At 39.3% G+C, this 57,862-nt stretch overlaps 3 protein-coding genes and 1 pseudogene across 3 annotated transcripts; all 4 read right to left on the bottom strand.

Moving 5' to 3' along the window:
* Positions 1-5,829: 5,829 nt before the first annotated feature.
* LOC136170846 (olfactory receptor 2A2-like) lies at positions 5,830-6,759 on the bottom strand. Its single transcript, XM_065939364.1, has one exon. The coding sequence runs from the start codon at positions 6,757-6,759 to the stop codon at positions 5,830-5,832; it is 930 nt and encodes a 309-aa protein (XP_065795436.1).
* Positions 6,760-24,364: 17,605 nt separating this feature from the next.
* LOC136170848 (olfactory receptor 2A14-like) lies at positions 24,365-25,297 on the bottom strand. Its single transcript, XM_065939368.1, has one exon. The coding sequence runs from the start codon at positions 25,295-25,297 to the stop codon at positions 24,365-24,367; it is 933 nt and encodes a 310-aa protein (XP_065795440.1).
* A 9,090-nt stretch (positions 25,298-34,387) lies between these two features.
* On the bottom strand, positions 34,388-35,319 carry LOC136170933 (olfactory receptor 2A14-like; annotated as a pseudogene).
* A 20,688-nt stretch (positions 35,320-56,007) lies between these two features.
* On the bottom strand, positions 56,008-56,937 carry LOC136170884 (olfactory receptor 2A12). Its single transcript, XM_065939450.1, has one exon. It carries the CDS (start codon positions 56,935-56,937, stop codon positions 56,008-56,010), a length of 930 nt encoding a protein of 309 aa, XP_065795522.1.
* Between the last annotated feature and the right edge of the window lie 925 nt (positions 56,938-57,862).

The following is a 57,862-nucleotide window of genomic DNA, read 5'->3' as shown; positions in this document are numbered from 1 at the left end:
CCTGGTGGGCTGCTGTCTATGGGGTCGCACAGAGTCGGACATGACTGAAGTGACAGCAGAAGCAGCGGGAGCACCACAGGTTTAAGACAACTCCTTCCTCAGTTTCTAGTTCCTCTCTTCTCATTGAGTTTCTTTTCTACTTTTTTCACTTTTGATAAGTAATTTAAACTTACTGAATATTCCTGATTACCTCATCTATAAAATGGGGGAAACAATTTCTTCCCCAAATGAAAGAATGAGGCTAGAAAAAAAACAACTATCTCTTTAGAGTCTTCCAAGGTCTATGACTGACTAATCAAAACCCTGGGCTTCCCTGATGGCTCAGAGGGTAAGGCATCTGCCTGCAGTGTGGGAGAGCTGGGTTTGATTCCTGGGTTGGGAAGATACACTAAAGGGGAAAGTCTTCTATTCTTGGATTCTGACCCTAGCACAATGCCAAGCTGTGGTAGATTCATTTATTCTATGTGATTTGCCAGTGAAACACACAGTTCCTGCTATATTTATGCATGTCCTATGCAGTTACAAAAGTTAAATCAATCTGCATGATTACCCTATGAGGCAAGTGCAATTCTTCCCATTTTACAGATGATGGAACTGAGACAGAGATTGAGACTGAGACACTTTAAATAACCAGCCCAGACATAGTGTCTGGTAAGTACCAGAGCTTGGATTTGAACTCAGGAATCTGCATCCAATGACTGTGCTCAATAAACAACTACTAATTGATATCCTGTCCCACTGCTTGATTCTCCACAATCAGCTAGTGCCTTGTCAGGGATGAAACAAGGACAGATAATCTTACATAAGTTAAACTTTAGAGAACCCCAGTAGAAGGGAATGAAGCACCTGGGCCGGGTAATTAAAGCCTAGGTCATTTTCTTCTATTGAAAATGACCTAGGTTAGACTGTAGCCTGGAGGACTCTAGCTTCCATGGGGCTCCAATTCCGCAGACTGTGACTGCCACGCTTTTCTGTCCATGGAATTTCCCAGGCAAGAACACTGGAGTGGATTGCCATTTCCTTCTCCAGGGGATCTTCCTGACCCAGGGATCGAACCCATGTCTCCTGTGACTCCTGCATTGGCAGACAGGTTCTTTACCTCTAGAGCCACTGGGGCTTCTAATCAAAGCCTAGGTCATTTTCTTCTATTGAATTGCATTGTCCACTACCTGCTCTGATTCTTGTGTACTTATATTTGTCATCTATCCCTGGATTGAACCTTCTATGGCCAGGGGTCCCCAACCTTGGATCTTGGGATCCAAGGCCTGGCGATCTGAGGTGGAGTTGATGTGGTTATAATAGAAATAAGAAAGTAAAAGTGAAAGTCACTTACTCATGTCTAACGCTTCACAACCCAGGCCAGAATACTGGAGTGGGTAGCCTTTTCCTTCTCCAGGGGATCTTCCCAACCCCAGGGATTGAACCCAGGTCTCCTGCATTGCAACCAGATTCTTTACCAGCTGAACCACAAGGGAAGCCCTTGAAATAAAGTGCAAAATAAACGTAAAATGCTTGAATCATCCCCAAACCATCCCCCTACCCTGCCTGTGGAAAAATTTTCTTCCATGAAACCGATCCCGGATGCCAAATAGTTTGGGGACTGCTGTTCTACACCATAGGCACTAAGGTTAGTCTTTATTTGAGAAAACGGTAGGAAAGTGACCAAGAAGCACCTCTTCTGACAAATGAGAGCTCCCTACCCATGTACAGTCAGTACCTGAACAACATAGGGATTGAACTGCATGGACCCACTTATATGCAGATTTATTCAAAAGTAAATACTATGGTGCTACACATTCTGTGGTTGATTGAATCCACAGATACAGAAGATCCACTGTATGGAGGGCCAACTATAACTTATACACAGATTTTCAAAAGCCCATGTTGTTTAAGGATCAACTGTCAATGCTGCTGGTCACCTGGTAGGTTCTTTACATTATCCTTAAGGGGATAAAAAAGCTATTATACCTGGAGAGACAGGATCACTCCCTTGATATTTTCAGAGCTCTTGACATTGTCTTGTGGCCATAAAAGATACTGCTTTCTCAGATAGTAGAAGAATGAAAGGATCCTTGCTGGGGATAAGAAACCAGAGATCTCTGAAGACTCTGAAGGTGAATGAACAATACAAACCTGGCATAATAGTGATAACTAGTAAGTGTACAACTGCTGCCAACACAACTACTTCTTCAGCTGTGAGAGGCCCCAGAGTAGGGCCCCTGCTTTTGGAGGCAGAGCTCAAGTGGAGAGAGCCTTACTTCTGGGCAGATGGACACACGACTCTGTTCATATTGTGTCCACAGCTGGGGACAACTCTCAGGCTTCAGGCTTGACCACTGGCCTCTAGGTATTATGTACTTGAGAACAGCATTTTCTCAGTGTTATGTGTTGAGCACTGTACTGATGCAGTATCTTATTGGCAGGTCTTCATTTTCTATGACATAAGATTGTTCCTATTTCACCATGAAGGTCCTATATTTTAAGCACTGACTCCAGCCGCACAATTAGTAGGGGAAAATGGGATTCATTCACTTGTCTCTCTGACTCCAGCCTAGCAGTGTCTGGTCTTTTAAGCTGATGTATCTCTGAGTCCTTGACATTTGGGGCATTGTATTGTTTTGTATAATGCCAGTATTGTGTCCAAACGTGTGTGTGTGTGTGTTCCCTCTCCCATGACCTTTTTTGTGAGAAGGAGGGCTTTCAGTCAGGATACAGGGTAGAATTGGTCTCCACTGTGACTCAGTAGAAACTTCATCACTTCCACTTACCAGAAGGCTCCTATACTGGCCCTCTCCTATGATGAAAGGTTCTACAAGCTTTCCTGTAATGCAACATACAATACAGTATTCACAGTTACATCAGAACAACAAAAATATAGCTCTAACATCTTGACAGTATTACACGAATGGAAGGGAAAATGTATAGCTAAGAACAAGTGTGAAAATAAAATTATGCTAAAAAATTGTATTCTAAAAATAATTTTGAATTAGATAATAGTTTAGAGATGCTATTTTTTATTACCTTATTTTAAGAGCATTAAATTTTACTCTGTTTTTTTCCATTCATTCTTTTTGTAAAAGAAATAACATAATGGAGAAATGCTTTATACTTTTACCTAAAAATGCATTATGTTTAATATTACAACCATATGATGATTTTTCCTATTTTCAATTATACAGAGAAAATAAACATTGATTTACTGGAATAACTTTATAGTTGACAAGGATTGCTTATATTGTTGAATATTCTTAAACATATTCAAAATAAATAGATTGACATCTTAGAATCTGAGGTATTGACTTTGGGCAACAGTTAACCAAATTTTAAAATTCCTTCTGGGAGTACTGAATTGAAACACTTAGATCTTCTCCAGAACTATTTTATTTGAAGAACTTCTAACTCTAAAAATGGTAGCAGCTTATATTTTAAGGATTCCCTTTATTTTAAAATTATAATTACAATTATACATTGGCAGCAAGTGAACAATTTATGCATAAAACAATTATGGAAAAAACCTGCAACAAAGAAGTTTATAAAAATAATTATCTTCCACCAGGCTAAGGGACTCTATCTACATGTTTATTTATGTGTAATGTCTAGAGCAGTAATCTGGACTTCACCTTTTTAACTGATTGTCTTTCTTAACACCTATTATATCTACTTACAGTGTTGAATATTATATTTCATGCTTTGGGCACTATATATTTTTAAAATGTAAGTTAATTATGATCAATTTTGTACTTAATCTAGGATTTAACTCTTGAGGTAAATAAAGTTTTCATGGCCTGTCAGAAAATAGTGAATAATCAATGTCATTATGATGCATTTAATAATAAAACTGAAGAGTCTGCACAGCAAAGGAAACCATCAACAAAATGAAATGGCAACCTATCAAACGGGAGAAGATATTTGGAAGTCTTACAAGAGGTTAGTATCCAAAATATGTAAAGAACTCACACAACTCAATAGCAAAAAAAAAAAAAAAAGAGAGAGAGAGAGAAACCAATTTTTAAGTGGGCAGAGGATTGAATACTTTTTCCAAAGAAGATATACAGATGGACAATAGGTACATTGAAAGGTGTTCAATATCACTAATCGTTAGGGAAATACAAACAAACCACAATAAGATACCATCTTACACCTATTAGAATATCTATTATATAAAAAAAAAAAGCAACAAGAAACAACAAGTATTGACAAGGATGGGGATAAAAGAGAAACTCTGTGCACTGTTGGTGGTAATGCAAATTGGTATAGCCACTATGAAAAATAGTATGGAGGGTTCTCCCTCAAAAAATAGTATTACCAAATGATCCAGCAATTCCACTTTTGAGTATTTATCCAAAAGAACAAAAACACTAACTCAAAAAGATATATGTACCCTCATGTTCATTGCAGCATTATTTACAATAGCCAAGATGTGGAAGCAATCTAAGCGTCCCTCAATGAATAAATTGCATATATAATGGGGGAAGGAAATTTTGCCATTGGCAACAACATGCAAGGGCCTTGAGGGCATGTGATAAGTAAAATAAGTCAGGGAGAAAGACAAATACCATATAATCTCACTTATATGTGTAACCTAAAACAAATATTAGAACAAAAACTGAGCTCGTTGATACAGAGAATAGATTGGTGGTTCCCAGAGGCATGGGAAGGGAGTGGAGGGTGGGCAAAATGGGTTAAGGAGGTCAAGAGTGATAAACTTTCAGTTATAAAATAAATAAGTCAAGGGGACATATTACAGAGTAGTGACTATGATTAATAACACTATATTATATACTTGAAAGTTGCTAAGATAGTAGATTTTAGAAGTTTTCATCACAAAACATTTCTGTAACTACCTATGGTGATGAATGTAACTAGACTTATTTAGGTGATCATTTTGCAATATATGCAAACATCCAATCGTAATAATTTCCATCAGCATCATGGAGACTGTTGTTCAATCTGTTTTCATAAATCCATGAAACTTTTGCCACCAGGAATGAGAAATAATGTCAGCTATATCACAGTTGTCTCATTCTGTTTGGTGCTACCCTAAACCATCTTCAGACAGGTTCATTAAAATTACAAAAATATTGGTGATGAAAATTTCAGGAACTTCAACTGATTAAATCTTGTCTTATTAGAAATCATCATAATCTAACAGTAAATGTAAAGTTTGAGCAGTACTCAAAACCCATACCTTTAGTATAATTTAAACATTGCTAATGAGTTTTCTTCATTTGATCAAATCCTAAAGTTTTATATGTTTGTTTACATAGTTTCTCATTGAACTAATACTTCCTCTAAATTTTTCTCTTTATTTCTAAATTATTCCACAAGGAATTTAGAGTTTCTCTAATCTCTTGCTTCATCTATTGGCCTTAAAATTGGTGAGGTGGAAAAATTTAACTACAGTATTTTCTGTATTGAAATTTCAACTCTACTTTGGAGGATTTCTCTTATGATATTAATTTTACTGTACTGTGTCCAGCTACTAGAAGATGATAAGAGGTTATGTATGTCTAACTACATAAGCCAGAAAAATTTAAGAATGTAATTTTCTTACATTCTCTGTTCATTCATTAATATTCCTAGTTTTAAAAGATAGAGTTCAGTATTTTTTAAGAAAGACTAAATAATCTGATAACTTAGCTGTCCCTAAAGACAAAGGGGTAAAAGATGCTCATTTCCAAGAGTCTTTGCCTTATATCCTGAGCTAGAGTTTGGACAATTACCATATTTATATCAAATTTCTCATTGGGAAATTTTTCTGAGTTTTTCTTTCAGCAAACCACACCTTTTAAAAGAAAATCCCCAATCAAACAACACAGTATGTACCCCTCACATGGACCTCCTCTGCAGAGCTCTGCACAAGGCATCCTTTACCTGAGTGTTCCTCAGACTGTAAATGAGAGGGTTCAGCATCGGATTAAAGAGACTGTGAAACAGGGACAGTATTTTCTCCTCCTCTTCTCGTTGATTGGAGTCTGGCACCATATAAACCAACATGGCTATGCCAAAGAAGAGTCCAACCACGCAGAGGTGGGAAGAGCAGGTGGAGAAGGCCTTTCCGCGGCCCTCCTTTGACTGGATCTTCAGGATGGCCCAGAGGATGCGTACGTAAGAGACTAGCATTAAGCACAGGGGCCCGACTAAGACAAATACAGAAGTGGCAAGGAGGACCACTTGGTTAATCCATGTGTCAACACAGGCCAGCTTGAGGACAGACAGAATTTCACAAAAGAGGTGGTTCACTTCCCAGGGCCCACAGAAGGGCAGTCTTAGGAGGAGAACTGAAAGGACCAGAGCCAGAATGAATCCACACGCCCAGGAAGTGGCAGCCAGGACCCCGCACGCTCTCCAGCTCATGATGACAGTGTACTGGAGGGGATGGCAGATTGCCACAAACCTATCGTAGGACATCACCATCAAAATCAGGCACTCAGTAGCAGCAAACCCCAAATACAAAAACGTCTGCAGGATGCACGGGACAAAGGAGATGGTTCTATGCTGGTTCACTAAGTTTGCCAACATCCTGGGGACGTTGTTGGAAGCATAGGACATGTCGATGATGGCCAGGTGTGAGAGGAAGAAGTACATGGGCGTGTGCAGTCTCATGTCCAGACAGATGAGTCCCAAGATCATGCCATTTGCCAGCAGACTGAAGATGTAAAACAGGGAGAAGATCCAGAAGAGAAGCTTTTCCATCTTTGCACTGAGATGGAAGCCTACCAAGATGAATTCTGTGACCCATGACTGGTTACTTCCCATTCCTTAATGACAGCTTGTCAAGGAATGAAGTGTGATAAGAGGAGCCAGAGCTGGAGAATCGAGGGAAATTGGAGTTACTCATCTCAAAATGAGCTCGGACAAAGGTTGTGTCCTTGTCTTACTTATTCCTCTTTAACTTTTAGTATGAAACATATTTAAAGATAGAAAAGCATTAAGAATTGTACAAAGAACTCCCATATCTAAAAACCCAGATTCAATGAATTTTAATATTTCTTTTATATTTGCCTTTTTATTCTCTTTTTCTCTCCATGTATAACATATTCTTTCTTTCTGAACCCCTTGAGTTTAAATTGGAGACATGATGCATATTTACCTTAAATTCCTCATTTTCTTCTCCAAAAGCAAAGATATTTATTTGACCTAACCATAATACAATTATTAAAATCAGGCAATTTCATATTAACCTGATCTTTTAATTTATAGCTTTCTCTCTCTAGTCCTCACACTCTTTTCATTTTCCTTCCTTTGGAATACTTAGCCTTTCTTTGGGTTTCATGACACTGATATTTTTGAAGGGGATAAGAGTACTTGTTTACTAGAGTGTTTAGTAGAGTGTTCCAAATTGAAGGATACAAAATTCCTCATTTTTGATTCAGACTATTCACTCTCTTCAGAAAAACAGATTATCCATGAGTAGGTGCATGATATTAATTTGTCCCATTGTTGGTGACACTAACTTGGACCACTTGGTAAAGATGACACATCCCAACCATCTCCATTATAAAATCATTCTTTTTTTCCCTAATGTAATTTAATGGAGCATCCATTAAAATTAATATGTAAATATTCTGTTCCTCATAAAGCTTTCAGCAACTAATTTGAGCATCTATCGATTACTTGCCTGATTCAATTAATAGTAATGATGTTTACAAAATGTGGCATTCCAACTCATTCATTGCTTTTGTATTTATGTATTTTGTATTTATGGGTTGTCAATTTTAGTATATGGAAAAGTCCTATATCTATCTATCTGTCTCTATGAGTCGCTTGCTCCTTGGAAGAAAAGCTATGACAAACCTAGACAGCATATTAAAAAGCAGACACATTACTTTGCCAACAAAGGTTCACGTTGTCAAAGCTATGGTTTTTCCAGTAGTCATGTATGGATGTGAGAGTTGGACCATAGAGAAGGCTGAGCACTGAAGAATTGATGCTTTTGAACTGTGGTGTTGCAGAACACTCTTGACAGTCCCTTGGACAGCAAGATCAAACCAGTCACTACTAAAGGAAATAAGTCCTGAATATTCATTGGAAGGACTGATGTTGAAGCTGAAGCTCCAATACTTTGTCTTCTTGATGCAAAGAGCTAACTCATCAGAGAGACCCTGATGCTGGGAAAGATTGAAGGCAGGAGGAGAAGGGGATGACAGAGGATGAGATGGTTGGATGGCATTACTGACTCAATGGACATGAGTTTGAGCAAGCTCTGGGAGATGGTGAAGAACAGGGAAACCTGGTGTCTGCAATCCATGGGGTCACAATGAGTCTGACGTGACTGAGCAACTGAACAACAACAAATGCATCTGTATCTATGTCTTCTCTCTCTCTGTTTTATCTATCTGTCAATATGGACTCATGATTTTTTTTAATCAATGGATTACAATTATTTATTTATCATTACATCCTTAACTGTTTTAGATATGAACCTCAAAGCTCACTCCTTTGGCATTTTAACATGTTCCCATAATCTTTGAGTATCTTCTTACTTCTGATAAGATGTTTCTTACCTCTTTTATTACATTTTCCACTTCAGCCATGGACACAGTCATTTCTTCAAAAATATCTGATCAATTTTAGTAAAAAAATCATATAAAGCAGTATCTGAATTTTAATAATTTATATTTTTATCATGATATTTGCCAAATTTTTGCTGTCCTCATTGAAAAGAATCAGCATTTAATTCAGGAATGTGCACAAATTGTTATAGGGAATAGCTGATTCTTTTAATTACTTTGAAAATATATCTTATCTGTATTCCCTTATGGTCTCAAATCAGTTTCACTAAATTGAATAATAATTTGAAGAAAATAATAATAATTTTGAAGAAGAATAACTGAAGAAAATTATTCAGTACTTTTTTTAGTTAATATACATATTTCTAACTGCATGCGTGCTAAGTCACTTCAGTCATGTCAAACTCTTTGTGATCCTATGGACTGTAGCCCGCCAGGTTCCCCTGTCCATGTGATTCTCCAGGCAAGAATACTGGAGTGGATTGCCATGTCCTCCACCAGCAGATCTCCCCCACCCAGGTATTGACCCTGAGTCTCTTATATTTCCTGCATTGGCAAGCTGGTTCTTTACCACTAGCACTACCTGGAAAGCCCTGTATTTGTAACTAGCAGCCTGCTAATGACAACATTTATACTATTTTCTTGCTTTTATTTCTATTCAGAAAACTACAGATTTTTTAATATCTTAAGAGTATTGTTCCTTGTGTGAATAATGTCTTACCTACCTTGGGTGAGTTTTTGACATTGTTTCAAAAGCTTCTTAGGAAAACATTGTGAAACTAAAAGACTGAAGAGGTAGTACTCTAAAACATACAACCATAGATGATCATTGTTAATGTTCTGTATACACAGTTACACTGTTTTACTACATATATATATATGTATGTGTATGTATCAATGTGTTAACTTACCTATTTCTTTCATTTATGAACTTTAGGAATGATTTTCCATGTCAAAATATTCCTCTGTAACATACTTTGAATGGCTGAATACTGTTTCCTTGAATAAAAATATTTTAATATTTTATCTCCTAATTAAGTTCATACATTACAGTACTTTCTTTTTTTTTTTCCAGTGGGTTTTGTCATACATTGATATGAATCAGCCATAGAGTTACACGTATTCCCCATCCCGATCCCCCCTCCCACCTCCCTCTCCACCCGATTCCTCTGGGTCTTCCCAGCCCACCAGGCCCGAGCCCTTGTCTCATGCATCCCACCTGGGCTGGTGATCTGTTTCACCATAGATAATATACATGCTGTTCTTTCAAAACATCCCACCCTCACCTTCTCCCACAGAGTTCAAAAGTCTGTTCTGTACTTCTGTGTCTCTTTTTCTGTTTTGCATATAGGGTTATCGTTACCATCTTTCTAAATTCCATATATATGTGTTAGTATGATGTAATGTTCTTTATCTTTCTGGCTTACTTCACTCTGTATAATGGGCTCCAGTTTCATCCATCTCATTAGAACTGATTCAAATGAATTCTTTTTAACAGCTGAGTAATATTCCATGGTGTATATGTACAACAGCTTCTTTATCCATTCATCTGCTGATGGGCATCTAGGTTGCTTCCATGTCTTGGCTATTATAAACAGTGCTGCGATGAACATTGGGGTGCACGTGTCTCTTTCAGATCTGGATTCCTCAGTGTGTATGCCCAGAAGTGGGATTGCTGGGTCATATGGCAGTTCTATTTCCAGTTTTTTAAGAAATCTCCACACTGTTTTCCATAGTGGCTGTATTAGTTTGCATTCCCACCAACAGTGTAAGAGGGTTCCCTTTTCTCCACACCCTCTCCAGCATTTATTTCTTGTAGACTTTTGGATAGCAGCCATCCTGACTGGCGTGTAATGGTACCTCATTGTGGTTTTGATTTGCATTTCTCTGATAATGAGTGATGTTGAGCATCTTTTCATGTGTTTGTTAGCCATCTGTATGTCTTCTTTGGAGAAATGTCTGTTTAGTTCTTTGGCCCATTTTTTGATTGGGTCATTTATTTTTCTGGAATTGAGCTTCAGGAGTTGCTTGTATATTTTTGAGATTAATCCTTTGTCTGTTTCCTCATTTGCTATTATTTTCTCCCAATCTGAGGACTGTCTTTTCACCTTACTTAAAGCTTATAGTACTTTCATTTGTATTTTTACTCTCCAGGTTCCACATGAAAGAAATCACCCTGATACCACTCTTCATATTTCCCTCCTGGATAGCTTTACATCTATATTATTAAGAACAAGAAACACATATTTCTCATGTTGTATCTAACCTAGTATTTTCTTCTCAATTCCAGTTTCTGACTTGAGAGAGATTCCTGTTTCTCCTATGTGATGGCAACTATAATTATTTGATTCATTACAGTAAAAGAAAGGGTTTTGCTTATACACGTTAAATAATCAAACGTTGCTGTTGTTGTTCAGTTACTCAGTAATGTCTGACTTTTTGCAACCCCATGGACTGCAGCACGCCAGGCTCCCTGTCCCTCACCATCTCCCAAGTTCATGTTCATTTTATCGGTGATGCCGTCCAGCCATCTCATTCTCTGATGCCCTCTTCTCCTTCTGCCCTCAATCTTTCCCAGCATCCAGGACTTTTCCAATGAGTCACCTGTTCGCATCAGATGACCAAAATACTGGAGCTTCACCTTCAGCATCAGTCCTTCCAGTGAATATTTAGGGTTGATCTCCCTTAGGATTGACTGGTTTGATCTCCTTGCTGTCTTAAGGGACTTTCGGGAGTCTTCTCCAACACCACAGTTCGAAGGCATCAGTTCTTTGCGGTCTGCCTTCTTCACAGTGCAGATCTCTTAGCAGTAGGTGACCACTGGGATGACCACAGCCTAACTATACAGCTTTGTCAGAAGAGTAATGTCTCTGCTTTTCAACACACTGTCTAGGTTTGTCATTGCTTTCCTGCCAAGAAGTAATCGTCTTCTGATTTCATGACTGCAGTCACCATTCGCAGTGATTTTGGAGTTAATGTTATTTTTTGGAGTTAACATTACTTTAATATAATTAATACCATACCATGTTAAAATGTTGTAAAAATATAATGGCATTTTATCACAGTAAAGGTGATACAGTAAAGGTGCTTACAGTAAAAGTGCAATAGAGTAGAAAATATATTCCCTCCCTGTAATTATGAGTTGTCTCTTAAAATGGTGGATATTATTTTAGTTCACACTTTTTTTTTTAATGCTTATAAGTATAGGATGAATTTAGTCAGTCAGTCTATATCCCCATTGTAAGGCTAGTATTCAGACAACATATAAAAGGGTTACTTTCTACTCTTGAGATTAGAGTAGATTCATATGAGGAGACTCCTCAGGCACCTGTTAAATGTGTAGGCTTTGTCAACAGTAAGAGTTAACAGAGTTATATCCTCACTATGAAGATATGGTCCCATCACTTCATGGCAAATAGATGGGGAAACAGTGGAAACAGTGGCTGCCTTTATTTTTGGGGGCTCCAAAATCACTGCAGATGGTGATTGCAGCTATGAAATTAAAAGACGCTTATTCCTTGGAAGGAAAGTTATGACCAACCTAGACAGCATATTAAAAAGCAGAGAAATTACTTTGCCAACAAATGTCCATCTAGTCAAGGCTATGGTTTTTCCAGTGGGCATGTATGGATGTGAGAGTTGGACTATAAAGAAAGCTGAGCACTGAAGAATTGATGCTTTTGAACTGTGGTGTTGGAGAAGACTCTTGAGAGTCCCTTGGACTGCAAGGAGATCCAACCAGTCCATCCTAAAGGACATCAGTCCTGGGTGTTCATTGGAAGGACTGATGTTGAAGTTGAAACTCCAATACTTTGGCCACCTGATGCAAAGAGTTGACTCATTTGAAAAGACCCTGATACTGGGAAAGGTTGAGGGAAGGAGGAGAAGGGGACAACAGAGGATAAGATGGTTGGATGGCATCACCGGCTCAATGGACCTGGGTTTGGGTAGGCTCCGGGAGTTGGTGATGGACAGGGAGGCCTGGTGAGCTGTGGTTCATGGAGTCACAAAGAGTCAGACATGACTGAGCGACTGAACTGAACTGAATGAAGATATGGTAATCCCCAAGATAAAATCAAAGATCAAAAGGAGTTTGTACAAAGTGTCATTTATTTGAACTGAGATTCACTTTCATCAAATAATGGTTTATGGATAAGTGATATGTCTTGTACATTTTGTACAGAGATATCTTCAAGAAAATTAGAGATACCAAGGGAACATTTCATGCAAATATGGGCACAATAAAGGACAGAAATGGTATAGACCTAACAGAAGCAAAAGATATTAAGAAGAGGTGGCGAGAATACACAGAACTATTCAAAACACATCTTCATGACCCAGATAACCATGGTGGTGTGATCACTCACCTAGAGCCAGACATCCTGGAATGCAAAGTTTAGTGTACCTTAGGAAACATCAGTATGAACAAAGGTAGAGGTGGTGATGGAATTCAGGTTGAGCTATTTCAAACCCTGAAAGATGATGCAGTGAAAGTGCTGCAGTCAATATGCCAGCAAATTTGGAAAATTCAGCAGTGGCCACAGGACTGGAAAAGGTTAGTTTTTATTCCAGTTCCAAGGAAAGGCAATGCCAAAGAATTCAAACAATTACCAGACAGTTGCAGTCACCTCACACACTAACAAAGTAATACTGAAAATTCTCCAAGTTGGGCTTCAACAGTACATGAACTGTGAACTTCTAGATGTTCAAGCTGGATTTAGAAAAGGCAGAGGAACCAGAGAGCAAATTGCCAACATCCGCTCGATCATTGAATAGGCAAGAGGTCCAGAAAAACATCTACTTCTGCTTTACTGACTACATCAAAGACTTTGACTGTGTGGATCACAACAAACTGTGGAAAATTCTGAAAGAGATGGGAATACCAGACTACCTTACCTGCCTCCTGAGAAATCTGTATACAGGTCAGGAAGCAACAGTTAGAACTGAACATGGAACAACAGACTGGTTGCAAATCGGGAAAGGAGTACGTCAAGGCTGTATATTGTTACCCTGCTTATTTAACTTATATGCAGAGTACTTCATGTGAAATGCCAGGCTGAATGAAGACAAAGCTGGAATCAAGATTGCCCGGAGAAATATCAATAACCTCAGATAAGCAGATAACACCACCCTTATGTCAGAAAGCAAAGAAGAACTAAAGAGCCTCTTGATGAAAGTGAAAGAGGAGAGTGAAAAAGTTGGCTTGAAGCTCAGCATTCAAAAAACTTAGATCATGGCATCTGTCACAACACATCATGGCAAATAGGTGGGGGAACAATGGAAACATTTTATTTTCTTGGGCTCCAAAATCACTGCAGATGGTGACTGGATCCATGAAATTAAAAGGCACTTGCTCCTTGGAAGAAAAGCCATGACCAACCTAGACATCATATTTAAAAGCAGAGACATTACTTTGCCAATAAATGTCCATCTAGTCAAAGCTATGGTTTTTCCAGTATTCATTTATGGATGTGAGAGTTGGACCATAAAGAAAGCTGAGCGCCAAAGAATTGATGCTTTTGAACTATAGTGTTGGAGAAGACTCTTGAGAGTACCTTGGACTGCAAGGAGATCCAACTAGTCAATCCTAAAGGAAATCAGTCCTGGATATTCATTAGAAGAAATGATGTTGAAGCTGAAGCTCCAATACTTTGGCCACCTTATGCAAAGAACTGACTCATTGGAAAAGACCCTGATTCTGGGAAATATTGAAGGGAGGAGGAGAAGCGGACAACAGAGGATGAGATGGTTGGATGGCATCACTCGATGGATATGAGTTTGAGCAAGTTCTTGGGTGTTGGTGATGGACAGGTGATATGCATGCTGCAGTCCATAGGTTGTAAAGAGTCAAACACAACTGAGTGACTGAATTGAACTAAATAAGTCTTGTAGATCTTTATGTCTCATAATAACTAATATAATTCTAGATGAAACAAGCTCAGGAAATGTTTGTTAAATGGATGATTTTCATTTTAATTTAAAAAATGCATGTTTCTAGTGTCTTCTATTTGCCACATTCAATTGACCAAGACATGGCTTCTATTTTGTTAGAAAAGTTCATAGTTAGGATCTGATTACTGGGAAATGAAACAGACAAAATTACAGTTTCTTCATTTCCGTAAATGTGATTGCTTTGGGGGGGGTGGGATTCTGTGTAAATGGTATTAAGTTTGTGACATTGATATTTGCTACAATGAAAGACTATTCCTATATTACAGAAGGTGGAGATAGCAACAGCTCTGCTGTGAAATTCTACTTAGACACAGCTGAAATTCCTATACTTTGGCCGCCTAATGTAAGGAGCTGACTCATTGAAAAAGACCCTGACACTGGGAAAAATTGAGGGCAAAAGGAGAAGGGGGAAACAGGGGATGAAATGGTTGGAGCATATCACTGATTCAATGGACACAAGTTTGAGTAAACTCTGGGAGATAGTGAAGGACAGAGAAGCCTGGTGTGCTGCAATTCATGGGATCCCAAAGAGTTGGAAATGACTTAGCAACTAAACAACAGCAAAAGCACACATTTACTCTCTGAACATGCAGAACAATAATATTTGTTGAAGGTAACTCAGCCTATTACTATTCAGTAGGAATGTATGTTTATCACCTTTTGGTCTAATTAATTTTGGGCTTGAATTAATAATTTTTAAAAGTTTCCTTTTCATTACCATTATTATCATTGTGCTATTAAAATTAGACAACATAAAAATAAAATTGAGTAAAGATTAAAGCTCTTAAGCAGATACTGTACTGGAAGAAGGAAGAAGATGTCAGAAAAGTGATGCCAAAATCTTCGCCTTTTCAGTAGAGTAAATAAAACAATAACAGCTCAGATAAGAAAAGGTTTGCATGGTCAGTATGAGTAATTCTGTCTACTGGGGCAGTCCTATAACTCAGAAAGTTTCATGATCTATGGATTTTATTTCTTTCTCCACCTCTTGTCAGGAATGTTGGAACTCATTCTATCCTATTTATGATAGGAAAGATATTTATATAAAATACTGTGATTTCAAATCTGATAATCATCACAACAGGATGATACCCTAAGGATGATTCCAAAAAGATTAGATACATGGCAAACCTATCTCTTACATTATTTCAACAAAGAAAAGATTTACTGTAGTTGTTATTAGAATTTTAATTTCCAAGGGAGGCTTCCCTGGACATCAATATCTCTGTTAGTTGCTCAGTAATGTTTGGCTCTTTGTGACCCCACGGACTGTAGCCCTCCAGGCTCCTCTGTCCATGGAGTTCTCCAGGCAAGAATACTGGACTGGGTTGCCATTTCCTTCTCCAGGGGATCTTCCCGACCCAGGGATTGAACCCAGGTCTCCTGCACTGCAGGCAGAGTCTTTACCATCTGAGTCACCATAAAGTCATTTTATTAATTTGGCTGTTTCAGAGACAATGCCTGGATATAGAGCCTCTCATTGTCTGAGCCCCTTCTCATTGAGAGCGGGGCCAGCTTGAACCTCCACCACTCAGTGACACTGGGAGGTGATTTTCAGAGGGATGCTGACAACATGCTCCCCCCCCAACATACACACACAGCTCAGTAGGCAGAAATTCCCTAAGGTCAGGGAGGGAGACATGAGTGTCTATTTTCCTACCTACAGTGCACAATATGAGTGGGAGGAAAGATCACCCAGGGATGCCATTCTTGTGAACAGAGCCATGGTGGTGTCTGCTGCTGACCCGTCCTATCTCACCTACCTGTACTGGAAATCACCTCCCAGCACAAACCAATCTCTTCTACTCAAGGAGATGCTAGCTCTGGATTTCTCATAAGAATCTTCTTTGACCTAGAATAAAACCCCACAAGGGTGAACACAGTACCTCTCAAATGGGTTCAGTGTCCTGTTCCCTCAGCAGCTGTCAGAGGATTGAATTCCAGACACAGGATGGTTTGCTTGTTGGAATTGTTAAGGTTCTTCAAAGAACCCCAAGAGGCATAGGTTTTATTTTAGAATCAGATGAATTAAAAACATTCTGGAGTTTCTATTGAGAATTCAAATTCCCAGAAGGATCATAAGATACAACACATTTTTATCTTCTCTCTAAGGCGGAATGGGGGGGAAATCCCTAAATTTCTCTCTGGAGAACAGCTAAGATTGTGTTGAATTGCCCGTGGAGGAAAAATTCTAGAAAATAGTCAGGGCAGACACTAGCATCATACTGTCTCTACACACATTTTCAATACATCTAGGGTTATAAACCTGAGACAGATATCATAAATTACATTGCTCACTCCCTTCAAGTGATTGGTTTTAAGAACGTATGCTTCTCTACAATCCCCATGAAGGTATACATTTAGATGGTTGAGAGATGACTTTCCATGGAGTCTGTTATGACAACCCTGAGACAGAACAGATCCTCCATGCCAAGGTGTGTCTCTGTCTGCAGTAACGGTGAATAGATATTAATGAGGAAGGATTCTAACAGCCAAAAGCAATAATTATGAAACCTTTCTTATATTTTAAGAAAATGTACCAATGCTTTATGTCAGACTGTGTATTCTTTGCAACCTCATGAAGTGTAGTCTGGCAGGTTCCTCTGTCCATGGGACTTTCCAGGCAAGAATACTGGAGTGGGTTACCATTCCCTACTCCAGGGGATCTTCCTGACCCAGGGATCAAACCTGCATGCCTTGTGTCTCCTGCATTGGCAGGCAGATTCTTTACTACTAGTGCCACCTGGGACTACATCATTATCTTTTTACTGATGTGGAAACAAGTTTAAATATAAATTTAAGTTAAATTATAATATTAGACATATAAATTATCAATATAATTGCATATATTAATATAAATATATAGTATATATACTTAGATAAATAAATTACTTAAAAGATAAAGTTTTTGATTCTTTAAGTGGGAATCTCTGAGAACTTTTCCAAGGGTCTGTGGGATCAAAAATATTTTTATAATAATATTTAGACACTTCTTGCCTTTTTCACTCTCAGTTAGTGGAGTTTCCCAGAAGCATCATGACATATGACAGTGCAACACATAGAATGCAGAAGACGATATAACATCCAGCCGTCTTCTCTGTTAAGCCAAACATTTAGACATTTTTCAAAAGTAAAATATAGCTACTGTTTTCACTGTTTTTTGTCTTGTAAAAGATATTTTTTCATAAAAATACAGTATATTAACATATAGTGAAAATAGTTCTAAATTAATTAAAAGTAAATATTTAACAAATTCTCAGTTTCTATTATGACATATATCAACAAATATAGCCACATAAATGTTTGTATCAGTAATTTTTAAGAGTTCAAAGGGGTCCCAACCAAAAAGTTTGATGTCCAAACTTTTTTGATGCCCAATCAAAAAGACTGAACTAAATGATAGATTACCAATCCAGCAATGGCCAGAGTTGGAAAATAAAGAATTTTATGTGATACCAAAATGTTTTTGTTTTCTCTTCCTGCTGCAACAAATTAACACAAGTTTAATGGCTTAAAATAACATACCTACTGTCTCACAGTTTCCATTGGTCATCCATCCCGGCCCTGGTCAGCTGCATTCTCTACACAAGCTGAAATCAAGGGTGTGGCTGGATCTGGAATCCTCATGTGAAGTCCTTGCATGAGGTGAGATTCATCTTCACATCAGATCTCCCTGACTTCCTCCACTGCTGCAAGTTGTAGAAAACTCCCTGCTGTTAGAAGTGAAGTGAAAATCACTCAGTCTTGTCAGTCTCTGTGACCCCAGAGACTACACAGTCCATGGAATTCTCCAGGTCAGAATACTGGAGTGGGTAGCCTTTTCCTTCTCCAGAGGATCTTCCCAACCCAGGGATTGAACCCAGGTCTCCTGCATTGCAGGCGGATTCTTTACCAACTGAGCTATGAGGGTTAGAAGGCTCAACCTGATTGTGTCAGTTCAGTTCAGTTCAGTCACTCAGTCAAGTCAGACTCTTTGTGACCCCATGGACTACAGCACACCAAGCTTCCCTGTCCATCACCAACTCCCGGAGCCTACTCAAACTCATGCCCATCGAGTTGGTGATGCCATCCAACCATCTCATCCTCTGTCGTCCCCTTCTCCTCCTGACTTCAATCTTGCCCAGTATCAGGGGCTTTTCAAATGAGTCAGGTCTTCACATCAGGTGGTCAAAGTGTTAGAGTTTCAGCTTCAGTATCAGTCCTTCCAATGAATATTCAGGACTGATTTCTTTTAGGATGGACTGGTTGGATCTCTTTGCTGTCCAAAGGACTCTCAAGAGTCTTTTCCAATACTGCAGTTCAAAAGCATCAATTCTTAGGCACTCAACTTTCTTTACAGTCCAACTCTCACATCCAGACATGACTACTGGAAAAACTATAGCTTTGACTAGATGGACCTTTGTTGGCAAAGTAACATCTCTGCTTTTTAATATGCTGTCTAGGTTGGTCATAGCTTTTCTTCGAAGGAGCAAGTGTCTTTTAATTTTATGGCTGCAGTCACCATCTACAGTGATTTTGGAGCCCCCCAAAATAATGTCTGTCACTGTTTCCATTGTTTCCCCATCCATTTGCCATGAAGTGATGGGACCAAATGCCATGATCTTAGTTTTCTGAATGTTTAGTTTTAAGTCAACCTTTTCACTCTCCTCTTTCACTTTCATGAAGAGGCTTTTTAGTTCTTCACTTTCTGCCTGGTTGGGTCAGGCACCAAGATAACCTCCATTTTTTGTTGTTTAGTCACTAAGTTGTATGTGACTATCAGTGCTAAAAGATAACCTCCATACTTCACATCATCAATTTGTAAGATCCCTTCACAGCAGGACCCAGATTAGTGCTTGATTGTTAATTAAGGAAAACCAGATAGCTCAAGGAATTTAGTGCTTTTCTGTGTATGGGAAGATGCAAGATGGGCTTACTGAAATCATTTCTTTCATATGCACCTGATCTATCTGGGGCCACTACCCTGTTTTCACATCCTGAGCTTCCTTTCCTCAGGGCTCACTGTAGGGAGTGGCTACAGTCTGATGGTTGTTACAAAGCAGGTGTTCTTCTTCCTTTTGGGTTTCCTCCCCAGGCTCAGAAACTCACATTTGGAAGCCCAAAATCGCTGGTGGCTGTGACATTCTTGTTTACCAAAATGGCAGGAAAAACTTCATTTCACAATGCCAAACATTTGGAGGAGTGTAGGATAAGAGTAGCCTCAAAGGAAATGCATATCCTATAAAGTCATGATGTACATTTTCATATTTTTGTACTATTTTGACTATTTGTTCCCCTTTGAACTTATAATTACTTCATGCAAAATTATTTGGCATAGAATTGAACTGATGATTAGCTAAATAAAGTCCTTCTTTAGGCCAGCCATTTTCCATTGGTATTAGATTCTGAGGTAGCTTTAACCTAATCTCCCAATACATTTGATCATCAGTATCAATATCAATGTAGACTTAATTATATAATGTAGTCAAATTTTGCGATTTTCCTGGTGGCTCAGTTGGTAAAGAATCTGCCTGAAAGGCAGGAGACCCAGGTTAGATCCCTGAGTAGAGAAGATCCCATGGAGAAGGAAATAGCGACCCACTCCAGTGTTCTTGCTTGAAAAATCCCATGGACAGAGGATCCTGGTGGACTACAGTCCATGGGATCACAAAGAGCCAGACATGTCTGTGTATCTGAGCATATATATCTATGAATCTTAGTAACCAGCCAATGTTAAGCCATATTACTGTCATGGTACAGTTCAGTTTTCATTTCAGAACCCATCAGTAAGAATCAGAGGTCTTTGTCTCTCCAACAGATCTGGCATTTGTCCATATACCAGATTAATATTATGGACAGATGTCATTACATTCTGGGTTCCAAATCACTAGGGGACAAAGCCAGTTGCCCTGTCTCAGTTTAGAGGCTTGTACTAAAGCTAGCTTTTTTGTGGGCTGTTATGTAGTGGGACCTGCTTCTCTGCCTGCCCCGCCATGAGGAGGAGGACTATTCAGACTACCTGTACTACAGGGATGTCCTCTGATCTATTCTTCAGAGATGAGAGGGCACTCATTATGTTCCAATGAAAATTACAGATGCCGCCATAGAAACTATGTTCCAAGGTCTATAAGATTCCCGTAAATGTGTTCCTTTGGCTTCAGCAGCTAGAATAGAGGGGCTTTGTCTCATGGTTACTTTGGTCTCCATCTGGATGAAAACAGTCAAGAGGTCTTGAGTCAGGGCTGAGTGCTAATAGCATCCAGCTTTATTTGCTGAGTCTGTCCGATCCATTTCAATGAAGTCTCATTCTATTTCCAGGCTGACTCTTATCCCTTGCTTTTTCCTAGAAGAGAATTCCCTCTGATCGTCTCATTTTAGCTAAAAAAATATTTTTCTCAACTGGCTGTCACACCTCATTAGAAGTGAATCCAGCTTGTTCAGTGATGCCTAGATGGCCACCTTTCTCTTTTAAAGCCATTCTTTGGTTTTGTGGGACAAGCCACCATGCTTGTGGTTACCACTGTGTACTAACAACATGAGTGCAGTTATGAGTATGTTTTGCTACCCCAAAATACTGGGTCCTCCATACAGTGCTTGCTAGGTGGTCACCTACCTAGATATAATTTAGTCTGAGCATGCCATAAGGCCTTCTAGAATCTTCCTCCTTTCAGGGTGGGGCTACCTCCCAAGAAATTCACACTTGGCACGTGAAGCCTATAATTCACTCCTGTCAGAAACCCATCTCTCCTCTTCTGTTCTAACAGCTTTCCATCCACAATAATGGATGTGATGAGTATCTGTGCATAGCACACTGTGGTCTGCTAGGAATGACACTGATATACTTTGTCCACTATAACCAAGGACCTTTCTAAGCATTTGATCATCAAAGTTTATAGTTATCACAGTGATCCATCAGCTGAAAATTGTATTACGTGGTCTAATGGCCACACGGAGAATGGTTCCCAGAAACTTTCTTCCCAGTGAAATATTTTCTAGTAGAAGCAACCTGAAGAATGAGAATCAAAAGTTACTGCTACACAACTAGAATTCCATTCAGTCACCAACATTGGATCCAGTTTATCATCATATCACAAGACCAACATCTTATCTCAAATCATAAGACAAGCCAGTACAAAGGCACTCAGGATTGCATGCTTCCGTTTGACCTTGTTAAATTCCAAGAGTAGGGTTGGTTTTGTCAAACATATGACTTCCCATTTTTGTGCATCTGGCATAATTGTGTTAAGAGACAGCATCACCCTCCAGCTGTGAGCCTCTCTTTTAAAAAGCATACGACCTGCGATGAACATTGGGGTGCACGTGTCTCTTTCAGATCTGGATTCCTCAGTGTGTATGCCTAGAAGTGGTATTGCTGGGTCATATGGCAGTTCTATTTCCAGTTTTTTAAGAAATCTCCACACTGTTTTCCATAGTGGCTGTACTAGTTTGCATTCCCACCAACAGTGTAAGAGGGTTCCCTTTTCTCCACACCCTCTCCAGCATTTATTGCTTGTAGACTTTTGGATAGCAGCCATCCTGACTGGCGTGTAATGGTACCTCATTGTGGTTTTGATTTGCATTTCTCTGATGATGAGTGATGTTGAGCATCTTTTCATGTGTTTGTTAGCCATCTGTATGTCTTCTTTGGAGAAATGTCTGTTTAGTTCTTTGGCCCATTTTTTGATTGGGTCGTTTATTTTTCTGGAATTGAGCTTCAGGAGTTGCTTGTATATTTTTGAGATTAATCCTTTGTCTGTTTCCTCATTTGTTATTATTTTCTCCCAATCTGAGGGCTGTCTTTTCACCTTACTTATAGTTTCCTTTGTTGTGCAAAAGCTTTTAAGTTTCATTAGGTCCCATTTGTTTATTTTTGCTTTTATTTCCAATATTCTGGGAGGTGGGTCATAGAAGATCTTGCTGTGATTTATGTCAGAGAGTGTTTTGCCTATGTTCTCCTCTAGGAGTTTTATAGTTTCTGGTCTTACATTTAGATCTTTAATCCATTTTGAGTTTATTTTTGTGTATGGTGTTAGAAAGTGTTCTAGTTTCATTCTTTTACAAGTGGTTGACCAGTTTTCCCAGCACCACTTGTTAAAGAGATTGTCTTTTTTCCATTGTATATCCTTGCCTCCTTTGTCAAAGATGAGGTGACCATAGGTTCGTGGATTTATCTCTGGGCTTTCTATTCTGTTCCATTGATCTATATTTCTGTCTTTGTGCCAGTACCATACTGTCTTGATGACTGTGGCTTTGTAGTAGAGTCTGAAGTCAGGCAGGTTGATTCCTCCAGTTCCATTCTTCTTTCTCAAGATTACTTTGGCTATTCGAGGTTTTTTGTATTTCCATACAAATTGTGAAATTATTTGTTCTAGTTCTGTGAAAAATACCGTTGGTAGCTTGATAGGGATTGCATTGAATCTATAGATTGCTTTGGGTAGAATAGCCATTTTGACAATATTGATTCTTCCAATCCATGAACACGGTATGTTTCTCCATCTGTTTGTGTCCTCTTTGATTTCTTTCATCAGTGTTTTATAGTTTTCTATGTATAGGTCTTTTGTTTCTTTAGGTAGATATACTCCTAAGTATTTATAATAGCCAGGACATGGAAGCAACCCAGATGCCCATCAACAGATGAATGGATAAGGAAGCTGTGGTACATATACACCATGGAATATTACTCAGCCGTTAAAAAGAATTCATTTGAATCAGTTCTAATGAGATGGATGAAACTGGAGCCCATTATACAGAGTGAAGTAAGCCAGAAAGATAAAGAACATTACAGTATACTAACACATATATATGGAATTTAGATAGATGGTGGCGATAACCCTATATGCAAAACAGAAAAAGAGACACAGAAGTACAGAACAGACTTTTGAACTCTGGGGGAGAACGTGAGGGTGGGATGTTTTGAAAGAACAGCATGTATACTATCTATGGTGAAACGGACCACCAGCCCAGGTGGGATACATGAGTCAGGTGCTCGGGCCTGGTGCACTGGGAGGACCCTGAGGAGTCGGGTGGGGAGGGAGGTGGGAGGGGGGATCGGGATGGGGAATACGTGTAACTATATGGCTGCTTCATGCCAATGTATGACAAAACCCACTGAAATGTTGTAAAGTGATTGGCCTCCAACTAATAAAATAATATTTAAAAAAAAAAAAAATAAAATAAAATAAAAATAAAAAGCATACGACCTAAAAGGTGCAAGTTCTATTTTATGTGGGGACTTTTCTGAGGACTACAGCCTCAGGAGGCAGCCTAACAGACAACTCCAAAAATGTTGTCATCAACGAGCCAGAAGCTCTACAGCTGGTGGTGTACCCCGAGGGGAATTCAGGATGGAGAAAAACAAGATACTGGCTCTAAATAATTAAGATGTAAAACAAAGTGAGTGAGTGAAAGTCGCTCAGTCGTGTCCGACTCTTTGTGACCCCATGGACTCTATGGTCCATGGAATTCTCCAGGCCAGAATACTGGAGAGGATAGGCTTTCCCTTCTCCAGGGGATCTTCCCAACCCAGGGATCAAACCCAGGTCTCCCACATTGCAGGCAGATTTATAAGCTGAGCCACAAGGGAAGTCCAGTTAGGTCTATAATATGCTATAATATTGTAGCATTACAGCTAAAGACAATAAATGTCCTTACCATATCTCAGGGGCTTACCAGGTGGCCCTAGTGGTAAAGAACCCACCTGCCACTGCACAAGACATAAGAGACTCGGGTTTGGTCCCTGAATCAGGAAGATCCCCTGGAGGAAGTCATTGCAACCGATTCCAGTATTCTTGCCTGGAGAATCCCATGGACAGAGGAGTCCATAGGGTTGCACAGAGTCAGACACAACTGAACAACTTAGCACGCATTCACCATATTTCAGAGGGAACAAAGTTCTTCCTCCATGTTGCCCTTTGGTATTGTCACATTAGCCTGTCCTTCCTCAGCACTCTCCTCAGGGCACCCTTGACCTCTTTGTTCCTCAGGCTGTAGATCAGCGGGTTCAGCATGGGGTTGAAAAGACTATAAAACAGGGAAAGGATCTTCTGCTGCTCCTCAGGGTGGCGGGACTTGGGGCCCATGTACGTGACGATGGCACTGCCAAAGAAGAGCCCGACCACGCAGAGGTGGGAGGAGCAGGTGGAGAAGGCCTTTCCGCGGCCCTCGCCTGACCGGGTCCTCAGGATGGCAGCCAGGATGCGCGCGTAGGAGAGCAGCACCAGGCAGACGGGTCCGACCAAGACCAACACGGAAGCAGCAAAGATGACCGCTTGGTTGAGCCTGGTGTCAGCACAGGCCAGCTTGAGGACAGACAGGATTTCACAGAAGAACTGGTTGATTTCGTGAGGCCCACAGAAGGGCAGCCTTAGGATGAGACCCACATGGACCAGGGCCAGGAGGGAGCTTAAGACCCAGGATGTGATGGCTGAGACAGAGCACACTCTCCAGCTCATGATGACAGTGTAATGCAGGGGGTGGCAGATGGCCACGTACCTGTCATAGGACATCACCACCAAAATCAGGCACTCTGTGTGGGCAAAAGATAGATATAGAAATGTCTGCATAATGCAGGGAACAAAGGACATGGTTCTTTTCTGACTCACAAGATTTGCCAGCATCTTGGGGACACTGTTGGAGGCATAGGATATGTCGATGATGGCCAACTGTGAGAGGAAGAAGTACATGGGGGTGTGAAGTCTTGAGTCTAAGCAGATAAGCCCCAGGATGACTCCATTCCCCAGAAGGGTGAGGGTGTAGAAGAGAGAGAAAAGACCAAAGAGGAAAAACTCCAGCGCTGAATCGACCTGGAATCCCAGGAGGGTGACTTCTGTGATCCATGTCCGGTTGCCTCCCATGCTCCTGGGTAGAGACAGAGAAGCCCCCCTCTGGGACAGGAAGGTCAGAGCTGCAGGGAAATCAAGACACAAAATGCCTTCTGAGTGTAACAAAATGAGCATTTGGAAATGTATTACTTTGGATGGGTTTCCTACAATTTATTGTTAGATATATTGTTAAAACTAATTCTGCGTGCTCATATTTATCAGAAAAAGTTATCCTTGTACCAAAGAAATAATAGCATATATATATGTAACATTTATTATAGATAATAAAATCTAATAGAATCCATTATTATATACTCTACCTAACACAATGCACATTCGCATGCACACATACAAAGTTTGGGAGAATTCAAGTTTTCTGGCTTCCCTTCAAGGCTATGAGTTTTGATTATTAATGCAGTTAGAAGAAAGAGAACCCTGACAAACCACCTCTAAAAAGAGAGAATTTTATTTTCTAGGCTTGCTTGTCTTCTTGGTCCGAGATATGAAGCTATTAGGGTCCTCTGTTCTTTATATGTTGCTTTTGTTTACATATCCCTTTACCTTCTCACTTGCTTTTCTATCCACTAGTTTCAGATTTGAAGTTCTTAAAAATATTTGATAACTTCTTAAAGCAAATTGTTCCTTTGCACAGGAATAAGTAATGGCAAAATCCTGAGCAAAAAGGATTTGCTGAGTCCTAGGAACAGGAAAGAAAAAAAAAGTCCAATGTTCCTGAACCATAGTGACAGAGAGGTTGTAAATATTCATTGTTATCTTACTGATATTTTAAACAATTTGGAACTGACAAAAAATGTGTAAGTTGGAATGGATTTAAATATTTGTTTATTTCTATAATAGAATATTATATAGCCATTTAAAAGGATAATATCGAATTTTATATGGTGATGAAAAATTTTCCACATAAAGTCAAAGCACGTGTACATGATTTGATTCACATTTCAAAGTTTAACATAGCTATACAAAAATGTCTTTGGGGTCTATTTGTATATATGCAGGAAAACTCTGTAATTTAAACATGAAATTCTTTACACTGATTATCTCTAGAGAGTAGGATTATACAGGAACTTACCTTTTGAATTTATACTGTTACTGTTTATTTTTTTAATAAATGTGCACTACCAAAAAAAGACATTTAAATAATCTACTGGTAACATAGAAGCAAAGTTGCACATTTTTCTTATTTGAGAGTAGTACTCAGGAAGTTGTAACAGGAATGTCAAATCTGAGCAGATTCTTAGAATTTCAAATGGGGGAAATGAGCCACCATATTATGTTAACTAAAAAATGGTTAACATACCACAGGAAAGAGGAAATTGAAAATTTCAATGTCATTTTTGTTTACTGAGATATCTTTTCTGAATTGTCCTGATAAATATCATGATCTTCCATTGAGTCAAAGTAGAAAAAGATTTCAAATCAAGTTGAAAATTACTGCAACATCCACCTAAATGTGAAGGGAAGCACAAGAAAAGAACTGTTTTGAAGTTGCACAGGAGAAAAATATTGACATAATTGATCATTGCCATGAAACTGCAAATTCCAGAGACATTTGCTCTCTGCCTGTGAGTTCTGTGTCTCATCCCACATGGATCTGGTGTTTCTTTTAGAAGGAGGTGGTCTATTACACTAATTCCAAAGTCTAGGGTCTACACTTTACTGGATCTCCAAAGAAATGGTAGCAAATTATGGTCAGTAAGTATCTCATTAAGTCACTCAAATGTTATTAACTAATTTTTAGCTGATACAGTTTTAGCTTTTAAAATTCATGCAAACAGAGCACAGTTAAAAAATATATATCAAACTTCTAATTAGCAGATACAAAATGGGAAACTGTCTAATTTTCTGGATGATGCAAATTTAATGACAAAATGGAATTTGCCACTTTAAGGACATATCAAATATTGTGTTAATAGGTCTATGACTCAGGCTAAATACGAAGGCTCTTAATACCTGAGACTTCCAGAATTATGGATATTTTGTAAATTTTTAAGACTCTTTTTGAGTAAGCAGTTTCTGTCATCAAGAAAAGCAAGGCACAATAGCAGTAACAGAAAATTATATAATGAACTTCAGAAAAAATCTCACATGCTTGTGTTTGCTGTGGCCCTGATGCAAAGAACTGATTCATTGAAAAATACCCAGATGCTGTGAAAGATTGACGGCAGGGGGAGAAGAAGACAGGGTAACAGAGGATGAGATGGTGGGATGGCCTCACGGACTCAATGGACATGCATCTGAGCAAGCTCCAGGAGATGGTGAAGGACGGGGAAGCCTGGTGTGCTGCAGTGCGTGGGGTTGCAAAGAGTCCCACATGATTTAACAACAAGAGCTAATCACAACACAGAAAGCTGGAAAAACTAAATTTCTTTCCAAAGAGAATGTTTAAAGGAGTCATGGGAGATCTCCAGAAAGGGAAGGTAGGTGAGAGCTTGAAGAGGAAGGAAGAGCAGGCTGAGTCAGGGCCTGAGATGGATACTGGGGGAGCAACCAAGGCAGAGCCCAGTGGGCTCAGCTTTGATGTGATGTCTGGGTTCCTGCTGCACCTAAAAGGGGCCTTGGGAAGCAGGCACAGGGATGCTTCAGTATCAAACATGCAAGGTGTTAGCCTCCTTTCCCCAAATGATTAGAATTGTTTGAGTTCATAATTCAAATAGTCTGCAATTATAGAGTCTTACATATAATATTTTGGTAAAATATTTTTTAATGAAACCAGTAGCCTAGAAAAAAAAATTTTTATTTTCAAAAGTCAGCGATAATTAAGAAGGCAAAATTTTCTTAGTGGAAATATTTCTTTCATCAGGTATGAACTCCAGACAAACCATATGTAACCCTGGGTGTCAACTGCACTCTACACTTTTGTAGAAAGGTCGTGAAGAGGCAGCTCTACAGTGGTGGCTGTCTGCTCAAACTACTAATGATCAGCACCTTTGTGAGAACAACATAGAAAAAATAGAATAAAGAAAGCAATTATCTCCCCTCTAAACATGCAATGATTTCCTGCATTTTTAAAATGTTAGTTCAACAAGTCAGATTTTTTTTCCTCCAAGAAGACTCCTGTGGCAGATAAAGACACACCTGAAATGAAGATGCCTTTAAGTGTCCACCCTGCTGCACTGTAAGGCAAGTGCACTATCCTGCACAGAAGGAGGGAAAACTTTTCACGGAATCTTCACTCTGTTCTCCCATAGCAGGAAAATCAGCAGGGACTGAAAAGACCAGGGTCCCTAAATAAGGATGAAGATAGGCCATCCTTCCCATTTCCACTCTGCAGGGGAACCAGGTGACCTTGAGTCACTGATTCTCAGCCTCATTGTTTTCATCTGAAAGCTGGTTAGAGCAGGGTCTAAAGGGCTGATGTGAAGAATAAATATCGTCAACTGGTACACAGAAGGATTTTACCAGATGTGAGCTGATATTAATAGTATTAAAGACAGCAAAAAATTCAAGGAGAACTTAAGTTTGGGATTAATAAATAATAATATCAATCATGATTTTGTAAAGTCCTCCACACTTGCTTTCCTTTTTGGTTATGCTTAAGTAAGAAAACACATGATTTTAATTTCATTTGTATTGATGTTTTATATGCTGACTTTTAAGTTAAAATGGATTTTAAAGAAATAGAAGAATCTTTAAAGTAACCTCACTCTTGGAATGGAGAAGGCAATGGCAACCCACTCCAGTAGTCTTGCCTGGAAAATCCCATGGACGCAGGAGCCTGGTAGGCTGCAGTCCATGGGGTCGCGAAGAGTCGGACATGAATGAGCGACTTCACTTTCACTTTTCACTTTCATGCATTGGAGAAGGAAATGGCAACCCACTCCAGTGTTCTTGCCTGGAGAATCCCAGGGACGGCGGAGCCTGGTGGGCTGCCATCTATGGGGTTGCACAGAGTCAGACACGACTGAAGCAACTTAGCAGCAGCAGCAGCAGCACTCTTGGAATGAAGGAGAAAATACAGATTTTAAAACTCAAAATGCAGCTTCGCTATACCAAATATACCAATGTGAGAAAGAGAGTAAACTTTATGAAATGAAAGGAGGCCATATTTAGAATATTTTGCATTGACCCGGAGTAAAAGTTTTTATTGATTACTCTCTCAGAGTGAGTGACCTGGGGCTGACAAGTCAAAGCTCTGGGGCAGGACAGATTATACAGCTTCTGACTTACTCAGAAATTACTTACCAGAATTACCAGTAATTCAGAAATTACTCTGAATTAGTTACTTCACCACTCAGCTTGATCCTCATGAGTAGCATAATGTAAAAAACAAATTTTAATTCTTGGCCTGACTATCTGGGACATACTCAAAACATTGGCAGACAAATCTTGTACCCCTCTGTATCTCTCCATTCCTCAATTCCCCCATCTCATAGGAGAGTTGAAAATTTAAATGAGTTAACTCAAACAAGACACTTAATAAGTGTTTAAACATATTATGAGAGATTTGAAAGCCATTATTGGAGAGTAACTTTTGGATCCAGTCACCATAATGAAACATTAATATCCTACTAAAGTAAGGAAAAGGAGTGTGTACAGCAATAGATCCTGGGTTTTTCAAGTAAGAAACATCATCTCTTGCCTGAATACATGAGAAATGGGACCTGTTTGTCCAGAAAATCTTTTTGAAAATCCACAAGGGCAGGCAGTCAACATGTGGGAAAGGAAAATCAAGCTACTGGCAAGCAAACCACTTACCTCTGCCTTCAGGATTGTTTTATTTGTGGAAAAGGCATTTGAGTCACATGTCTGTGAAGTTCATTGTAGCCCTTGAGCCAGATCACGTACTACATGGATGATTAGCTGATTCCTCTTCTGACACAGTCATGAGGAAAGCCAGGAGACACCACAGCAGGATGGTGAAGAGGCCACAGACATGGGTCTTGGAGACCAGAGGAGTCCAGGCCACACCATGGGGAGAGGTAGGGGTCCTTAGTAATGCCCAGAGGATCTTGCAAAGAAAGGCTTAGGGTACAGGTAAGGCATTCAGACCCTTACACCTGGACCAGTCGCTTCATTCCTCCTTCTTTCTCATTTCCACCTGAAAACCCTTCCCATGACTAATGAACTCTCAAGTCTAGAACTCTCTCGAACTCAGAAGTGGAATCTGTGTTCTCCTCTTCAGCATGGCCTTGGAGGACTAGGATAGACTCTCCTCCACAGGGACCTCATCAGGAGATGAAGCCCAGACACACAGCTCTCAGTAGAGAAGTTTATGATAGACTTGCTTCTGCAAGTCAGGGCTTTTACCTTCATTTGAATCCAACCTTCTTCCTGCAGACATAAATCACAATCAGGGTATAGAACTGTATATCACTTCTACTGATCCTCTCCCTGGAGATTTTAGTGTTTGTTGTCTTCCTATCTGCAGGTGAACCAAGGAATGCATTTCCCATGTTTGTTCATTAAGTTCTTTCAGGATACCATGGGAATTGTTGGGTCCGATTGCTTGGGATTTGTGTGTGTTTGTGTTGGGATTGGATGAGTCAAGATGTCTCTGAACTATATAACACTCTGGCAAAGAAACCAGAAGATTTAATTTCATGTTCTAAATTAATTTCTTTCAATTCTACCACTCTAATGGCAAAAAGTGAAGAGGAACTAAAGAGGCTCTTGATGAAGGTGAAAGAAGAGAGTGAAAAAGCTGGCTTAAAATTCAACATTCAAAAAACTAAGATCACAGCATCCTGTCCCATCACTTCACGGTAAATAGAATGGGGAAAAAGTGGAAACAGTGACAGATTTTATTTTCTTGGGCTCCAAAGTAACTGTGGACAGTGGCTATAGCCACAAAATTAAAAGATGGTTGCTCCTTGGAAAAAAAAAAAAAAAGCTATGCCAAACCTAGATAGCATGTTAAAAAGCAGAGACATCACTTTGCTGGCAAAGGTCCATATAATCAAAGCTCTGATTTTACAGTAGTCATAGATTGATGTGAGAATTGGACCATAAAGCGGGCTAAGCACCAGAGAATTGATGCTTTTGAATTGGAAATCATCCCCTAATATTCATTGGAAGGACTGATGCTGAAGCTTAAGCTCCAATATTTTGGACACCTGATTCATAGAGCTGATTCTGGAAAAGATCCTGATGCTGGGAAAGACTAAAGGCAAAAGGAGAAAAGGGTGGCAGAAGATGAGATAGTTACATGGCATCACTGACTTAATGAACATGAATTTGAACAAATTCTGGGAGACAGTGAAGGACAGGGTAGCCTAGTGAGCTTCGGTCCTTTGTGTCCCAAAGAGTTGGTCAGGATTTAGTGACTGAACAGCAAGAACAACACAGGTATACTATAACTGAATCACTTTGCTGCACCCCTGAATCTAACACAACGTTGTTAATCAACTGTACTCCATGGGTAAACCTATGACTGATTCACGTTGATCTTTGGTAGAAACCCACACAATACTGTAAAGCAATTATCCTTTAATTAAAAATAAATAAATTTTTAAAAACTACACTCCAATATAAGATATTAAAAATAAATATAGGAGACAAAGGGTGTGCTTACACTTTTCTGGTGATGCTTATTGGTCAATTAATCAACAAAGATTTCCTGAAGGCCTTGTCTGAGCTTAGTTTGCTCTAGATATGATGAACACAGCAATGAGGAAAGCAAAGTTAATGCTTACAGTGATCTTTCATGTTAAAAACAGTAACTTTACAGGAAAGATAGCCTTAGTTAATGAATAAAGCTATGGAAAAAAGACACAATGGACTGAAAAGTGAAAGTTGTTCAGTCGTGTCTGACTCTTTGCAACCCCATGGACTGGAGCCTACCAGGCTCCTTTATCCACGGAATTCTCCAGGCAAGAAGAACACTGGAGTAAGTAGGCGTTCCCTTCTCCAGGGGATGTTCCTGACCCAGGGATCGAACCGAGGGCTCCTGCATTGCAGGTGGATTCTTTACCAGCTGAGCTAACATGGTAGAAAATTACCTAGTCAAGACAAGTGAGGCTCTGAAATACACTGGTTTTTGAGGAAGTGATGTTTGAGACCTGATAAATCAGAAGTCTCGTTGAAGAGAATTCCATGTCTTATTCTTTCTATGCTTCTTGTTGATTAACATGCATTCTTGATCTATTTAAATCAATCTATTCAAATGTATTAGTGTTTCTCTGGCGACTAACAGTTTTGTATATTAATTTAAAAATCTTTCCCTTACCTATTTCCTAAGAGCTTTATAGTTTTGTCTTTGACACTGAGGTCTTAAAAACACTGGGACTGAGTTTTTTCATGCAGGATTGAGTATCTGCATGGTTACTCAGTTGTGCCAGGGCTGTTTTCTGCAACACCCCTTCCTTTCCCCAGTGATCTACCATGCCACACCTTTCATACAGCCAGATTCTAATCATAGACACCAGCATCTATGCCTTATACTCTATTCAGTTTGCTTACTGGTCACCCTGAGGATGAAGACTGCACTATTTTACTTACTAGCACTCTGTAGCAGATATTGTTATCTGGAGAATCAATTCCTCTAAGCTTATACTTAATATTTTTTAAATGTGTTTGGACTAGCCATGGCAGCATGTATGTTAGAATCAGCTTGTCGGATTCTAAAGTGTTCTGCTCATACTCACACGTTCCACTGGGATATTGTAAGATACTAACTTTAAATATGTTAATCAGCTTGAGGAGATTGAATCGTTTAAATATTATGTTTCTCAATCTGAAAACTTGGCATATCTCACATTTTATGTCTGTTTAGTTAGCACAGTGCCTCAATAAATTTTTCTAATTGTCTCTTTATAGATTTAGTACTCAGATGGTAAAGAATCCACCTGCAATGTGGGATACCTGGGTTTAATCCCTGGGTTGGGAAGATCCCCTGGAGGAGGGCGTGGCAACCCACTTCAGTATTCTTGCCTGGAGAATCCCATGGAGAGAGGAGCCTGGTGGGCTACTGTCCACAGGATCGCAAAGAGTTGGACATCACTGAGTGACTAAGCACACACTCTTAGATATATTCCTAAGCATTTCAAAATTAAGTCCTGCTTTTAATGGTAGCATTTTGGAAAAAATTCATTTCAATTATTTGTTATATAAATATATAATAGATGTTTATATGGATTTTATATCAAGTTATCTTGTTTAAATTTCTCATAAATTCACTACTATACAAAAAGATTCATTTGGATTTCCTACAAATGCCATCACACTATTTGCATATGATCATAATTCGTTTGGGCTTCCCTGGTGGCTCAGTGGTAAACAATCCACTTGTCAATGCAGGAGATCCAGGTTCAATTGCTGGGTCAAGAAGATCCTCTGGAGAAGGAAATGGCAATCCACTCCAGCATTCTTTCCTAGGAAATCCCATGGACAGAGGAGCCTGAAGGGCTATAGTCATGAGGTCACAAAAGAGTTAGACATAACTTAGCCACACAACAAAAACAACATAATTTATTTATTCCTTCTCATGTGGGTATCTCACATGACAGATACCCACATACATATATATCTCTTCTTTTTGTTTAACTGTACATGTTAATATCTCTAATAAAAATCTGAAAATAAGAAAAACAAGTGGTGATGGTGTACATCTTATTTTATTTATTTTTTATTTTATGGAGAAAGATACTAGCATTTTACCATTAAGTATAATATCTGATATGTGAATGTTTATGGTACTGGGGTTTTTTTTTATAAATCTTTTTCCAGGAATGTTTATTGTTATGCTATGTTGTAAAGAGCTTTATCATGAACTGATGTTAAATTTTGTCAAACACTTGCTTTGATCTACTGACAATGGATACTTCAATTTGTTAATGGGCCAATTTTTTCCTTCCTTTGAAAGTTACGCATTTTTTGCATTTTAGAGATAAAAACTTTATCATAATTTAGTATCTTTTTATTACTTGATTTACTAATATTTTAGGACATTTGCACCTGTGTTAAAGAATAGGATTAGATTATAATTTTCTTATTTATGATGTTTATTTCAGGTTTGCTATCAATGACTAAATATAAGAGTATTTGTTTTCTCAGTTTTTAAGAATCTTGAAGATACAGGGTGCTAATTGTTAAATGGTTTCAAAAGAGCATTCTAAGGTCCAGAGTCATGAAGACAGGCTCACACAAGACACTCCAAACTATCCCTCACACTGACCTCTTCTTCCCTAGAATTTTTCTCAGGGCACCCTTCACCTCTGTGTTTCTCAAACTATAGATTAAGGGATTCAGCATAGGGTTGAAAAGGCTGTAAAACAACGACAGAATCTTCCTTCGGTCCTGAGACTGGCTGGATTCGGGGGCCATGTACAAGACGATGGCACTGCCAAAGAAGAGCCTGACCACGCAGAGGTGGGAGGAGCAGGTGGAGAAGGCCTTTCCGCGGCCCTCGCCTGACTGGATCCTCAGGATGGCGGCCAGGATGCGCACGTAGGAGAGCAGCACCAGGCCCAGGGGCCCGACTAAAATGCAAACACAGGATGAAACGATGATAATTTGGTTCAGCCAAGTATCGGCACAAGCCAGCTTGAGGACAGACAGGATTTCACAGAAGAAGTGGTTGATTTCATGAGGCCCACAGAAGGGCAGCCTCAGGATGAGAACTAGGTGGACAAGATCCCAGAGAAAGCTAAATGCCCAGGAAGCGCTGGCCAGGACAGGGCACACTCTCCAGCTCACGAGGACAGTGTAATGCAGCGGTGGCGGATGGCCACGGACCTGTCACAGGACATCACCGCCAGAATCAGGCACTCCGTGGCAGCAAAAGCCAGGCATAAAAGTGTCCGCATGATGCAAGGAACAAAGGAGATGGTTCTTTTCTCACTCACAAGATTTGCCAGCATCTTGGGGACACTGTTGGAGGCATAGGATATGTCGATGATGGCCAACTGTGAGAGGAAGAAGTACATGGGGGTGTGAAGTCTTGAGTCTAAGCAGAGAAGCCCCAGGATGACTGCATTCCCCAGAAGGGTGAGGGTGTAGAAGAGAGAGAAAAGACCAAAGAGGAAAATCTCCAGTGCTGAATTGACCTGAAATCCCAGGAGGGTGACCTCTGTGACCCATGTCTGGTTGCTTCCCATGCTCCTGGGTAGAGACAGAGAAGCCCAAGGCTTCAATAGGAAGGTCAGAGCTGCAGGGAAATCGAGACACAAAATATCTTCTGAGTGTAACAAAGTGAGCATTTGGAAATGTATTACTTTGAGTGGGTTTTCTATAACTTATTTTTAGATATACTGTATACACAAACTTGGTGTGATCATACAAATCAGAAACAAATTTCCCTTATATCAATGAATAATAAGATATGAAAATATATTATAGATAATAAAATATATGATAACATGATACATGCATTATTATATACTGTATGTAATAGTATTCATACAAATACAGACATGCACTTCTTTGTAAAATTTTGTTTTGTAAAATTCAAGTATCCTGGCTTCCTTTCAAAAGTGTGAGTGTTGATTATTAATGTGCTTAGAAGAAAGACAACCCTGACAGGCCATATGTAGTAAGAGGTAGTTTCATTTCCTAATCTTGCTTGTCTTCTTGGTTCAAGAAATAAAGTGTTTATGGTACTTTGTTATTTACATGTTGCTTATTTTTCCACTTACCTTCTCATATGCTTTTCTATCCACTTATTTCAAATTTGAATTCCTTTATTAAATAACCTCTCAATTTTGTAGTCTTTCAAATTTGGCATAAGACTCCTCTCTACAGCGGACTAATATTCCATAGAAGCATCTTCTGCCATTTCTTTCCCATCTCCAGAGTTTGCAATTTTATTTTTATTGTCTTATTTACTTTTTTGTCAGCACCTGATCCTGAAATTGAAGTGTAAGTGAAAAATTAGTAGAGTAGATGCAATGAACACAGGTACACATATTATCTCAAATTCAGTTAAGCATGATGACATTTCTGCAGCCTTTTAAAGTATGAAATTCAAAAGGTGAAAATAAATTTACATTATCTGTGGATGTATTTAAAGAAGACACCAGGTTTTTAATTACATTTTGTTCAGCTCTTTTCTCTTTTCCCTTTGTAACATAATACAGAGGCAAATCTGAGAATCTGCCGTGAAAAGAATCTTTAGTTGTTGCAGTATCTTCCCAGTTATGGCAACTATCACTGCCATCATATCTCCTGAATCCCTTCCTCATCACCTGTTACCATGCTGACCACCTACTGCTGTTCTGTTGGATTCTGAGCCAGTCACAGGGAGTAGGGTCAGCTGGAACATCCATTGGTTAGTTCTCTCTAGGGAGCTTGTCCTGGGAGGTGCCTAGGTCTATCCATAGAAGAGTGGTCATGAAAGGGATGGATGGTAACATTACACTGAGAAGCCTTGTAACCAGGTGCTATCTCTACATTTCCTCACATTTTTTCCAGAGACAGCCTGACATGGAGCAAAGAGATGTGATTAATTACCACCCTTAAAACACCAAAAGTACAAAAAAACATAAAATATGTGTTGATGGGAAAGCATTATGAAGGAAAAAGAACAGGGAAAAATAATAGAAAGTGACTTGGTTTGGAAAGGCTTCTTTAGCAGGGATTGTTGGGAGAAGTCTTCTTAAAGAGGAGACACGTGGGTGGAATCCAAGTGATAGAGGAAACGCCACCTGACAACAGCCGGAGTGGACTGCTTCCTGCACCAGGAACAGTAAAGGCGAAATCTTGGGCAGAAAGGACCTGGTGAGTAATAGGAACAGGAAAAAGTCTAATGTACACGGAGCATAGTAACCAAGAGGTTGGAATTATTCTCTGTTATCCAGTTTATAGTTTTGAAAATTTAGAATTGACATAAAATTTGAAAGCTGGAAATGAACTGAAATTTTGGCTAATTTTATAATATATAATACCATTGTTGTTGTTTAGTCATTAAGTCATGTCTGACTCTTTGCTACCCCATGGGCTGCAGCATGCCAGGCTTTTCTGTCCCTCACTATCTCCGAGTTTGCCCAAGTTGAAGTCCATTGAATTGGTAATGCTATCCAACAATCTCATCCTCCTGTGCAGTCATTAATAAGGATAATACAGATCTTTATAGGGTGGAATGAAAATTTTTTCACATAAAGTCAAAGGATGTATATGTAACATGATTCTATTTATATTTTAAAATACTAACATATCTATACACAATATGTCTTTAGGGCCTATTTAGATAAATGTAGGAAGATTCTTTAAGTTATACATGAAATCTCAATTGATAACTCTAGAGTAGCATTTTGGAGGGTCTTACATTTTTGTATGTTTTGTTTGCTTACTGTAGTTTTGTTTGGTTTTTAATAAACCTGTGCATTATCACAGGATAAAATAAGACATTCATTTTTAAAAATCTAGTATTTAATATAAGTTGGCTGGTTCTATAAAGACCTACAAGAGCTTCTAGAACTAACACCAAAAAACTGTCCTTTTCATCATAGGGGATTAGAATACAAAAGCTGGAAATCAGGAGGTACCTGGAGTAATAGGCAAGTTTGACGTTGCAGTACAAAATGAAACAGGTCAAAGGATAGCAGAGTTTTGCCAATAGAACACACTGATCATAGTAAACACCCTTTTCCAACAATTCAAGAGAGGAATCTACACATGGACATCAACAAAAAGTCAATACTAAAATCAGATTGTTTATATCATTTGCAGCCTAAGATGGAGAAGCTCTATACAGTCAGCAAAAATAAGAACTGGAACTGATTGAGGCTCAGATCATGAGCTCCTTATTGCAAAATTCAGGTTTAAATTAAAGAAGGTAGGGAAAACCACTAGGCCATTCAGGTATGACTAAAATCCCTTAAGATTATACAGTGGAGGTGATGAATCAATTCGAGGGATAAGATCTGGTAGACAGAGTGCCTGAATATCTACTGACAGAGGTTTGTAACATTGTACAGGAGGCAGTAACCAAACCATCCCAAAGAAAAAGAAATGCGAGAAGGCAACATGGTTGTCTGATGAGGCTTTACAAATAGCCGAGAAAAGAAGAGAAGTGAAAACCAAGGGAAAAGGGAAAGATCTACTCAACTGAATGCACGGTTCTAGAGCATAGCAAAGAGAGATGTGAAGACCTTCTTAAATGGACAATGCAAAAAAATAGAAGAAAACAATAGAACGGGAATGGCTAGAGATCTCTTCAAGAAAATTGGAGATATCAAGGGAACATTTCATTCAAGGATGGGCAAGATAAAGGACAGAAACAGTAAAGATTTATCAGAACAGAAGATATTAAGAAGAAGTGACAAGAATACACAGAAGAACTATACAAAAAAGGTCTTAATGACCTGGAAAACCATGATGGTGTAGTCACTAACCTAGAGCCAGACATCCTGGAATGTGAAGTAAAGCGGACCTTAAGAAGCATTACTACGAACAAAGTAATGGAATTCCAGTTGAACTATTTCAAATCCTAAAAGATGATACTATTAAAATACTGCACTCAATAGGTCAGCAAATTTGGAAAATTCAGCAGTGGCCACAGGACTGGAAGAGGTCAGATTTCATTCCAATCCCAAAGAAGGGCAATGCCAGAGAATGTTCCCATTACCATACAACTGCACTCATTTCACATGCTAGCAAGGTTATGCTAAAAATCCTTCAAGCTAGGCTTCAGCAACATGTGAACTGAGAACATCCAGATATACAAGCTGGATTTAGAAAAGTCAGAGGAACCAGAGATCAAATTGCCAACATTTGCTGGACCATAGAAAGGGCAAGGGGATTTCACAAAAACAACTACTTCTGCTTCATTGACTACGCTAAAGCCTTTGACTATCTGGATTACAACAGACTGTGTAAAGTTCTTAAAGAGATAGGAATACCAGACCATCTTACCTGTCTCCTGATTAACCTGTATGAGGGTCGAGAAGCAACAGTTAGAACTTTACATGGATCAACTGACTGGTTCAAAATTGGGAAAGGAGTATGCCAAGACTATATATTGTTGCCTTGCTTATTTAACATCTATGAGGAATACATCAGATGAAATGCAAAGCTGGATGACTCACAAGATGGAATCAAGATTGCTGGGAGACATATCAACAAGCTCAGATATTCAGATGATATCACTCTAAAGGCAGAACATGAAGAGAAACTAAAAGCCTCTTTATGAGGGTAAAAGAAGAGAGTGAAAAAGCTGGCTTAAAGCTCAACACTCAAAAAACTAAGATCAAGGCACCTGGTCTCATCACTTTATGGCAAGTAGAAGGGGGAAAAGTGGAAGCAGTGACAGAGTTTCTCTTCTTGGGCTCCGAAATCTCTACAGATGGTGACTGCAGTCATGAATTTAAAAGACAATTGATTGCACCTTGGAAGGAAAGCTATGACAAATCTAGACAGCATTTTAAAAAGCAAATTTATCACTTTGTCAATATAGATCAGTATAGTCAAAGCTATGGCTTTTCCGGTAGTCAGGTATGAATGTGAGAGTTGGATCAAAAAGAAGGCTGAGTACTGAAGAATGGATGCTTTTGAACTGTGGTGCTGGAAAAGACTCGAGAGGCCCTTGGACAGCAAGGGGATCAAACCCGTCCATCCTAAAGGAAATCAACCCTGAACATTCTTTGGAAGAACTGATGCTGAAGCTGAAGCTCTAACACTTTGGCTACCTGATGTGAAGAACTTACTCATTGGAAAAGATCCTGATGCTGAGAAAGATTGAAGGAAAAAGGAGAAGAAGGCAGCAGAGGATGAGATAGTTAGATAGCATCACCGACACAATGGACATGAATTTGAGCAAACTCTGGAAGATAGTGAGCACAGAGGAGCCTGATGTGCTGTAGTCCATGGGATCACAGAGTCAGACGTGACTTAGTGACTGAACAACAGCAATAACAATATAAGGCTAAAGTTGTACATTATTCCGGCTGAAAACAACTATGCCAAGTATAACCAAAATCTCAAGTTTGAATAGATTTTCTTAGAGCTTCAAATGGAAGGAATAGTCATGACATTATGATATAGTTAACTTTTGGCAGGAAAGGAGAAATTGAAAACCTCAATTTCATTTTTCTTTAGAGATTTTTTTTCCTGAATTTCCCAAATAGGGAAAAAGATCAAGATCTTCCATTGAGTAAAAGGAGAAATAAATTATAAATCAGGTTGAAAACTATTGCGACATTGACAAAATTGTGAAAAGGAGCACAGGCAAAGCTACGTTCTGTTGTTGCACAGATCAAAGAAAGTGATCTTTGTCATGCAAAGAAGTACATTTCAAAGCTCTTTTATCTGTAATATAGCTTCTGGGGAATTCAGATTTAAAAACCAAAATACTGAAAACAACAATAAAACCAATACATGTAAATTCAGAATGAGAAGTTACAGGGAATTTTTATATCAACTCCTTGGAAGGAAAGTTATGACCAACCTAGATAACATATTAAAAAGCAGAGACGTTACTTTGCCCACAAAGGTCCGTCTAGTCAAGGCTATGGTTTTTCCAGTGGTCATGTATGGATGTGAGAGTTGGATGTGAGGAAAGCTGAGCGCTGAAGAATTGACGCTTTTGAACTGTGGTGTTGGAGAAGACTCTTGAGAGTCCCTTGGACTGCAAGGAGATTCAACCAGTCCATCCTAAAGGAGATCAGCCTTGAGCGTTCATTGGAAGGACTGATGCTGAAGCTGAAACTCCAGTACTTTGGCCACCTCATGCCAAGAGTTGACTCATTGGAAAAGACCCTGATGCTGGGAGGAATTGGGGGTAGGAGGAGAAGGGGACGACAGAGGATGAGATGGCTGGATGGCATCACCGACTCGATGGGCATGAGTTTGAGTAAATTCCAGGAGTTGGTGATGGACAGGGAGGCCTGGTGTGCTGCAATTCATGGAGTCGCAAAGAGTTGGACACGACTGAGTGACTGAACTGAACTGAACTAATCCAGGAATTTTTATATCAATTACTTAGAAAAAGTCACTTAGTATCAAACTGCTTCCTAGAGGGACCATGTATCTAAGACTGACTGATGAAAGCCTCCACTCTCCCTGCAAACCATTCAAATGACACAGTCCAGTGTTTACCTCTGTGAATGCCTCTTATTTATATTCCTGGGATTGACCAATATGCTCACTAGAAGACACATTTGATCAGAGTGCTATGAAATTGCAAATTTCAGAGACATTTACCCTCCTGCATGTGAACTTCTGTATCTACGCCTATACAGATACGGTGTTTCTCTTACACTAATTTCCAAAGTTAAGAGTATTCACTTCACTAGAATTCCCCAAATAGCAGCAAATTATGGTCAGTAAAATATCTTACCAAGTCACTGAACTGTTATGGAATTGATCTTATTTGAGCTGATAGAAATCGTTTGGCTTCTTCTTAACTGATTTATTTTAAAATTCACATATACAGAGCACAATTAAAGGATATATATATACTAGTTGAATTAGTCCCATTAGCAAATATGAAATGGGAAATTGCCAATTTCCAGAACAAGTTTTAAAAATCTTTTGACTGCTCTATGCAGCACTGTAGGATGTGGTATCTTAGCTCCCTGACTAGGGATTGAACCTGAGCCCCCTGCAGTCAAAATGGAGAGTCTCAACCACTGGACTGGCAGGGAAGTCCCTGGACAATACAAATTTAATGACAGGATGGAATACGGCACTTTGGGAAGACACCAAGTACTGTGCGGATTGCTCTCACTGTTTCAAGCTGAAGGGAAGGGTTTCAGAGCTCTTAATCTCTGCCTGGAGGATGAAGATTTTGTGATTTTTTTTTAAGTTCATTTTGAATAAAAAGGAACAAAAGTAATAGCCAAAAATTTTTAAATTACTTCAGAAATAATCTCATATTTAGGTATTAGGGCTAATAAATACACAGGAAACTGGAAAGACTAAAGTTCTTTCCAAGGAGAGTGTTTGAATGAGTCAGGAGACCTCTGGAAGGGGAAGTGTGGGTAAGAACTTGAAAGATGGGCAGGCTGAGTCAGGACCTGGGCCAGGGAAGTCTGTGTGGGCCTGAGATGGATCCAGGAGAGCAACAAGGGGAAAGCCCCATGAACTCAGCTGTGTTGCGAGCATCTGTGCTCCTACTATACCCAGACCTGGACCTAGGGTAGCAGGCACAGGGATAGACAAGTCATTAGCCTCCCTTTCCCAAATGATTAGAATTGTTGGACAGATCCAAGTTCATAATTCAAACAATCTGAAATTATAGTTTTACATGTAATATTTTTGGCAAGAAAGTTTTAAAGAAGCTATTATCTTAGAAAAAAAACTATTTTCAAGTGGCAGCAACAAATTAGGAGGCAAAGAGAACGAATTATGACACAACATTTTTCATCAGGTGTGAAATTCAGACAAACCACCGGATGTCAAGTACGCTTCTCACAGTTCGGTAGGAAAGTCATGAGGCGACACCTCTACCATGGTGGCTGTCTATACACAATAGCTGTTGATCAACTCACTTGTCAGGACAAGAAAAGTAGAAAAATGTAGCATAAGATGAAATTGATTTTTCTCCCTTTAAATATTGGTATGGTTTTGCCTTTTGAATTTCACAGTTGAAGAAGTCAGATTTTTTTTCCTATGAGAGAAAGCCTATGACAGATACAATAGAGACACAAATTCCTGAAATGAAGATGCCTTTAAGTGTCCATCTTGCTGTCCCTTAAGGAAAAGTCTTCAATGCACAGAATGATGTAAAAGATCTCACGGATACATCTCTGATCTTCCATAGCATGAAAAAATCAGCAGGGACTAAAAAGAGTAAAATCCCTGAAAAAGAGTGAAAAGAGCAGGGCCAGCAGCACTGGTCAGCCCACTACTCTCCTCTCTGCAGGGGGACCAGTGACCCTGAGTCACTCTCAGCCTTACTGTTTTCATCTGGAAGATGCGGACAGCAAGGTCTAAGGGACTGATATAAGAACAAATACCATTAAACAGGTACAAAGTAGGAGCAAAATAAATGTTGGGTGATGGTGATTTAGTTGTTAAGTCATGTCTGATTCTTTTGTGACCCCAAGGACTGTATCTGACCAGGCTCCCTTGTCCATGGGATTTGCCAGGCAAGAATACTGGAGTGGGCTGCCGTTTCCTTCTCCAGGGGATCTTCCTGACCCAGGAGTCAAACTTGTGTTTCCTGCATTGCGCTGGATTCTTACCCACTGAGTCACCAGGAATGCCGGAAATAAACGTTAACTTTTACTCATTGTGTTAAAGGGACCACAATTCCAAGAGAATATAAATCACTGGGATTAAAGAGCCAACAAAATTATGGTATGTACATTCTTTCATATTTATCTTGCTTGTTTTGGTTATTTTTGAGTTTAAATAGAAAACACACCACTTCACTCTCATTTCTATTAATTTTTTATATTCTGATTTTTATAATTAAACTTAGAATAGAATTTTAAAAATAGAAGAATCCTTTAAAGCAACCTCACTTCTGGATTGAAGAAGAAAATGCAGGTTTTAATAGTTAAATTGCAGTTCTGCTATGCCAAAATACCAATGTGAGAGAAAGTAAATCTTATGAAAGAAAGTGGGGCATAATTTAGAATAGCACACTGACTCAAATTAAATGTTTCTATAGATCACTGTCTCAGAGTGTGTGCCCTGGGGTTGTCAAAGCCAAAGCACTGAGGAAGTACAGATTCGTCCAATTTTCACAAATACTCAGCTATTAGTTACTCTCTCTGTTAGTAACTTCAACACAGCTTAAGTTTCATTAGTAGCTTAGTGTAAAACAAAAAAAAGCAGACACGGACTCTGGTCCTGACTGTGTGGGTTAAAGTCCTGGTTTCCTGGAAGCTAGGTTGGTGATCTCTTTGCCTCTCTGTCCTTTTGTTTCTGCAGCTGCAAATTGGGGTGGATAAACCTTAACTCATAGGATATTTGAAAAGTTAAATGAGTTAACTCACATAAACCACCTTAGAATTTAAATATTTACTATAGGGAGTGGAAGTCAATATTGGAGATTAAACTCTGGATCTAATATAAAGAGGCAGGTTAGAGAATCATAACATTTCTCTGCTAAAATAAGGAACAGTATCTATATGCCAGCAGGCACTGGGTAAGCAAATCACTGATCTCTGCCATCAGAATTTTTTCTGTGAAGAAGAGGCACATGTGCCATGTGTCCTTTGATGTTCTTTGTAGCCCTTTAGCCAGATCCTGTCCTATATGGATCTTACCCCTCCTGTCACAGTTGTGACAAACCCAAGAGCTGTCTGAGAAGGATGATGAAAGGGATACGGACAAGAGTCCTGGAAGGTCAGAGGCATCAAGTCACTCAGTCGTGTCCGACTCTTTGCAACCCTGTGGACTATACAGTCCATGGAATTCTCCAGTCCAGAATACTGAAGCGGGGAGCCTTTCCCTTCTCCAGGGCATCTTCTCAACCCAGGGATCGAACCCAGGTCTCCTGCATTGTGGGCGGATTCTTTACCAGCTGAGCACAGAGGAAGCCCAATGGCGCTAGGTAGGGGTCCCTAGAAATACCCTCAGGACCACAGTATAAAGTTAGGCTTAGGACACGGGGAAGGCTTTGAGTCTCTAATACCTGAAGGCAGTGGTTTCATTCACTCCCCCTTTCCTGTTTCCACCTGCCAAGCTTTCTCATGACTAATGAAACCTCTTACTGTGTGGAATCTGTGCTGTCCTTTTCAACGTGGCCTCTGGTTGAGAGGAAACTTCACACAGAGGGCAGGTTAGGATTGATTCTCCTCCACGGGGGCCTCATAGAGAGGTGAAGCCCAGACACACAACTGTATGATAGACGTGCTCCTGCAAGTGAAGGCTTTTTCTATCATTTGGGCCCAACCCCTTCCCTAAAGGCAGGAATAATGATCAGGGGACAGAAGCCTGTGTTTCAGCTCTACTCATGTCCTCCCCAGAGAGAATTAAAGTGTCTGCTGCTTCCCTATCAGCGAGTGAGCCAGTGAATGCATTTCCCATGTTTATTCATTTAGTTCTTTCAGTATCCCATTGGAATTATTATGGGCATTGTTTGGCATTTGTGTTTTCCTGAGATTGAGTGAGGTCCAGATATCACTCTACTATGTTAGACTCTGCTCAAAAAATTAAAAAAAAAAAAAAATCAAGATCATGTCATAAATTAACTTGTCTCAATGCTTATGTTATTAGACTCAAAGTAGTTCTACCTCTAACTCCTCCTGTTCATAAAGGAGAAGCTGTGATTTCTTGATCTTTCATGGGAGGGGTGCTATGGACCCTGTTAAGACATCATCTCAGGGAGACAGGCATCCCCAATGCAGAAAATATTGCCAGGTAATCACTACACTTTTATCACTTTCAAATATTTCTGACTTGGCAGTTTAGCTATGCCTCTCCTTAATCTTGTTTATTTGGCCCTCCTTTTCAAACATCTCTAGATTTCAGAGCTACATTTTTATTTCTTCATTGCAGATTAGGGCCATACAATTGAAATTAACACTTTTCTTTTAATCTCTTTGTCTCTTTCAACTGTCCTCCTTATGATACACTAAGTGATACAGTTTGATGATTACAAATCCCTTACAGTTCTAACTGTCTAGGTTTGGATCTTCATTGAGTTTTCTAGAGTGTCTTAGTTCTTAAATAGGGTTTGAAGGAGCACTTTAACATTAAAGATATATGTTTAATGTATGAGAGAGCAGACAAAAACATATTTAAGAGGAGGCAAATTGGGTTTGTTTTTTTTTTTCTTCTGGTAATCTTATGTGTCCAGTAGAGCCTCAGTCTACTTGCTTCCTTAATCTCTCATGCCCACTCTGCTCATTCAAGCACTACTCTCCAGTGAAAGTGAAAGTGTTAGTCATTCTGACTCTTGGTGAACCTGGACATCACCAGATGGTCAACACCGAAATCAGATTGATTATATTCTTTGCAGCCAAAGATGGAGAAGCTCTATACAGTCAGCAAAAACAAGACTGGGAGCTGACTGTGGCTCAGATCATGAACTCCTTATTGCCAAATTCAGACTTAAACTGAAGAAGGTAGGGATAACCACTAGACCATTCAGGTATGACCTAAATCAAATCCCTTATGACTATACAATGGAAGTGAGAAATAGATTTAAGGGACTACATCTGATAGACAGAGAGCCTGATAAACTATGGGCGGAGGTTCGTGACATTGTACAGGAGACAGGAATCAAGACCATCCCCATGGAAAAGAAATGCAAAAAGGCAAAATGGTTGTCTGAGGAGGCCTTACAAATAGCTGTGAAAAGAAGACAAGCAAAAAGCAAAGGAGAAAAGGAAAGATATTCCTATTTGAATGCAGAGTTCCAAAGAATAGCCAGGAGAGATAAGAAAGACTTCCTCGGTGATCAATGCAAAGAAATAGAGGGAAACAACAGAGTGGGAAAGACTAGAGATCTCTTCAAGAAAATTAGAGATACCAAGGGAATATTTCATGCAAAAAAGGGCTCAATAAAGGACAGAAATGGTATGGACCTAACAGAAGCAGAAGATATTAACAAGAGGTGGCAAAAATACACAGAAGAATTGTACAAAAAAGATCTTCATGACCCAGATAATCATGATGGTGTGATCACTAACCTATAGCCAAACATCCTGGAGTGTGAAGTCAAGTGGGCCTTAGGAAGCATCACTACGAGCAAAGCTAGTGGAGGTGATGGAATTCCAGTTGAGCTATTTCAAATCCTGAAAGATGATGGATGCTATGAAAGTGCTGCACTCAATATGCCAGCAAATTTGGAAAACTCAGCAGTGGCCACAAGACTGGAAAAGGTCCGTTTTCATTCGAATCCCAAAGAAAGGCAATCCCAAAGAATGCTCAAACTACTGTACAATTGCACTCATCTCACATGCTAGTAAAGTAATTCTCAAAATTCTCCAAGCCAGGCTTCAGCAATACGTGAACTGAGAATTTCCAGATGTTCAAGCTGGTTTTAGAAAAGGCAGAGGAACCAGAGATCAAATTGCCAACATCCGCTGGATCATCAAAAAAGCAAGAGAGTTCCAGAAAAACATCTATTTCTGCTTTATTGACTACACCAAAGCCTTCAACTGTATGGATCACAATAAACTGTGGAAAATTCTTAAGGAGATGGGAATATCAGACCACCTGACCTGCCTCTTGAGAAACCTGTATGCAGGTCAGGAAGCAACAGTTAGAACTGGACATGGACCAACAGAATGGTTCCAAATAGGAAAAGGAGTACGTCAAAGTTGTATATTGTCACCCTGGTTGTTTAACTTATATGCAGAGTACATCATGAGAAACGCTGGGCTGGAAGAAGCACAAGCTGGAATCAAGATTGCCGGGAGAAATATCAATAACCTCAGATATGCAGATGACACCACCCTTATGGCAGAGAGTGAAGAGGAACTAAAAAACCTCTTGATGAAAGTGAAAGAAGAGAGTGAAAAAGTTGGCTTAAAGCTTAACATTCAAAAAACTAAGATCATGGCATCTGGTCCCATCACTTCATGGCAAATAGATTGGGAGACAGTGGAAGCAGTGTCAGACTTTATTTTTTTGGGCTCCAAAATCACTGCATATGGTGACTGCAGCCATGAAATTAAAAGACGCTTACTCCTTCGAAGGAAAGTTATGACCAACCTAGATAGCATGTTAAAAAACAGAGACATTACTTTGCCAACAAAGGTCCGTCTGGTCAAGGCTATGGTTTTTCCATTGGTCATGTATGGATGTGAGAGTTGGACTGCGAAGAAAGCTGAGCACTGAAAAATTGATGCTTTTGAACTCTGGTGTTAGAGAAGACTCTTGAGAGTCCCTTGGACTGCAAGGAGATCCAATCAGTCCATCCTGAAGGAGATCAGTCCTGGGTGTTCATTGGAAGGACTGATGCTGAAGCTGAAAGTCCAATACTTTGGCCACCTCATGCGAAGAGCTGACTCATTGGAAAAGACCCTGATGCTCGGAGGGATTGGGGGCAGGAGGAGAACGGGAGGACAGAGGATGAGATGGCTGGATGGCATCACCGACTCGATGGGCATGAGTTTGAGTATACTCCAGGGGTTTGTGATGGACAGGGAGGCCTGGGTGCTGCGATTCATGGGGTCGCAAAGAGTCGAACATGATTGAGCTACTGAACTAAACTAACTGAACCTGTGGTCTGCAGACTTCCAGGCTCCTCTGTCCATGGATTCTCCAGGCAAGAATACCAGAGTGGGTTGCCATCTCCTACTCCAGGGGATCTTCCTGACCCAGGAATTGAACCCGGGTCTCCTGCATTGCAGGCCGATTCCTTACTATCTGAGCCACCAGGGAAGCCCCAGGAAATTCCCCAGTACTTCTACTCTTGAATTATTTTTCCTTGTCAAGTCAATTTTATCCTTGTATTACCCACTTGACTCCAAACATAATACTAATCCTTCAAAACACTCATGGAGCCTCTTCAGCTATCTCAGACCAAATTGGACTCCCTTCTTCTGGCAAAAACAAGACTGGGAGCTAACTGTGGCTCAGATCATGAACTCCTTATTGCCAAATTCAGACTTAAACTGAAAAATACTGATTGCATCCTTTAAGGTTGTGTTTAATTTTTTTTTACATTTTAGTAATTTAACTATCTATCTTTCCTATATTTTATAAGTGAAGTCAGATTATTACAGAAAAATAAATTTTCTTCACCAACAGTCAGATAGAGCCTCTGAATTTAGGGCCTCCCAGGTGGTGCTAGTGGTATAGAATCTGCCTGCCAATACAGGAGACAACGAGACATGGGTTTGATCCATAGGTTGAGAAGATCCCCTGGAGGAGGGAAATGGCAACCCACTCCAGTATTCTTGCCTGAAAAATAACATGGACAAGAGGAGCCTGGTGGGCTATAGTCCATAGCATTGCAAAAAGTTGCACATGAATGAGTACAATTATAATTTTATTTATTTTGATGAAGACAATATAGTGACAGTAATTGTAACTTTGTGGATACAAAAAGGTATAACCATCTGTCTCCATTTTTTTTTCTTTTTTACTTTTAATGTTTGAATTGACTAGGGCAAAAATATTTATTCTGAAAAGTCTTAGACTTCATATATTTATTTAATATTTATATTCGTCAATATTTTATATTTTAGTAAGAATAAATATTATAAAGCATAATTGGTTCAAGCATTAATGGACAGCTATTAAATGAAAGTCAATTTAGAGATAAAAGTGTTTTCAGATTATATTTAAATACATATCTACAGCGGCACCTAAATATCATTTTATTGTTTTGCTATCTCTGAGACAAAAATTCTCCCTACACAGGATTGAATTCTTTCTTATTTTTTTAAAGTCTTTTAAGCATGTAGTATTTCAATGGGGTATTTGAAAAAAGATAAATGTTATAAGAAATGATGATAAATTATGTGTCGATGACTCTTTTTACCATAACTTCTGTCACACCACACCTTTTTAACCAGAGGAAGCTATTGTAGGGTGTGCTCCACCAAAACAAAGGAATAAAGCAGGAAAGAGAAAACCATGAGATTAAGATACTAAGGAGTACAGCACATAATAAAGGCAGATGAAGTGCCTAGAAAGCAACCAATCCAGACAGAAGGAAAACAGATCCTCTTCGGGGATGGGTATATTAGTATAGGTGGCTGAGGAGGTTTAGAAGGCATAGAAAGTCTTAGCCATTGGCACAAAGAATCCAAGCAGGGGGGGGAATAAGTAGGGAATTGGTTAACATCACCTTTATTACTTGCAGTTGTAAGCCTTTAACTCGTTCATACTTCTTGCTTAGAATCATATGACAGAAAATATTGCTTAATAAAAGCTTTTCTATTCAAACTTGCTGTCATGGCTGATGTGCTGTAGGTGGATGGGCTTCAAGTGGGGGTGCTGCTTCTCCCTTTAACAATCATGGGTGTCTTCAGGGATTATCTCTCCTTCACTGAGCTGATTAATGGGACCACACACTGTGCTGCCCTTCGCTCAGAAGCTGAAGAGTTGGTGCTAACCCTTGTCAAGTGTTTATCATGTTTATCATGCAACATGTCAAGTGTTTATCAGGCACCCTTTAGGTTAAGGTGTTAAAGGATATCACTGATCCAGAGAGTCAAAATCTGCGTTCCCCTGACTCACATCCCAGGAGTAAACAGGAAAGCTGCATTCATGTTGCCTTCTTTCTTTAAATTCTCCACCATTTCTCTCTCCCCACCCACTTTTAGGGGAAAAGAAATGTAGTGTTTTTGTTGTAAAAAGGACATAAGCTCCATAATACAAAATAAAACAATTCTGAAAAATTCTAAGGAAAAATCTAAAAGTGTTCCATTATCAGATCACCTAAACTACCCATTATGACTAACAGCTCAGCATCTCCGTGATTTCTTCATGAATATGTACAGATTCCAGGCTAATAGGACAGACAGACGAATAATTTAACACCATGTAATCATAGGATGTTTTAGAAAAGTAATTTGACATTTTTGTGTATAAAGGGAATATTTTCCCAATATGAAAATAAGTTAAGCAATTCAGAGAATTACAACCATATCACTCACACATTTGGTTACTAGAATCCTACATTTCTTTTGCTCTTAGAAAAATATAAACAGAACAAGGTAAACAGATAATGAGAGATATTTTAATAAAAATTGATTCATGTTCTGCATGCTTTTTTAATGCATATGTATGTATATATTTTTTAATGTAGCAGAAGGAAAAATATCTATTATGAAACTAAAATGCTTAATCTACTTCAGAATCATTTAACTGCATAAATTCTTAATGCAATCTCCTTGATATAAGTATAATTCTTCATTGTATTTAGATTGTAGCCATTAGGTCTCTAACCATACTGCCTTATTTTGAGAGAGTATCAACTGGATCTCTAAAACTGAAAGATGAGAATATTAGCACATTTCAATTTTCTACTCAAGATTTAAGAAAGCTTGCTTCTGAACTGAAACTGGTTAGCAGACACTGCCAGTTGTCTGTCCTATGGCAATTATCGCCTTTTGCTGACCTAGCAATGATCTTCTTCAGGTACTAGATGGGGAAGTTAGCAGAGAAAGGGGCCTCAATGCATCACAAGCCTGCCTGTGCTTAGTCGTTAACTTGTTTCCGGCTCTGCAACCCCATGGACTGTAGCCCACCAGGTTCCTCTCTCCGTGGGATTCTCCAGGCAAGAATACTGGAGGTGGTTGCAATCCTTCTCCAGGGGAACTTCCCGACCCAGGGATTGAACCCTGGTCTCTTGCATTGCAGGCGGATTCTTTACCATCTGAGCCACCAAGGAAGCCCCTGGGTCACAGGAAACTGATCTAAATTAAGCTCTCAATTTCATCCTCTTTTTCAGCGACTAGTTTAGAGGTAGTCATTTGACACAATTTGGCCAAAGGAATACAATGAAAAAATCTGCTGAGAAGAAATAGTTCTGGAAAAGACTTTCCTGATGAAAAGAGAAAGACATACAAAAAGACTTTCTCTTTCAGTTCAGTTCAGTCGCTCAGTCATGTCCGACTCTTTGCAACCCCGTGGACTGCAGCACGCCAGGCTTTCCTATCCATCACCAACTCCCGGAGCTTGCTCAAACTCATGTCCATCGAGGCAGTGATGCCACCCAACCATCTCATCCTCTGTCGTCCCCTTTTCCTCCTACCTTCAGTCTTTCCCAGTATCAGGGTCTTTTCCAAGGAGTCAGTTCTTCACATCAACTGACCAAAGTATTGGAGCTTCAGCTTCAACATCAGTTCTTCCAGTGAATTTTCAGGACTGATTTCCTTTAAGATGGACTGGTTGGATCTCCTTGCAGTCCAAGGGACTCTCAAGAGTCTTCTCTAACACCACAGTTCAAAAGCATCGATTCTTTGGCACTCAGCTTACTTTATGATCCAACTCTCACATTCGTATGTGACTACTGGAAAAATGATAGCTTTGACTAGGTGGACTTTTGTTGGCCAAGTAATGTCTCTGCTTTTAAATATAATGTCTAGGTTAGTCATAGCTTTTCTTCCAAGGAGCAAGTGTCTTTTAGTTTCATGGCTGCAGTCACCATCTGCAGTGATTTTGGAGCCCAAGAAAAGAGTCTGTCACTCTTTCCATTGTTTCTCCATGTATTTGCCATGAAGTGATGGAACCAGATGCCACGATCTTAATTTTTTGAATGTTGAGTTTTAAGCCAGGTTTTCCACTCTCCTCTTTTACTTTCATCAAGAGGCTCTTCATTTCCTCTTTGCTTTCTTCCATAAGTAGTGTCATCTGCATATCTGAAGTTATTGATATTTCCCCTGGCAATCTTGATTTCAGCTTGTGTTTCCTCCAGCCCAGCGTTTCTCATGATGTACTCTGCAAATAAGTCTAATAAGCAGAGTGAAAATATACAGCCTTGACATACTCCTTTCCCAATTTGGAACAAGTTGTTGTTCCATGTCCAGTTGTAACTGTTGCTTCTTGACCTGTATACAGATTTCTCAGGAGGCAGGTAAGTTGATCAGACTGGTATTCCCATCTCTTTCAGAATTTTCCACAGTTTGTTGTGATCCACACAGTCAAAGGCTTTGATGTAGTCAATAAAGCAAAAGTAGATGTTTTTCTGGAACTCTCTTGCTTTTTTGATGATCCAGCAGATACTGACAATTTGATCTCTGGTTCCTCAGCCTTTTCTAAATCCAGCTTGAACATCTGGAAGTTAATGGTTCACGCACTTTTGAAGCCTGGTTTGGAGAATTTTGAGCATTACTTCATTAGCATGTGAGATGAGTTTAATTGTGCGGTAGTTTGAACATTCTTTGGCATTGCCTTTCTTTGGGTTTGGAATGAAAACCAACCTTTCCCAGTCCTGTGGCCACTGCTGAGTTTTTCAAATTTGCTGGCTTATTGAGTGCAGCACTTTCACAGCAAAATCTTTTGGTGTTTGAAATACCTCAACTGGAATTCCATCACCTCCACTAACTTTGTTTGTGGTCATGCTTCCTAAAGCCCACTTGACTTTGCACTCCAGGATGTCTGGCTCTAGGTGAGTGATCACACCATCATGGTTATCTGAGTCATGAAGATGTTTTTGGTATAGTTCTTCTGTGTACTCTTGCCATCTCTTCTTAATATCTTCTGCTTCTGTTAGGTCCATACCATTTCTGTCCTTTTTTGTGCTCATCTTTGCATGAAATGTTCCCTCAGTATCTCTAATTTTCTTGAAGAGATCTCTAATCTTTCCCATTCTACTGTTTTCCTCTATTTCTTTCTTTCTCTTTGCTTCTTTATAAATTTTAAATATTGTTATGCCATAAAAATTCTACCACCAAAACATCTGAAAATAGTTTATCAACTATATTGCTCCCCTAAATAAATATTCATACTGCTTTCATTCTTGAAGATTGTTTTGGGAAATAAATATCTTATTTTATTTCTACTTTTGTCTTACCTTTATTCTACTTTGGTAATTTTTGCTAACTCTTTCTCCTTGGGACAGAGGAGAGAAATACCTATGTATTGTGTAGAATCATTGGATCCTTGGTGTAAACTACACTTGCATATATAATTAGGTTAAAAATACAGGCTCTGGATATAGATTGCCCATGTTTTAGTGAGGGAGGAAAAGAACAGGTTGAGCTGACTCCATCTTGAAAAAGATGGAAACTCCATCTTGCACTTTCAGTGAGCTTTCAACCATGTGCCTGGTAGCCATGGGGATAAGATACCTACAGCCAAACTGGCCTCCCAGACTGATAAACACCAGATTCCATACCAAGATTTCCCATCGGCAAAAAGAATCTAATAATCCCCTATGTAGTCAATCACCGTTGTAATCTTCGTGGCACCCACTGGTGTGGGCCACAGTGTATAACCAGCTGACCCTTCTGATTAGGAATCATGGCTGTAACCTGATAGAGTCCCCCTTTAACACTTTCCAGGCTAGGTTCAAGGAATCTAGGGATGCGGGCTTGAGCAGTACACTTAAAGTTTTCACAAAAGTCGGCCAGGGTCGTGGCTAAGAGGAGACTGCCTTGGGCCCGCCGGCGTAATAAACTGCACTCCACTACCTGCACTGTCCTTCTGAGTGAGTTTATTTCCCGGAATGCGTGGCTACAACATTAACACCAACTTTTTCATATGCTACCTCAACAATGACTCTGGGTAAATTACTCAGCCTCTCCATTCCTTGGTCTTCTCATGTTAAAAAAGTGAGAATTAAAAGTATAAAATAAAAATGTATCTGTCTCTCCCCTAACTTGAGTGCTCCTTGGTTTCAAGAAGAAAACATGGGGATGCCTATTGGTCAGTTTGTCTACAGAGATTTATGGAGGGTTTTCTCTGTGCCTCGTTCTGCCCTAGTTACTTCAGACACACCTATGAGTAAGACAAAGTGGATACTTATAGTGATAGTGATTTTGTATGTTAGAGATTGTAAACTGTGAATAAACCTATAAATAAATACAAAGGAGGAAAACTTCAGATACTTAAAAATGTCATGAAAAAGATACACTTCAGAGATATGTGAATGAAACTCACCTAGTTCCGACAAGTGGGACTGTGAAATATGCTGGTCTTTGAGGAAGAAATTTGAAATCTATGATGTTTGAGACCTGACAAATTAGAAGATCCTGTAAAATAGGGATCTCTGTCTTGTCTTTTCAGTCTTTTTATGCTCTTTTCTGATTAACAGATACTTTTAATTCCAGTCAGTCTAGTCAAATTTATCAATGTTTTCTCTGGTGGCTAATTTGTACATTGGTTTAAAAATCCTTCCCTCATACTTTTAAAAGCTTTATAGTTTTGCCTTTGACACTTAGGACTTGTAAACGCTAGGAATGGCTTTTTAGCATGCTTGAGCACCTACATGGTTACTCAATAGTACCAGAAGCACTTCCTGCAAAGCCCTGCCTTTCCCCACTGATCTTCCACATCGTGTCACTCATATAGCAACTGTTTATAAAGTCGTGAGTCAGCTTCCTTACTTTTCTTTTTTCAGTTTGTTTATTAGTGAATCCCTGGATAAAGACTACACTGTTTTACTTATTTGCACTTTATAGTACATTTTGTTGTAAAATCCTCTCACCTTGTACTTCATCCTTGTTAATGGTACTTGGTCTAGCCATTGCCCTTCACATTTTAGAATCAGCTTGTCAAGTTCTGCAGATACTCACACATTTCTGAGATATTGTAGGATATTTATTAGAATTACACTGAATATATTCATCAATTTGGAGAGACTAAATATTTGCTGTATTATGTCTCTCAATTCAAGAGCCTGATATATCTCATATCATATATATGTATATTTAGTTACCATAGTGCCTCAATAATTTTTCTAATTGTCTCTTTATAGTTTTGTATATCCTTTGTTAGATTTATTTCTAAGCATTTCAAATTCGTTATTTATGGTAGCATTTTATAAAATTTCATTTTAATTATGGATTACATTAATAAGTTAATTTATTATTCTTATTGCTTTATTTATATTTTAGAGGTAAATCTTCCTTGGGTTGAAAAGAGTTTTACCATTAATTGATGTTAAATTTTGTCAAACAATTTCTTCATTGTATATTTTGTTAATGTGACAATTTTTTTCTTTATTTGAATGTTAAACAATTATTGCCTTTTCAGGATAAAAACTTTATAATTTACTTTTACTTTTATGGATTTGTTTTACTAATATTTTCTTTAAGATATATGCATTTGTATTCATGAATAGGATTAGACTGTGTTTTCTATTTCGTAACATTTAACTCAGGGCTACTATCAAGAGCTTAAACAGTAAAGGTATTTATTTTCTCATTTTATAAAGATAAAGAGTAAAGATAAAGAGTACAGGGTTTGTTAAATTAAAGGACTCAAAAAGACATTCAAGGTTTCAGAGTCACGAGGACAGGCTCACACACCATACTTCAAACCATCTCTCACAATGATCTCTTCTCCAGAAATCTCCTCAGGGCACCCTTCACCTCTGCATTCCTCAAACTGTAGATTAAGGGATTCAGCATAGGGTTGAAAAGGCTGTAAAACAATGACAGAATCTTCCTTTGTTCTTGAGAATGGCTGGACTTGGGGGCCATGTACATGACGATGGCACTGCCAAAGAAGAGCCCGACCACGCAGAGGTGGGAGGAGCAGGTGGAGAAGGCCCTTCTGCGGCCCTCGCCTGACTGGATCCTCAGGATGGCGGCCAGGATGCGCGCGTAGGAGAGCAGCACCAGGCCGAGGGGCCCGACCAAGACCAACACGGAGCCTACAAAGAGGACGATTTGGTTGAGCTTGATGTCGGCACAGGCCAATTTGAATACTGATATGATTTGACAGAAAAAGTGGTTTATTTTTTGTGGTCCACAGAAAGGTAGCCTCAGAATGAGAGAAATATGGACCAGAGCCAAGAGGAAGCTGAAAATCCAGCACGTGGCAGCCAGGACAGTGCAGACTCCCCAGCTCATGATGACCGAGTAACGCAAGGGGTGGCAGATGGCCACATACCGATCGTATGCCATCACCACCAGACTCATACACTCTGCGACAGCAAATGCCAAGTACAGAAAAGTCTGAAGTATACACGGAGCAAAAGAGATGGTTTTCTTCTGCATTATAAGATTGGCCAGCATCTTAGGGACAGTGCTTGAGGCATAGGATATGTCGATGATGGCCAGGTGTGAGAGGAAGAAGTACATGGGGGTGTGCAGTCTGGAGTCCAGGCAGATGAGCCCCAGGATGACCCCGTTCCCCAGCAGCGTGAGGCTGTAGAATAACAACAAGAAGCCAAAGAGGAAAACTTCGAGTTCTGGGTCAACTTGGAATCCCAGCAGGATGACTTCTGAGATCCATGTCTGATTGCTTCCCATGTTCTTTTGACAGATAAATAAAATGCTGCACTTGGGACAGAAATGGTACGGCTGAGGGGCAGAAAAGGAAAAAAGTTGATATGCTCATACAAAGTGAGAATTTATGCCAGAGGCCACAAATCAGTAATTCCTGGATCCAATCAGCCCAAAGTCCTGTGATATTGATTAGATAATTTGCCTTCTACTGATATTTTTAAAATTTTAGTTATTGACCAATTTTAAAAATTAGTAGATATAGCATAAAAATTGGGATCTCTATCTTCTTTTCAAAAAATAAAATATTTGTAATTTTTAAAAATTCATTAGCTGAAGCTAATGAGAAGATAGTGGCAGATTGTTTCATTTACCACTTTTACTAATCTCTATTTTCTCACAGAAAATGAAGTTTAATGATGTTGAACAATTTTATCAGTATACGTAAATTATTGATTTATATTTTATTAGGGAGAAAGTAAATATTCATCCTGAAGATGAGTTCTTAGGTTCTCCTGTACTTCAAACACATGGAAATAAAATATAAAATGAAACCCCCCAAATATACAACCAGAGTTTAAAGTGAGACAATTCTTCAATACAACAGAAACTAATCAGAAACATGATATGGTCCAAGTATGAAATCAGAGAATCATACCTGGAACTCACCTGGTATGTGGTCAGGACAGGTTTTGGGATATGGGGTACAAATATGGTTGACTGAAACTACAGGCTTTGATTGGGCCATAAAATGAGATAAAAACAAAACAAAAAAACCGCTGTTGGGCTGCTAGACAGAGTGACTCTAAGGAAGTCAATGTGCTTACTGGCTCTGTCATTAGATCACTAGTGCCTGAGACACTATTGTATAGGACCTGATTCTATGTGAAGGGCCCATGAGGTCACCTGAAGAACAACAAAAACCACAAGAGAGGAAGAAAGAAAAGGTGGA

The sequence above is a fragment of the Muntiacus reevesi genome, chromosome 6 (assembly GCF_963930625.1).
Source record: "Muntiacus reevesi chromosome 6, mMunRee1.1, whole genome shotgun sequence".
NCBI lineage: Eukaryota > Metazoa > Chordata > Mammalia > Artiodactyla > Cervidae > Muntiacus > Muntiacus reevesi.
This window is presented reverse-complemented; position numbering and strand designations above follow the sequence as displayed.

What these genes read in the sequence shown, in the direction of transcription:
- LOC136170846 (XM_065939364.1), bottom strand. Translation starts at nt 6,759, where the DNA reads ATGGGAAGTAACCAGTCATGGGTCACAGAATTCATCTTGGTAGGCTTC.
- LOC136170884 (XM_065939450.1), bottom strand. Translation starts at nt 56,937, where the DNA reads ATGGGAAGCAATCAGACATGGATCTCAGAAGTCATCCTGCTGGGATTC.
- LOC136170848 (XM_065939368.1), bottom strand. Translation starts at nt 25,297, where the DNA reads ATGGGAGGCAACCGGACATGGATCACAGAAGTCACCCTCCTGGGATTC.